General features: G+C 51.5%; 1 protein-coding gene across 1 annotated transcript; it reads right to left on the bottom strand.

Moving 5' to 3' along the window:
• Positions 1-16,394: 16,394 nt before the first annotated feature.
• Positions 16,395-59,534, bottom strand: C9H14orf132 (chromosome 9 C14orf132 homolog). The gene is made up of 2 exons (XM_047796681.1): positions 59,264-59,534; positions 16,395-18,186 (listed from the first exon to the last, which is right to left on the bottom strand). The coding sequence occupies exons 1-2, from the start codon at positions 59,288-59,290 to the stop codon at positions 17,962-17,964; spliced, it is 252 nt and encodes an 83-aa protein (XP_047652637.1). The 5' UTR covers positions 59,291-59,534; the 3' UTR covers positions 16,395-17,961.
• Positions 59,535-71,080: the final 11,546 nt, after the last annotated feature.

The raw sequence follows: 71,080 nt of genomic DNA, 5'->3' as shown, positions 1-71,080 counted from the left end.
TCCAGGAGAACTGGGTTTGAAGCCTACCCTGTCACTCACTGGCTGTGTGACATTTGCTAAGTCACCTAACCTCTCTGAGCTTCAGCTTCCCCATCTATAAAATGGAGAAGAACCTACCGAAGTCTCAGGGCAGTTAGGATGATTGCTTTAAACGTGTTCCCTAGAAACAGGCCTGGTTCCTGTGCAAGTTATTTATTAAGGACGTGCTTCTGGGGATGTGGGGGTAGGGAGGGTAGCAGTTTTAGGCAAGGTCCTGCAGAGTGCAGCCTCAGCCTGATCCCCTAGGAAGCTCTGGTGTGTGTGTTAAGCTGTATTCCTTTAAGGGCAAATGAGGGGCATCTGCCAGTCCCTGGTTAAGGGCGGTCCCAGGGGTAGGAAAGAAGGAGCAAAGCCAGGCATTCCTGGCAGCTCCTGCCATAGGCGCAAAGCGCTGCTTCCACAGCCAGAGGGCGGTTCGCAGGCCTCAAAGTTGGAGGCAAAAGCACACTGCCGCTGGGGTGGGACGGGCCAAGATGTGCAAGATCTCCCAGGGAATCTGGGGAGAGCACGGCATGGGCTGCAACAAGATCAAGTTAGAGGAGTTCCCGTTGTGGCTCAGTGGTTAATGAATCCGACTAGGAACGATGAGTTTGTGGGTTCGATCCCTGGCCTCGCTCAGTGGGTTAAGGATCTGGTGTTGCCATGAGCTGTGGTGTAGGTCACAGACATGGCTTGGATCTGGCGTTGCTGTGGCTCTGGAGTAGGCCGACAGCTACAGCTCCGATTGGACCCCTAGCCTGGGAACCTCCAGGTGCCACTGGTGCGGACCTAGAAAAGGCAAACAAACAAACAAAACAAACAAACAAACAAACAAAAAGATCAAGTTAGAATGACCTTGTAAACCTGAAGTGCTACGCGTGTTGTTGGTTACATTAGGCTCCTTGAAGCCACAGTAATCACACAGGCCTGTATGGGGGCTGCGCTGCCCCCCCTACACTCCTGATATGAAAACATAGGGAGTTGGTCTGGTGTGTTCTAATTCACCGGGGCCAAGAGGCAAAGAGATGCCAGTTGCATAGGCTGAGCCAGGATCAGGTCCTAGGGGCTGGCACTCATTGGTGGGGCGTACCTGGGGCCATCAGAGGCTACGAGAAGGCCAAGGTCGGGGGCTATGTGTCAAGTCAAAGAAGCTGAACCTGTGGTCAGATTCAGAGTGCAAGATGCCGTGGGCAGCGGGCACGAGAGGGTGAGCAGGAATAGACTGAGGGGGCAGCAAGATAAAGAGTCCAGGATGCTGGGTGATGAATGAGACAGAGCCCTTTGAGCTCCCTCTAGGTCAGTTCTCATGGGGGTTAAGGTCAGAGCACATTGAGGGAGTATCAGTCAAGAGTCTTTCTGTGACAAGAAGAAACCTAACTCAAACTGGTTCAGACATTAGCTCATATAGCAGAGAAGCCCATGGGTAGGCCTTCAGGTGTGGCTTGATCCAGGAGTCCAGTGAGACCCATCAGGAACCTATCTTTTCCTTTCCACTTCTAGGCCCTGCTTCCTCTGTGGCTCCATTCTTAGGTGATTCTTTTCTTACAGGAGCAAGAAGGCAGTTGGCCACTGCAGGCCCACATCCTCATGACTGTCCATCCAGCAGAAAGAAGCTCTTCCTGGTGCTCCAAATAAGTCAGGTCATTCAGCTTGAACTTAATCATCCCTGATCCAGTCACTTGTGCCAGGAGAATGGAATGTCACAGCTGGCCAGGCTAAAGCCACATGCTGCCTACCCTGCATGTATCACTGTGGTCACTGAGTCTGGGATGGACCGAGTACATAGACCGAGGGGGCTCCCCAAAAGAAGATGGGTGTTCTAGCAAAAGGGGGGACAATGGGTGCTGGGTGGTCTAAGACCAAAACATCTCTGCCTCCGAGTCAAGAAGCAAAGCCTAGTTTCTGGAGGTGCTAGATCTCAAGGGGCACTTGCAGGTGTGACACAGAGATGCCCTTTCCAATTAGGACCATGAAGGTAAAGGGCACCACCTGGGCATGCCCCAAGGGACAGCAGTCCCCTGCCACCCTCTCACCACACGCAGACCCCGGCTGGGAATAAGATGCCTTCAGAGGCTCTCTCTCAGGGGAGAGCTGGGTCATGTCACGTGATTATCCCTGAGTGGGACTTCAAGACTAGACAGTGGGGAGCTCCTGTGATGGCTCAGTGGGTTAAGAACCTGACACAGGCTCCATGAGGATGCCGGTTTGATCCCTGGCTTCGCTCAGTGGGCTGAGGATCCGGCATTGCTGTGAGCTGCGGTGTAAGTCCCAGATACAGCTCGAATCCGGAGTTGCTGTGGCTGTGGCATAGGCTGGCAGCTGTAGCTCCAATTTGATCCCTAGCCTGGGAACTTCCATATGCCGCAGGAGCGGCTCTAGAAAAGGCAAAAAGAAAAAAAATTTAAAAAGACTGGACAGTGGGCCCCGGGGGCAGGAACCAGGCCACATTCCTCTCTGTCCAGCTCAGAGTGGAAGCTTAGTGAATGCTTGCTGGTTCAATGAATGAATGAATGATGCTGTTTCCAAAGGCAGTTCTGGGGAAGCGCTTTGTAAGGACTGGGTACTAAACTCTCTTCTCTCCCAGCTCCTTAGGGTGCCTGGACACCTGGGATGGCCTCTGTGGACTGTCTCCTGGCTGGGCCCACACCCCCACTCCCCTGGAAGTGTGGAGACCCACAAAAACTCTTTCTGAACATGCAGACTCTGCCTAAACCCCAGCACGTGACCAACCCTAGCAGGCTTCTGGTGGCCTGCGGCCATGTCCCCAGGACCACCCAGCCCCCTAGCAGTTCCTGGCTGGAAAAGCTCCGGGCTGTCTGAAGAATTTACCATTTTTCTAACCAACTCCTGACACAGGCCCCTGATTGCCTTTTTGTAGATTATTGGCCAAAATGGGGTTAACAATTGCAAACCCTCCCTCTGTCCCTTTGAGACATCTGTGGCTCTCCTACAACCCAGGAGGGTCTTTCTCAGGGAACAGAGAGCCGTTCCTGTGAAATGGGACCCCCAGGAAAGCAGGAAAGAGTGTCCTCTGTCTCCCACTCTGGAGGGGTCTCGAGACTCTATCTACAGAGTGGCCGACCAGCAGACTCAGCTGGCTCAGCATTTTCACAGACCCACATCCTTTTTCATTTCGCACATCCCTGAGCTGCCCAGCCTCCCCCCTCACCCTCCTCCCACCCTCAACGTCCTTTCAGAAGCATCAGTCACCTCTGCGCAGGTCAGAGCAGTGCTCAGCGCCCCCCACCCCACCCCCGCTCCCTCCGCGGTTACCAAACTCAGTTCTCAACATTTCTAGTCTTGACTACTGGGTTGATCTTGCCAGCTTCCGGACAGCCCCTTCCAAACAGCCTGCCTTTTCCTTCTAGCCCATAACTAGCTTTCTTTTTCCCCCTGTAACACTTAGCATCATTTGATATTAAAGAGAAACTGTCCCTTTAATTACAACACCTCTGACACCCAAGGCGTGGGGTTATTTTCGCCACACTCCCAGATTCTCCACCTTCTGACACCTCCTGGGTGTCCAGACCTGGAATTTCATTCAATTCTTTTTCTAAATTTTTTATTTTTGTCTTTTTAGGACCACTACTGAGGCATATGGAAGTTCCCAGGCGAGGGGTCGCACCAGAGCTGCAAGCTGCCGGTCTACACCACAGCCACAGCAACTCGGGGGTCTGAGCCACGTCTGCAGCCTACACCACAGCTCATGGCAATGCTGGATCCTGAACCCACCAAGTGAGGTCAGGGATCGAACCCACATCCTCATGGATGCTCGTCAGATTCATTTCCACTGGGCCACGACGGGAGTTCCTTGATTCAATTCTGACACCAAGTATCTGGAGTTAAGGTCAGGCTTAATTGCACTGACTTAATTGTCTGACTTAAATGTCAGACTAGCTTAATTGCTCAGTCCCAAAGACGGCCCCCACTGCAGACCCAGGTCTCCAGCTCCCCACACAGCTGTAAACTGGGGGTTCCCACCACACCTTCCTCAGGTTTGATAACTTGCGGGAACAACTCGCAGAACTCAGGGCACCACTCCACTTACGCTTAGTGGTTTGTCAGAAAGCCCACTATGAAGAGGAGCACAGAGCGAGGCCTGGGAGGGAGTGCAGGAGATCCCAGCCCCATGGAGTTTTGGGTGCACCCCACCGCCCCAGCATTTGTCATCGGCCAGGATGTTCTCCCAACCCCACAGTTTGGGGACATTTATGGAGACTTCATCACACAGACAGGGTCAATGTCTGACTCCGTCTCAGCTCCTCCCCTCCTCCCAGATCTTTCCAGGGACAAGCCCCATCCAGGGCCCAGAAACAGTCACCTCATTAGAACAAAAGGCGCTCCTGTCACCCGGGATGTCCCAAGGGACTCAGGAGCTCTGTGTGAGATGCTCTGATCACTCAGGAAATAGCAAGGGTCTTAGGAGTCCTGTGTCAGAGTCCAGGGGCAAAGACCAAACATATATTTCCTTTTTTAAAAAACATTTTAGGGAGTTCCCGTCATGGCACAACAGAAACGATTCTAACTAGGAGCCATGAGGTTGCGGGTTTGATCCCTGGCCTCACTCAGAGGGTTATGGATCTGACATTGCTGTGAGCTGTGGTGGAGGTCACAGACGCAGCTCGGATCTGGCATTGCTGTGGCTGTGGTGTAGGCCAGCAGCAACAGCTCCGATTGGACCCCTAGCCTGGGAACAACTGGACCCCTAGCCTGCATATGCCTTCATATGTGGACCTAAAAAAGCAAACAAAAAAAAAGTGAAAAAACAAAACACTTTAGGAGTTTCTGCTGTGGTGCAGTAGGTTAAGGATCTTGCCTTGTTTCTGAGGCAGTGCAGGTTTAATCCCTGGCCCAGTGCAGTGGGTTCAGCATCTAGTGTTGCTGCAGCTGTGGTGTAATTTCAAATGCTGCAGGTGCAGCGGGGGGAAAAAAAACACTTTATGGTTCTATGATTGATATGTAAAAGATATAATGTGTGTGTACATATGTATATATAATGTATATATATAATGTATATAATGGGTATATATAATGTATAATGTACACAATTTGCTGAGTCTGGGGATTCGTACACCCCTGAAACCATCACCGCCATTAAGGTGGTAGACAACTCCATACCCCCCAAAGTTTCCTCCGTCCCTCTGTATTATTATTGTCGTTGGTGTGACCGTTAGAACACTTAATGTAAGGTCTACCCTCTTGGCAATTTTTTAAAAATGATTTTTATTTTTCCATTATAGCTGGTTTACAGTGTTCTGTCAATTTCTACTGTACAGCAAGGTGACCCCTCACACATACATATATACATTCTTTTTCTCACATTATCCTCCATCCTGCTCCATCACAAGTGCCAAGATATTGTTCCCTGTGCTGCACAGCAGGAGATCATTGCTTATCCCATCTTGGCAATTTTTAAGTATACAACGCAGTATTGTTAGCAATGGACACTAGGATATATTCCTTATGATGTCACAGAATATCTTTTTTTTTTTGGCCACGCCCATGGTATACAGAAATTCCCAGGCCAGGGATCAAACCGTTGCCCCAGTGGTGACAATACAGGATCCTTAACCCCCTGAACCACCGTGGACCTCTGAAGATATATTATTTATCTGCTTGATTTGCTTCTTCTCCACACTCACCATCAGAAAGGGAAACTGTTTCATTCACTTTGCACCCCACTGTCTGAATATGCCTGGCACCTAGTAGGGGCTCAATCATTATTTTTTTTTTCCTTTTAGGCTGCACCAGCAGGATATGGAAGTTCCCCAGGCTAGGGGTCAAATTGGAGCTGCAGCTGCTGATCTAGGCCACAGCCACAGCAACATCAGATCTGGGCTGCGTCTTTGACCTACGCTGCAGGTCTCAGCAATGCTGGATTCTTAACCCTCTGAGCAAGGACAGGGATTGAACCTGCGTCCTCATGGATACTGGTTGGGTTCGTTAACAGCTGAGCCACAACGGGAACTCTTATTTTCTATTTTATCTGTTTTTCTCAATCACTAATTATTGAATGAATGAGTACATGAGCTTCCATTTTCTTTTCTGAAAATTGGAGTCTTGGCCTCTGGCCTGGGCTGCTGGCCTGGCTAGAAGGCCCTCCTCTGGGCGGCCCCCACCCCCGGGCTTCCCACCATCCACACCCCACACATACATGCTCTTTTTTTTTTTTTTTTTTGCTTTTTAGGGCCGCACCCGCAGCATATGGAGGTTCCCAGGCTAGGGGTCTAAACGGAGCCACATCTGTAACCTACACCACAGCTCACAGCAACGCTGGATCCTTAACCCACTGAGCAAGAAACCTCATGAAACCCACCTCATGAAACCCACCTGAAACCTCATGGTTCCTAGTCGGATTCCTTTTTGCTGCACCACGACGGGAACTCCCATGCTGTTGTCTTCAACTGATCATTGGTACCTCCCAAGACAAAGAAAAGGGGCCCTGCCTTCCTCCAGCCTGGACAGGCGGGGTGGTGGGGGCCAGGGAGATAGATGCTGGCTGGGAATGGCCTGTTCTGAGGCTCAAAGCTGGAAAATGCTTTGCAAACCCCAAAGGCAGCACCTCTGCCAGTGCTGGTTGCCATGGTAGCTAATGCTATTTGTTTCAGTTACAAAAAGGTCCCAGCACCCTGACTTATATAGATATTAATCATGGGCCATTTCTGCTGCCCTGGCCAGACCAAAAGGAAATGCCCAGAGCGTGGGCTTCAGAGCTCTGTAAAGAGGTGGGGACCCCAGAATCACTAGGGGGCCCATCACCTGTCCCTCCCTCCCCTTTCCCCTCACCCACCCTGAGGCTCTGACAGCTCTGGGGGTGAAGAGGGGAGTGGCCATCCCACCAAGCCCCAAGGGACCGCTGGGCTTTTCTTTGCAGCGCCTCTGTTTTTTATTCACTCACTTGTGTGGACACATGACATGGGCCCATTGATGCGGGGGACACAGGGGAGTCAAAAGGGGGCTTTGCCCCTCATAGGCAAAAGTGAAAAGTTGTGGTTGTTTGAATGATTATTTCTTTTCAGGCCCAAAGTTGCCCCTGGACATTCTGTTCCAGGAAACCCGTTCCAGACCATAAAAATATCAAAGTCGACTGGTAGCAGGCAAATAGAATGTGAATGTATGTATTTACAAACCAAATTTGTAAAACCAAAAATTTAGCATAAATGCTAGCAGGGAAGGTGGCAGTGGGCTGTGGGGCATTTTGGGGAAGGGCAGGCCTGGCCACAGCCTCCTAAAATGTACATATAGCAGTTTGGACTGTGGCTGCCTCCTTCTCTTGAAAATTCTTGCCACCTGCATTCTTGGTTATTTCAAAACAATGCTCACCAATCTTTTTTCTTTTTTGTCTTTTCTAGAGCCATACTTGTGGCATAAGCAGATTCCCAGGCTAGGGGTCTAATCGGAGCTGTAGCTGCCGGCCTACACCACAGCAAAGCGGGATCCAAGCTGTGTCTGTGACCTATACCACAGCTCACGGCAATGACGGATCCTTAACCCACTGAGCGAGGCCAGGGATCAAACCCGCAACCCCATAGTTCCTAGTCGGATTCGTTAACTACTGAGCCACGACGGGAACTCCTCATCAGCCTTGAGAACATGGTCCTTTGGGCTGTGTGAGTACTTCTGCCATTTTCCCACACTGCAGGATGGGGAAGAAGACCTAAGGCTACTGGTCCAAGCTGGGGACAGGTGGAGGTGCTGGGAAGATGGCCAGATGGCAGGTTTGCGAGGCAAAATCAGGAGTTATTTCCTAGCTTCCTTGCTGCCCTCCTCTTCCAGACACTGTGCCCCCTCCTTCTGAGGACCAGCCCTTCTTGGGTACAAGCCACTGCCTACCATGACCCCCACCCTGTTATCTGGGGCCCCTTCGAGCTGGCGGGATCTGTTTAGCAACCTTATCCCCATCAGCGCCTTGACCTCCAGGCTCCAGCCTGGCCTCCCTGCCACCAGCGCTCTTGCACCCCTCTGCTGTGCACCCGCTTCTCCAGATTTTACATAAGGTTGAATTTTGCCTCCTCCAGGCAGCCTTCACTGATGACTCGCCCCCTTGGGAGCCCCGTGTGGACTTCCATTGTGGAACATCTCCTTTCCCTTGACCCACTTGCCTCTGGGGCATTTAGCAGGTGGTAGCCTGGGACAAAGCAGTGGCCAGGCCCTGGGGTCTCCTTCTCAGGCAGGCTAGCCTCGGCTTTGCAGGGTCCCAAGGTCATCAGGAGAGGGAGCTGCAAGCCCTCCTGAGGTCCCCATCTGGGACTGGCCCACCGTCAGTCCTACCAAACCCTCTTGGTGGACGCAGGTTACAAAACCTACATAGAGTCCAAACCAGTCCATAGAGTCAGATGTTGGGGAGACAGGCTCCCCTGTTGGACGGCGGAGCTGCACAGTCCCATTGTGAAGGGAGCCAGCATGTAAGCAGGGGATGTTTTCTGGCCCTTTCTGCCTCTCCCACAAATGGTCCACGTGACTTCCCCTGAAGAGCAGCCTGAGGGAGAAGACAGCACCGTGGGGTTAGTCTGCCCCTTGCTTCCCCTGGCTGCAGGGTTTGGGGCGGCGGTGGCCAGGACTGGCTTGTGGGCATGGAACCTGTGGAGTTGCTCAGAAGGGCCCCTCGCTTGGTTTCATGCCCCGTGGTCACCATCTCGAAATTCTTCCTAACCCTAAACAGGGCCCCGCATTTTCATTCTGCAGTGTGTCCTGCGATACCGCCAGAACACATCGTGGGACTTTGGAAAGTGTACGTTCTTGTGTCTGGGCGCAGAAGGAATTCAGCAAGAGGCAGACAGACGGGCAAGGAAACAGCTTGTTTATTAGAGTTTAGAACGCTCATGGGAGATACAAGCGGGCAGACAAGGGGGTGCTGCGCCCCAAGAACCTAGAGGGCTACGGTTTTATGATCAAAGGAAGAATGGGGAGGGGGAGAAGACCCCTTTCCTCATTCTCATGTCGGCATCAAACATCCATCACCCACTCCTCCTCCGTGTCCAGCAGGGGAGTTTTCTTGTCCCTACGTGGTCAAACGGGACAGTTGTGATGCAACAGAAATGAGCGCAAAGGCGGTAACACACTAAATACGGTCAGTCTTCTCCCGTTTTAGCATCATGTCAGCTTTCCCTTTATTTTTGTTTTTAGTGTGTTCAGAGAACATGTCCTAGGGATTAGGGATCATTAATTTACTAACCTCACGGGGCAGCTTATCCCAGCACTGCTTCATAGCTTGGGGGCATGCCTCAGGCTTCCGTGGCATGGTTTTGTTGCTAAGCAAGCCTGTTTGGTTTTGTCGTTAAGCAAAGCCTGCCTTCTTGAGTGACCATTAACCTACAGGGGTCTCCCATACTTTTTTCTACTTCATATTCCCTAGTGGGATTCATCTTTGTCCCTTTACTCTGTCTCGCAGTGGGACCTGAGAGTGGCAGGTGTTGGTTATCTGCCCAGCCCAGGAGGAGTCCGCTCTGGGAACCCCGGGGCCCCGGGATCTTCCTGCCTGACAGGGACTAGAAAAGCTGGAGCCATTCAAGGCCATAGATGGGGGAGGGGGAAACTTCTGCAGCCCAGAGCTTCCTGATTATGAAAGCCTGACACTTGACCCATAGATCCATGGATCTTTTTTTTTTTTTTCTTTTTAGAGCCAAACCCGTGGCAAATGGAAGTTCCCAAGTTAGGGAACTAATTGGAGCTACAGCTGCCAGCCTAGACCACAGCCACAGCAACGCCAGATCCGAGCCATGTCTGCAACCTACTCCTTAACCCACTGAAAGAGGCTCATAATCGAACCTGCAACCTCATGGTCCCTAGTCAGATTCATTTCTGCTGAGCCACGACAGGAACTCTGACCCATGGATATTTTGATGTGGGCCTGCCCTCTTCTGCACCTGCTCTGCAGGTAGACCCCTCCTGCATTTTAGGATGACCAGGTGCCAAGTTAGGACCCAGAGCTTTGGGTCCAAACCCCCAGAAGCTGTTAACTGTTGTATAAATCACTGATCCAATCAATCCCTTGCACCGTCCCTGCCTCACTGGGTTCCCGGCCACCAGGGTGGACCTCCCTTGGGGCCTTATATGGACTGTTCAGAAGGGAACCTCGTGCAGAACCCAGCACTCAGACCCCACTTGTTTCAGCATGTTACCCCTGACACTGACGTTATCTGGGCCTCTTCCGCTGCCAACCCCAACCCCCCAACCAAAACTTTTTTCCAGGGCAGCATCCTTGCCCCGTGACCAAGAGCCTCCAACACAATAAGCGCTCCACAAACACAGAGGGGTACTTCACGTCCATTAGAATATGGAATGTGAGCCAGTCCTGAGCTCTGGCCCTGCTTCTGTACCCAACAGCCTCCCTCCCTACCCCCCGCCACCCCCTGCCCCTGGGTAAGAAACCACTCCACTCCTGCCTCAGTTTCCTCACCTCATTTGTAAAAGCAGGAAGGAGAGTGGGTGAAAAACGTCACGGGGAGGTCAGTAGATCAAGGATGTTGCCGCCGCCGCCGCCAGGCCAGCAGCCACTGCAGCTGCCCCCAGCTGTGCACCCCTGGGGGGTTCAGGATGGAGTAAAACAGGACACTGGCCCCAGATACCTAAGATCCTATGGGAAGGAATGATTTCAAGGAGTCCAGCCTCTTGCATCTTCCAGGACATAGAAAGGCACTAAATGCCTTAACTTTTTTTTTCTTTTTTCTTTTTAGGGCCGCAGGTGCAGCATATGGAATTTCCCAGGCCAGAGTCGAATTGAAGCTGCAGCTGCCGGCCTATACCACAGCTCACAGCAACGCTGGATCCTTAACCCACCGAGGAGGAACCGAGGATTGAACTTGCGTCCTCATGGATCCTAGTCGGGTTCCTTACCGCTGAGCCACGACAGGCACTCCCAAGCATCTTTTAGATAAAGGATTCAGACACAGAGGAGTTAACGTTTTCTCTTTTTAATTATCATAATAGAAAACGATGACAACAGCCACAGTGCCCACACCACAGGGACACGATTCCACGGCCACATTTTTACACCCATTTAGGTTAACGACTTTTAATCAAAAGGGTACATTGAAGACCCTACTTTAAGAAATAGCCTTTTCACTGTAGTAAATGTTAGTGATTTCATTGCGAAACCTGGAGGCTTGAGTAGCAAAGGGCTACAAGAATAGCTAAAATACCTTTTTATTAAGTAAACGACTTACATTTACAAGTTGATTATGAAAACGTTTGTAAGACACAGGAAGAAGTGGTGTCTGGACAAAGGCTAGTTACAAGAATAAGGTTTAAAACTTGAAATAGTAGAAACTTTAAACGGTAGAAAGAGTGTTAATATGTTTTCAACTGGAACAAATAGGGTGGGAAAAAGTCAAAAACATGAGAAGACATAGGTCTGCCCATAGCAGTCAACCCGCCCCACCCCCACCCCGTCTAAAATTTCCCTCTTGGTTGTATTGGCAAGGGGCCAGGTCCCCCAAGGTCCCAGAGACACACAGTTCCTGGGTGAGGGGACCTGGGACAAGTCCAGCCCGCACACCCACTTTGTCGGGCTCTCTATTCAGGCTGATTCCCCACGAAAGCCCAGGAGAGTGGAAATGGAGAGTCACGTGGATTTCAAAAAAAAAAAAAATGCGCCAGATTTCAGATGGCTGCCCTTGGCTGGAGTTATCGGAACTTGAGGCAGCAACATGATCACCTCTGTAGCTCAGAAGAGCTTTGATTTATTCAGTGACGCACACGCACGCGCAAGTGGACTGTTGGAAGATTCTCGAGGTTTTTGGAGTCGGAGATGACAGTATTCAGGGCAGGGTTTTCCAGCCTCGGGATGATGCGCACTTGGGGGACCATTAATTCCTTGTCCTGGGGGCTGCTCAGTAGCCTCCCTGGCTTCTACCCACTGGATGCCAGCAGAACGCGTCACCCCAGTTCATGAAAACCAGAACTGTCTCCAGACAAGGCCAAAGGTCCTTGGGAGATAAAACTGCCCTCCCCACCCCCGTTGCAAAGCACGATCCTAAGAAATAGAAATGGTTCAGGGACCGATGTCCTGGGCTCAAGACCAAGGTCTCCTGCTGACCAGTCTGACCTCAAACCTCTCAGAGACTCCTTGAGCATAATTTTTTCTTTTCTTTTTTTTTTTTGTCGTTTTAGGGCCACACCTGCAGCATACGGAATTTCCCAGGCTAGGGGTTGAATCTGAGCTGAGCTGCCAACCTACACCACAGCCATAGCAGTGCCAGATCCTTAACCTGCTGAGCAAGGCCAGGGATTGAACCTGCATCCTCATGGATACTAGTTGGGTTTGTTACCGCTGAGCCACGATGGGAACTTCTCAAGTATAAACATTTGGAAGGGCCCTTCCTGCCAGTTTCCAGGGCCCCAGTCAGAACTATCTGGATTGCTGGGACAACGCTATGACTGTACATTTGGTGGTTGTCCAGTTTGTCAGATGGCTGAGGAGACAGACACGGGGGCCCCTGGGGGCTGCTCAGCAACGTGGAGGGGGCTTGGTGTGGAAGGAGGGCTCTGGAGTTCCCTGGCAGCAGTGGGACATGAATTCCTTGCAAATGTGCCTCCTCCGACTGGCAGGATTTATTCCCAAGCCAGCACGAGTCTCAACCCTCCTCCCAGAAGGCAGCAAGACAGGTTGCACAAGAAGCCAGGAGCGGAGAATGGACCTCGTCAAAGGCTTGGTTGGAGAGGTCTGGGCAGGTGCGAGCCTGCACGATGCTCAAAGGGCAGGAGCTGGCTACTGCCCCCCCACCGCCCCCCGGAAGGGTATAGCCTCTTCCAGCCTCCCTAGGGCTTTCTCTGCTTTTATGATCTATCTTAACCAAAAATGTATGACTTTTACCGTGACTCAGAACAAACAATGCAGAATTATATTCCAAAATTTATGTAGTCAATTGTAGGTATTTTTTCCCTGTTTCTTTCTACAGCTGCACCTCTGGCATATGGGGGTTCCTGGGCTGGGGTTTGAATCGGAGGGGCAGCTGCCAGCCTACACCACAGCCACAGCAACTCCAGATCTGAGCCACACCTGCGACCCACCCCACAGGGCTCTCAGCAATGCTGGCTCCTTAACCCACTGAGTGAGGCCAGGGATCGAACTGCCTCTTCAAGGACTCTACATTGGGTTTTTAACCTGCTGAGCCACAACGGGAACTCCAATTTTGGGTACTTTTGACCACTCCATTGTAACTGCCGTTTTGTTTTCTCTCTCAGGGGCGGTGGCGGGGGGCCTTGCCTCCCTTTATTCGCAAAGGTTTGCACTGCTTTGTCCCTGGCCCGTGTCCCTGCTCCCCTCTCCCCCACAAAAAAGGGAAAGAAAATGCTCAAAGTCTAACCTCAGAAGTCACTTGCTGAGGACACCAGGCCACCACTGAATTCTGATCACTTGGACTTCTTGGAGTAGCCTCTTTTTCCGCTTGGAGGTGACAGACTCTGTCCCTGTGGGCCCTCAGGGCTCAGTCACCCTGCCTCTCGCCTGTCTTGATCACCACACGACCGAGGTCAGGGGCCCGTGGAGCAGATGGGGCAAAGGAGGTGGGCCGGGTGGACCCTGGATTTTTGGGGTTTGGCCAGGAGCACCCCTCCTAGGGCTTCCAGGTCACGGCAGCCCTGCCCACCCTGGACTTGGGGACATAGGGCATTTTCCCAGGACATGGTGAAGGGGGCCAGGTGACATCTGGTAGAGAACACAATGCCTGTCCCAGGGCTGGGGCTGGAAATCCAGCCCCCCACCCCCACGGCCACACCCCTGTTCCCTAGCAAATGCACAGCAAGCTGGGCCAGGCATCCGAAGACCTGTCCGCTCTCCACTAATTTACCACGTGGTCCCAGCTGCCCTCCTGAAAGTTTAGGTCCTGATTAAATGCCCTCTAAGACCTCTTGCCATTGCGAGGTTCTCAGACTGATAAATCCCTGGGAACTGCAGCCAGCTCCTTTCTGGGACTCACCCTCGAAATTCGCTCTCCAGGACCAGAACAGCCCAGCCTCAGAGGCCCGTCCTGGGCTGGTCCATCCCAGAGGGCTCATCACAGGGGGTGTGGATGCAGGGAGATGCAGGGTAACCGTGCAACCTGCAGAGCCAACAGGGCCAGGTCTGAATCACGGCTCCTCAGCCGTAGGTTCTCAGGCATATAGCCTGGCCTCCTCTTTCTCAACAGAAAAAAAACGTAACTGCTGTGCACCTCTCTCCTGCCCCCGAGGGGTGATTTGAGAAATAAATGAGATACGAATGGCACACAGCACGAAGAAGGTGCATGATAATAACTGCAGGAAGAATAATCATTGTTGGTGACCTCAGTGCTAATAACAGAGGGAAGGTCAAGCTCAGGGAGGAGGGGAGGACCCTTCGTCTGGAAGGCGCAGGCGGCACTGCCGACAGCGGCTGAGTCTCGCCAGTCCCCAGGGAGGGATTTCGGCGGATGCTGTGGGCTGGCGGGCTGCCAAATCTTTCATTTAGCTCCAGCTGGAAAATGGCCTATTGTTTCTCCAGCCAAGTGGTCCTAGCCTGTCTTCCCTGCCTTTCTTCCTCGGCTCCTGGGGGATGCCTGAAAGGACATAAAAGCATCTTTCGCTGGGTGGGGGGTGGGAGGGAGATGGGGACCAGGGAATCTCATTTGCTTCCTGACCTTGACCCCTTGGAAAAGGGGAGGGGCAGGAACCACAGAGAAGGAGCCCGCAGAGTGCTGGTCTCTCGAGGTGCCTCTGGAGGCAGAATCCCCTTGGGACACCACCAGCTGAAGTGTCGTCTGGCCTGGCCACTCCTCCAAGACCCCTGGGACCGCAGCTCCTAACCTCATAAGGCGAGTGAACACAGGTGCGGGATCACGGTTTGCAGAGGGGCAACGGAGGGGCGTGCAGAGCAGCAAGGACAGGGAACGTTCCAGCAAATGTAGGACCCCTTCTCTGAGGAGCAGATGCTAAAGAGGCAAGCCCCTCCTTCTACAGCCCCAGCTCATCAAGCCAAGGTGGGCTCAGGGGCCAGCCCCACCCAGGAGAAGCCACATCGGTGCCCCAGGCTGGGGTCTGAGACAGGAGCATTCATCCCAGCCAGCTCGGGAGCACCCTGGGGCTCGGCGCAAGACCAGAAGCCAGGGCTGGGGCCCAGCCTGCAACACAGGCCATCCCAGGGCTGTCATCTACTCTGGCTGCATGAACCTCATGCCTCGTGGAGGCCCCTCTGTGGGGCTCCAGGACCCTTCTGCATGTGTCCTGAGAAATCTGGTTTCTGGAAACTTCTCTGGCCATGTAAAGAGGCTTGTGTTCAACTTTGGGGGTGGGGCAGGCCACAAGAACCCCCACCCCTGAAGCCTGGGCAGGGAGGGGGATGAGCAACACCCCTCCCCCCCAAAAGCTGTCAGAGACTCCCACCTGCAGAAGCCAGAGCTGACCCAGGCCACACCAGGACAGGGGACCTTGAGAAACGGCCTCTGTAGACTCAGGGCCTGGTTTCAGTGTGCCCTGGAAATGCCACCCAACCACTGAAGGCAGCATGTGTTCCTGAAAGAGCCTGGCTTCAGAACCGTAAGGCTCAGGTTCAACCTGCGCATCACGTGGGCGCTGTGTGGCCTCGGCCAAGTTATTCTGATGCTCCGAGCTTCTGGCTCTTGACCTGTGTCTCGGAGCAAAGGTGCTCTGAGCTTGGAAGGAGTAAACCTGGCACAGGGCTTGGACACAAGACTCCAGCGAGGAGGTCTGCTCTCGTGGCCTTCACTGCACAGCCAGGACAGAACCCCAACTTGGGCAGGAGGGAGAGGGCGGCTCACACCCGCTGGGAACCTAACGTGCCCTGTGATGCTGTTCCTTGAGCGACTGGGGAACGAGTTAAAGAAACCACTGGAGCTGGGGCTGGAGGGACCTCGGGCAGGTGAGGCCAAGTTTGGACAAGGAGGTCCCTAAAACACCTGACCATGCTTGCCACAGCCACCTCCCTGTCCCGTCTCCGGGCGGGTCGGGCCTGCAGACAGCAGGGCCCATTAGTGATTCCAGAAGGAGTCCAGGAAGAGGGGGCCACACCCCTTCTTCCTCTCGGCAGAGGTCACGCTAGCTCTCCATGCTTGTGACTTCCCCTGGGGCTGAGGCGTGTGCGGAGGGACAAGGGCGGCAGTGACAGATGTGGCCCAGAGGAGCTGGCAGCGTTTGCCAGTGCTGTCTGGAGGTCGGGCTGATAATCCTGTTATCACAGCAGCTCAGTGCCAGGCTTCCAGGGACGAGTCGCTGCCTCTGGACAATTCAGATGTCCCTTTGCCTGTCAACAAGGACACTCATTTCTCCTGAGGCCACAGGGAGAAATTCAGCCTTTTGGCCATTGTCTCTGAATATGCATTAGGCTTTCTTTACCAGTCTTTTAACTTTGTCAGCTACAGAGGGGGAGTTCGTGCCATCTATTTTATTTCTCTTTTTTTTTCTTTTTACGGTGACACCCGAGGCTTATGGAAGTTTCCAGGCTGGGGTGGGGTGGAATTGGAGCTGCGGCTGCCGGCCTGGGCCACAGTCACAGCAACGCCAGATCTGAGCCACATCTGTGACCTACAGCACAGCCTGAAGCAAAGCTGAATGCTTAACCCACTGAGCGAGGCCAGGGATTAAACCCACATCCTCAGGGATACTAGTTGGGTTCTTAACCTAGTGAGCCACCGCGGGAACTCCGCCATCTCTTTTCGTTTGTGCAGTGCAGGGAGGAAGCCAGGGAAAAACGCGCTCCTGGCCTGTGGGCAAGCGAGCCCATGTCTGAGCTCCTGGCGCCCTTGGGGGCACAGGGAGGGCTGTCTCGAGAAGCGGGGCTCTGGGCCCTGAACTTGCCTGAGGATGGATGAGAAGTGAGCCTGTTCTGATCCTGCCCACTCCCCCTCCTCTGCCCCCACCCCGGCCCTGGCACATCCCAACCTGCTCTGGTCTCAACAGTGAGGCGGCTCCCAGACTTGCAGTCCCCCAGCCACTGACTTCCAAGAGAGTCAGGAAACCGACTCGGGCAGAAGACACTCACCCCTGCAAGAACATACAGTAGCCAAACTGAGTCTAGCACGAGGGTGTCTTAGCGCCCCGTCCACCCTGCTCACAGCTTCAGGACCCTCTGGATGGGCTCCTCAAGGCAGCTGAGAGCCAGGAATCTGATCCAGACAGCGCTTAGCTGGGGCACAGGCAGCCCTGAGAGAGGACAGGCAGAAAATATCCCTCCCACTCTGACCACAGGCAGACCTGCCCCTCCTCCTCTCCCTGCCAAACAACGAGGTGCACACACGTCTCCTTCATCTCTAAAGCTCTGTGATTTCTCAGAGAAGAAAGAGCATCTTCGGCGGGTGGCAGATCTAATTTTTCAAAGTAACCTTCTGCTCTCTTTCAAAAGAAGAGTGTCCACCCCGCAGATAAAAACCACTGCTACCACCACCCCCAAAATCCACGTCACCGGTAACCCCTCATCCTTGGGTTTCACAAAGGGTCAGGTGTCTGATAACAGCGTTGCCATTTCTAAGTCAAGTGAAGAATGTTCTAGGTCCCTTCAAGGGACTGCCACCAATATTCCGAGGGGCTGATCAGGACACCAGACGGGGGCAAGCACACTCCAGTTTGGAGGGCTGATAAGTCTGCATCAAAACAAGACACAGCGGTGACCGCAACTGATCATCCAACCATATCCGTGTCATCAAACCAAACTGGCCGTTCCCTCTAGCCGCATGTCCTTGGAATGCACTTTCAAGAACTCCCCACTCTGCTCCTCCAAGGCTTGGCCCCCTCATGTCTCCAGGAGCTGGAAACCCGCGCCCCCTTATCGTCTGGATCAGCTGGACCACAGCGTGGAGGATCTGAGATCAGGGCTGCTGGGGGAACATCCAGACGCATGGCGGCTCCCCTTGGAGGGGCGGTGTGCCTGGGTCAGGACACCTGGTTCTAGAACGTGGGTGCGGCCAGGGGCCAAGGTGACGGCGCCCGGCTGTGAGCCCGGCGCAGGGCGAGCCGTCCCGGAGCTCCCGCGGCTCAGAAGGTGAAGGCATACACCACCCCCACCACCACGATGTTGCCCAGCGTCGCTATGATGGCGATCCAGAGCAGGACGGCGTCGTTGGAGGACCGCGGGGGCTCCTCCGGCTGGCCCTGGCCGTTGGAGGCGGCGTGGACGTTGTTGGAGGAGTTGAAGAGGGAGTACTCAGTGCTGAAGTCCTCGTTGGGCGAGTCCATGAAGGCACCTCCCATCATGGGCAGCTGAGAAGAAGGAGAGAGAGAATTAACCTGGGCCCCTCGGGGGGACGGGGCTGGAAGGCCACCTTCAGAGGGACACCCGCCTGGTCAAGCAGCCCCACGTGAGGATAGAGCACCTAACTGGGCTTGGCTTCTAGTGTTTTGAATAACGGATGGTGTATATTTTCATCTAGAAGAATTCGTATTCGCAGCAACCTGTTGAAGCAGACACGCATGCCCACTTTGCAGATGAAAATGTTAGGGTGCCAAGCAGCTCAGCCAACCATCCCACGGCTGGGTGGGACTTACAGACCTTCCCTTTCTAAATGCCAGGCCCTCGGTGATAGCACACGTGGTAAATGTTTTTATACCGCTTCTAGTTTGAAAAGACATATAGGCTCAGCATAGAGCATTAAGAAAGTTCAAAAAAGGCAAAAAAAAAAAAAAAGAATCATCATCTTATCACTTTGGGACCGTCTCTGCTAACATTTGATATCTTCTGTTCCAATCTTTTGTGTGTGTGTGTGTGTGTATGTGTGTGAAAGAGAGAGAGAGAGAGAGGGAGAAGAGGGAATACCTTTAAACACGAGGTTTTATATTCCTGTACTAAAAAAAAAATCTATCAAAACACCATTTTATAGGAGTTCCCGTTGTGGCTCAGCAGGTTACGAATCTGACTGGCTCCATGAGGATCCCTGGCTTCGCTCAGTGGGTCAAGGATCCAGTGTTGCTGCAAGCTCTGCTTGCAGATGTGGCTCAGATGTGGCGTTGCTGTGGCTGTGGCGCAGGCAGGAAGCTGCAGATCCAGAATGACCTCTCACTCAGGAACTTCCATGTATCACCAGTGTGGGCCTAAAAAAAAAAAAAAATCTGCGGTTGTATACTATTCTACCATAAACACAAGCCATAATTTAACCATTCCTCTAGAACTGGAGACTTAGGAATTTTGGTGTTTTCCTGGAATAAATGATGCCCAAGTAAACACCCTTGTGCATACGTGTGGGTGTCCACACAGGCTTGCACATGCATTTATATTTACTGGGCAGACCCAGACTATACAACGCCTCCGGAAACGGGTGTGAACTTTTCAGCGCTTCGGGTACACAGGGACAAACTCTCCCCAGACGAGTGATTCTAAGTCTCAAGGCCTCCTTGCTTTGCTGCGCTTGAAGATGCTGGGCTGTTTGCATTCCAGAGGCCTGAGCTTCCTCTTTCCATTTGCAAAGGCTTTTGCTCCTAAGACTCAGGCTGGGGCTGGGGGTGGGCTGCTCAAAGGAAGGTCTTGGCCCTGGGAGGTCTTGGCCCTAGGTTTTTTTTTTTAGTACAGGAATATAAACCATGGCTCAAAGGGAGACCCCTCCCTGGTCCAGCCCAGGAGACCAATGTCCAGCCCAGGAGACCAATGACCAGACCCCTCCAGAGGCTGACCTAAACCCCAGGATGGGCTCTAGCAACTATTAGGCCCAACATAATAATTTTTTTTCTTTTTATGGCCACATCTGTGGCATATGAAAGTTCCTGGGCCAGGGGTGAATAGGAGCCGCTACTGGGGCCTACAACACAGCTTGTGGCAACACCGGGTTCTTTACCCACTGAGCGAGGCCAAGGATCGATCCTGCATCCTCACAGAGACAACATCAGGTCCTTAATCTGCTGAGCCACAATGGGAACTCTAATTTTTTTTTGGTCTTTTTAGGGCCACACCTGCAGCATATGGAGGTTCCCAGGCTAGGGGTTGAATTGGAGCTGTAGCCGCTGACCTACGGCACAGCCACAGCAATGCCAGATCTGAGCCACATCAGTGTCTTGCACCACAGCTCATGGCAACGCTGGATCCTTAACTCACTGAGTGAGACCAGGGATTGAACCTGCAACCTCATGGTTACTAGTTGGATTGGTTTCCGCTACACCATGACGGGAACTCCCATAATTTTTTTTTAATGATACATGAATGAATGATCCCTAAACAGTTAAACCTTCCATCAATACACATTTATTTGAGCACTGCTAGTACTACCAGCATGGAGGCCCAACTCCTGTCAAGGAATGTCCTAGAGATTTTAAAATACTCTCATTTAATCTTTCCACTATCCCGCGAAGGGTGTCACAGGACCCCCACTGCACAGATGGGTGAGCAGAGGTCCAGGCCACACCCTCATCTGTGCTGGCATCAGAGGTGAGAGATGGTTGTGTCTGACTGTGGAGCCAGGGTGCTTTCTGCTCTGCCCACAGCCTCCCTGACTCCAGGGTCAGGCTCAGTGCTGAGCCCTGGAGCTGTAATGTCACTGCCCTCAGGGCCACGCTCCAGCTGGGACTATGTGTACCCCCTGGGGATGCTGGGAGCAGAGAGGGGACCACCTCGTGCAGCCACTGTCTGACATGTTAATTAGGGGCCACAGCAGTTCCCACTGTGGCTCAGAGGGTTAAAGACCTGATGTTGTCTCTAGGAGGATGTGGGTTCAATCCCTGGCCCTGCTCAGTGGGTTAAGGATCCAGGGTGGCTGTGGCGGTGGTATAGGTCGAAGATGCAACTTTGATTCAACTCCTAGCCCCTGGAATGTCCATATGCTGCAGGTGTGGCCATATAAAAAAAGAAAAGAATTAAGAGCCATAGGTCTAGACACAGACAGTGGTGAGCCAAGAAAGCAAGGCCCTTGCTTTTGCAGGGCCCACACTTCGAATACCTGAAAGAAACACACCATCAGAGTATTTACGCAGAGAGGCTGCTTTCAGGCAGCTCTATGCCTGGCCTGCCCTGATTCTCAGTGGCCTCTTTTTTTTTTTTTTTTTGTCTTTTCCTAGGTCTGCTCCTGCAGCATATGGAGGTTCCCAGGCTAGGGGTCGAATCGGAGCTGTAGATGCTGGCCTACGCCAGAGCCACAGCAACGCCAGATCCTAGCTGCATCTGTGACCTACACCACAGCTCATGGCAATGCGGGATCTTTAACCCACTGAGCAAGGCCAGGGATCGAACCCACAACCTCATGGTTCCTAGTCAGATTCGTTACCCACTGTGCCACGACGGGAACTCCCATCAGTGGCCTCTTTTTAAAGGATGCCCATGACTGCATCTACAGGTGGCTTCTGGGGACCTGCTGGCCTGCGAGGTGCAGCCTTTGACAAGCTGGTGCTCAGAGGAGGCCAGCATTTCATTTGTAACAAGGCTCTGTCGTTCATTTAGGTGGGGATCTGGCGCTTGTCAATCTAGGGCTGCAGTGACAGCAAACAGCCACCAGGGGGCGGTCAGGACAGACCACGTGCTGATCCTTGGTGGGGCTGCTGGTTACAGGGGTGTGTCCACTTTGTGAGAATTCACCCAGGGCTGCGTTCCTACGGAGGTCTGCCTTATATGTCTATTACAGTATAACGGTGTATTAAATTAGCATATTTAGTATATATTAATAAATATGACAAACAGAAATGAGAACGACAATGAACATATCTTCTATTAAACACACAATTAAAAGTTTAGATAAAAGAACTGTGACCTCGTTTTAGCCCAAAGCTGGTGATGCAGAGGAGACAGGTTATAGATGAATCAGGCCTATCAGTCTAAGGTGGCGGAGGGGTGTCCACCTTGAGGGAGGGGCCCGGGCTTTCCCATTAAACCTAGTCACCCCTCGGCTCTCAGCCAATGGTCCAGTCCACTACAGCCCTCCCTCCTGCGCCCCAAAACCACACCCTCTACTTGGGGGCACCTGTCCCAAGACACTGTCCCATCTGCATCCCCCAGTGGCCTGGAAGCTCTGAGGGGAAGCAGAGAGTTTATTCTCATCGTGGAACCCTACAGATCCTGGCCCAGGGGGCCTGATAAATCCCCATTGATTGATGGGTGAGTGATAGCCACCCTCCACTTGGACCATCAAGGTTGCCTGATTCTGCCTCTCCAATGTCTCCCCCCACTGTGGGTCCCCCTCCTCCAGCTCTGCCCGCCCCCAGAGGGCGCCACCTTTCTCTAGAGGACAGAGGCGGTGTCTTCACCTGACCCGCCCACACCAAAAGCATCACTCGGGTGAGGTTCCCAACGCCATGGCTGGTGGCCTGTTAGAAGGCAGGGCTCAGGTCAGACAGGAAACTGGCTTTCTCCCTCCTGGGCAGGCCTGGACTTTGTGGCTGGTTCCACAGCCACCTCCCCTGGCACCCCTGCCCCACGCCCCCTCCCCCGAATTGACCATGTGCCCCTTGTCCTCTGCCCAGAGGCCGCCCTCAGCCTCCCCTCTGTCCCGCAGGGCCCTGGGGTTTCAGACAGATGCCCTCCCTGGAGTCTCTGCTCCATCTGGTTGTAATCTCTGGGGAGAAGCCTGTTTCTCCCCCTCGTCTCTTCAGGGTACTGCTCAGTCCACTGAGCATTTTCACCCAAATCCCTGGGAAAGAGAGGGGAGCACTGCACAGAGCCTTAGGTGGGGGAGGAGCGAGCAGCCCCTAGGCTAGCACTGCCCTGCTGCTAACCTGAACGGGGTGGGGGGCCTGCCCCCTGCCCCTACCCCCGGCACGGGTCTTCCCTGGTCCCCTTCCCTTCTGTAGGTAGTTAACCCCCTCTTTCAGTTTCCTATGATGGCTGTAGGAAATGACCACACGCTTAGCAGCTTCACATGATACACCTGTATGACCTTACGGTGCCAGAGGTCAGAAGTCTGACTGTGCTCATTGCACTGGGCTCCCTCGGAGGGTCCAGGGTCACCTCCAGCCCAAGATCCTTAACTGTTTCATGACTGCAAGGTCTCCAGCCATGTAAGGTGACAACCACAGGCTCGTCTTAGTGGAGGTCGCCCCACCCCCACTCCACAGGGGACTCCTAAGGACAAGGCTACGCCACTCATCTCACACTCCCCCAGCCCCACCTGTAACACAGAAAAGGTGACAAGCATGACCGTGTGGAATCAGTGAACTTGGAATCAGAAGGAGCTCTCCCCACAGGCCGAACTTTCTATGCCTGATCCCTGATCGCAGAGCTTCAGGAATGGAGACCCATTTCCTAGCCTGAGTTTCAGGTTTCTCATTTTAAGATAGGGAAAAGAATATAGACTGTCTCATAGCAGTAGAGGGTCTGGGAAGCCCCTTTGCTATGCAAAAAGCGCTTTCTGGGGGCAAAGGGTAAGTCACAAAATAAACCAACTTACCATCCCTGAAATGAAAAACAGACCTGGGAGTTCCCACTGTGGCTCAGCTGGTTAGAAACCCGACTAATATCCATAAGGATGTGGGTTCCATCCCTGGCCTCGCTCAGTGGATTAAGGATCCGGTGTTGCCGTGAGCTGAGGTGCAGGTCGCAGAGGAGGTTCGGATCCTGCCTTGCTGTGGCGTGACTCCTAGCCCGGAAATTTCCATAAGCCGCGGGTGTGGCCCTAAAGACCACACAAAAAACAGGCTGAAAAACATTTGTACTATGCACAGATCCGCATGTGTAGAAGTGGAAGTAGAAACACGAACTGTGACAACACCAGCCGTATTCACCCTAACAGGTTTTGTTTGCCATAATTTATTATAAGTAAAGAGAAGTAAACGAGTTAAATATTTAAAAATGGTCTATTCTGGTTAGTGGCCATACGGGTGTGTGTCACTTTTTGGTGTTTTAAGCTTCTTGAGTGTTAAGAACAACGCTTTGAACACCTGCCAGAGTGTGTCACTCATGCGGTGGCGAGGGCCCGCCGCCCTCTGAAGCCAGGATGGCATCCCAGCCCTCGGGGTGCCCGTTCCTCGGCGTCGGGGTCACCGTGTGGCATGTGTGGCCCAGCATGGAGAGGAGAGGCTCCCGGAAGGCGCGGCTGTCGCGGACACGGGTCCAGGGGTGCCCTTCCCCCCACGGCAGCGCCGCTCCGAGGAGGGGGCGTGGTCTCCAGGTTCCCATGGAGACGAGGGTCCATCCATCTCCCCTGACTGGGCCTCTCCGGAAAAAGGAACAGAAGATGCTTTCAAAAGGAAATCTTCAAAGCGTGGTCACCCGCGGTGGCCCAGCCAGACACTTTCCTGAATAATGAGCACCTTTTAGAGGAAGGGAAACGAGAGAAAATGGGCATTTGTTGGTGGAGGTTCTGAGAGGGGAGCTTGTTGGCCAGACTCGGGGCTCCACCAGATTCTTTGTCCTTAGAGGGCCACCCTCCGGGCCGGCAATGCCGCATCCTGGCTCAGCCATAGCTAGATTCAAGGAGCCCCAGGGTATGGATTTTTTTTTTTTTTTTTTTTTTTTTACTTTTTGGCCATGCCTGTGGTATGTGGAGGCTCCTGGGCCAGGGGTCAAACTCGAGTCACAGCAGTGGCTACGAAGCCAGATTCTTAACCCATGGAGCCACCCGGGAACTCCTGGGCTGTGGATTTTAAAGTTAAATTTGCATGGGAGTGAAAATATTTATATTGTCCTCTGTGCCCTTGGGGCCAGGAGTCTTGGGTTCTGCCCCTGCTGGAGCCCTGCCTCCCTCTCTGAGCCTCACTTACCAGGGAGCAGCTCGGAGGAGCCATTGCCAAGGTCGAGCCCAGTGCTCAGAAGTCCTTGCCAGATACTAAGAAGCCCAGAGTCAGTTATAAATGTCCTTAAAGTGAGAGAGCCAGTGTGGGGAGGATTGTCAAGATAAGCCCTTAGATAAAATCCTCAGAGAAAATATAGGACAGCCACTCAAATAAGAATTTCAGATAAACAACAAAACACTTTTTCCTATAATAACAGTAATTTTAGTATAAGTATATCCCAAATATTGCACTGGCCATACAGCAATTATACTAAAAAATGATCTGACATTCAAATTTAACTGGGCATCCATCTTGTGTTGGTACTTGCTTATCTGGTACCTCCACACAGTCTGAGAAAGAGCTGCAGTTTCAGAATTTGTACAAGGGACGACACCTTCTGTTTCATCTCTGCAGAGCCTGCCATGTGTGGCCCAGGCCTTCTGAGTGATCTAGTTCATCAGAAAATTCCAGGAATGCCTCCAGCCAAACTGCAAATATCATAAAGATAACATCTCTCATCATTAAATTCTTTTTTTTTTTTTTTTGGTCACATCCACATCATGAAGAAGTTCCTGGGCCAGGGATCGAACCCAAACCACAGCAGTGACAATGCCAAATTCCTCACCACTAGGCCACCAGGGAAATCCCTCATCATTAAATTCTTGAAGGGTCTCTGTGGTCCAAGTAGAAAAACTGGGCAGATTCAGAGTGTCATTCACCCATTCATTAGTCATTCAACAAACGCTGAAGGCCCACGCTGTACCAGGAGGTGCTGGACAAACAGGAGGGAGGCCAGGGCTAGCCCATGACCTCTGACCTCTTGGGGCTCACATTTAAAAGGAATACAGACTCACACACGATCACCAAATGGCATTACCTGCATTTTTACAGAGAGAAGAACAAGGCACTGTTTCCCACAGCTTGAGGCAGGGCAGGTTGGGGTCAGTTTCAGGGGCTGAAGAATCAGGCCTGAGGCTGAGCCCCAGCTCTGTCCCCTTCTGGCTGTGTGACGCAAGCAAGTGACTGACCCTCTCTGGGCCTCAGTTTTTCTATCTGCAAAATGAGAATGGGGGAACCTCCACCCGACCCTGCCCGGTGCTCGTGTCTGAACTAGGCAGTGTCCCAGCTGTGTGCACCCAAAGCTGGTGAGCTGTCATTCTGTGTATGGTCCTCGTTGCCATCACTGGGTGGGTCCCTGGCCCCCAGGACAGAGAACAGGCCTACTGCGCTCTCAAGGCCTCGCCATAGCAACTCTATTTTGCACTATGGCATCCGGTTAATTTCAGTGAATTCCACTGGGAACCTGGGAAGAGGAAATCAGGGCCCATTGAAGGGTAAAAAGAGCGTTCCCCTTACAATGTATTTTTGAAGGTCAAGGTAAAAACCCATCAGGGCAGGAGCGTCAGGGGCGACAGGAAGGTGCCAGCTTCCCCCTCCTGCCTGTGGATCTTACTAATGATCACGACTCCCCAGAGGCCGGGGTTGAAGGGTGCACCACGCTGGCTGGCGAGGGTGTTCCCGACCCCAGGAGGGGCACAACCAGGCGGCTGTGAACCAGCAGGGGCACCTGGAGAGGCCTCAGGAAGACACATCGTCCCGGGTCCAGGCCCCGCTGTGCCACCAGCCTGGGCCACTTCTACTGCTGTTTTACCCTGTCTAAACAATGAGGAGCCTAGCCCCAGACCCAGGAGACTCTCAGGAAAAAGTCCAACCACAATGAAAGGCTTGTGGTGTCGAGATTTAGCACAACGAGGAAGTCTGGACCCGAGGACCCTGCCCAGGAGCACAGCAGCTGGCTTCGGGGGTTGGAGCCCTGAAGACAGGACCAGGGGGGGCTTTCTGGGAGTCCCCTTTTTTACTGCTCCCCCACACCCCACCCCCAGGTCCATCTGGGAGAACAACATTCCAGGTTGAGTGGTCCCAACCCTGGACCACAAGGCTGGTCAACAGGCTCCCATCAGACGCCATCGGGAGAGAGCGCTCTGTGACAGTGACGCGGAGGCTCTTAGAGACTGGGGGTCCACTGGGCAGCGCGGTGCATGTCAATGGCTTAACCAGAGTCACTGCATCCCCGATGATGGCCATCTGAACAGTGGCGTTTATGCCACCAGATCCAGGGGAAGGCTGAGGGGGGCAGGGGTTTGGCCAGGGCACTTCCACAGACAAGGAAGTCCTCTTATGAGGGGGGCGCGGAGGCCACATGGGCACTGGTGGGAGAAGCAGCAGAAAGATGGCACAAAACCAACTGCACAGCCAACAGAAGGTGCTGGAAACACCCATACAGAGATGTCCAGAGCGGCACATCCAGAATAGTCCCAGGTTGGAAATAATCCAGTTGCCTGTAAACAGTAGAGGACACATTAATTGTGACTTATTCACGTGATGGGATTCATTGCATCAGTGAGAATTTTGTGTGTGTGTGTGTGTGTGTGTGTGTGTGTGTGTGTGTGTGCTTTTTAGGGCCACACCCACAGCATATAGAAGTTCCCAGGCTAAGGGTCAAATTGGAGCTACAGCTGCCAGCCTACACCACAGCCACAGCAATATCAGATCTGAGCCGGTTCTGTGACCTACATACAGCTCACAGCAAGGCTGGATCCTTAACCCACTGAGCGAGGCCAGGGATCGAACCCACAACCTCAGGGTTCCTAGTTGACTTCGTTTCTGCTGCGCCATGACGGGAACTCCCAGCAGTGAGAATTTTGAACCACAATTCCACACAGCAGCGTGGATGACTCTCCCAAACACAATCTTGACAAAACAAAACAAAAGGAAGCGCTCAGACACGAAGAAGAGGTGGCTGCAGTAGGATTCCATTCTCCTCGCTGTTCTCGGCCTGGAGCTATTCTGCCCCAGGTGACTTCCAGTGATCTCTGCAGACAGTTTGATTGTCACAGCGGGTGGGGAGGGGATGCTCCTGGCATCCAGTGGGTGGAGGCTGGAATGGTGCCCACACGCTACAGAGCACGGGGCAGCCCCTGGCCACAGGGTCCTCCCAAATGCCAAGAGGGTGCAGGTTGGGAAACTGATTTTTCTAAAGGTCGGAACCAGGGAAAACTAGTATCTGGTGTCAGCGATAGAGTTGGTCCTGGGGTGGGGGGTGAAGTCTGGGAAGAGGACAAGGGGGCTTGAGGGAGGGGCTAGCTGTGTTTGGACCTGGGAGCTGGTCACCCGGGACTGCCGACACAGCAAGCTGTCCATTTGCCCGCATGTCTATCCTATTGCAAAAATTTCTCTTAAGAAGAAGAAGAATAGTGAGGCTTGTACAGGAATCTCGAATTGATTCAAATAACTTTTGAGATGCACCCTCTGTGCAGGCAATTCCTACTTCAAGGGATATTGTTTTCCCTTCTCTGCGCCTCAAATGACAGATCGGGATGAGCTCAGCGGTCCCTGAGAACTGCAGGCAGAGGGCATCGCAGGGAGCCCATTCATTTAGCTGCCTGCCAGCGACCTGCAGGCCCCCAGGATAGAGAGCACAGGGTGAGGCAGGGGCCTTCTGAGGGCAGAGGCTGGAGCTGGATGTGGGCTGTGTGGCCGCTTCTGGGCACGGCTTCAGCCTGGATTTTTATAACGGCTAACAGCCCAGGGAGGGTCGCTTTTACTAATGCCTTCAACAAACAGGGATGCAGAACCTGCCTCTCGAAAGGGTTAAGGAGTTTGCACAAGGTCAGTTCCTTGGCTAACAAGGAGTGGGGGTCAGAAGGTGTGTGTGTGTGTGTGTGTGAGAGAGAGAGAGAACACGAATGAGAGAATTCAGGTGCACAGATCAATGGAACTTTGCGACCCACACAGCAGTTCAAGCTCAGAATCTGGGTCCAGCAGCCACACGCCTCAAGTGTGTCCCCCTCCCCGAGGCCCTGCATTTCTATAAACACAGTCTGAGTTTTCTCTGCCAAGGGCCTCCCCAGAGAGGCTCAGATGGAGCGTTGAGGACATGACAGGTACCCAGCTCCGGGGAGGGAAGGACGCTGAGTCCACGCCTGTGACCCAGGTCAGGGTGCCCTGGGCGACACCAAAGGGGGAACTCGCTTATGTAAAAATTAAACAACCATGCGGAGACTGTAAGATTCTGGGCATCCGAGTCCTCACCGAGGGAAATGCGGAGACGACCCCCAGAGCACCCTCCACGCTGAAGCTCAGGGCCAGAATCAGTGCCGGGTCTGGTCTGTAGCGACCGCCCCTCTAGCCCCAAGTTTTAGGCATCTGCCTAAAATTGCCCCTCCAGCCCCAACTCTCCTTTGGCCGAAGCACCCAGGCCTCAGCTCCGGCTCCGGGTACAGGGGTTGAGGTGGAGTATATGAAATGGGAGCAGGAGGACATCTTGCTGTGTTCATTTCTTCCCCTGGGACCTGTGGAAAGTGCTGGAAGAAATGCTAATGAGCAGGGGTTTGGAGACTTTTTAACACGGTGGCTGTGGCGTCTGGGCCCAGGTCCCCATCGAAACTTCCAGGTTGTGAAAATAAGCTGAGAAGAAGGGCCCCAGAATAAAACAGGGAGTCATTGCCTCTAAATCAACACACTTGAAAGCCTTTAAGACCTAAGACAAGGCAGTGATTTGTGGAGCCCAAAGCAGCAGCATCAGTGTCCTGGGACTCCACCTCAGAGTTCACTCTCCAAGGTCATGGTCAGTTGTCAGGCCCTGAGCCCTGAGCCTTCGAGGCCAGAGGAGGAGGCTGAAGTCTCCCAAATTTACCCAGCCTGCTGTCCAGCTCCACATGCCCTGCCCTTGGCACCTTGCGCCACGCCCACCCCACGCCTGCCCGGGGTCAGCCAGGGTGCCTCGATGGGAGGTGGTCGTTCCCCATTGTACAGTTGGCAAAACTGAGGCTTCAACAGGTTCCATGGTCCCAAAGTTCCAGGACCCGAATTCCAACTGCCCGAGTATTGTGGGGTACCTGGCAAGGCTCCAAGAGCATTACTAGGAAAATCAGCATGTGCCAGGGCTCAGCACCTGGAACAGAGGTGCTAAAGGCCATAAAGTAGCAATTAGATGGAAACTTTCTACAGGGGCCGGATATGCAGGCTTTTGCTGAGAAACTCAGCTGTGCTCCGCCCGCCTTCTCTGCCCGCTGTGCTGACCGGCTGATGCCCTCGACACCAGATGTGTGCTTGTTCTGCCTTGGTCTCACGTGGAAGCGGGGCCTCCTTTTCTCCTCTCTGTGAGAGGATCAGCAGGCAGGTTCTGCCTCCTACTGCAGATGCTGAAGCTCACGGCCAGAATCAGTGCTGGGTCTGGACGGTCGTGACCGTTCCTCTAGCCCCAAGCTTTTAGGCATCTGGCCTCAAATCACTCCAGGGCGCATCGTACAATGGAGAATGGCATCCAGGCTTTTGGATCACCAATCGCGAAGGCTTTCTCCTGATACCTGGGGTCGGGGGGGAAAACCCTGGCAGAGAACTGGCCTCCAAACTTGGCTGTTTTGTTGAAAGAACATGAGGGAAAAAAGCCGTTCTGCCCTTAAATCAAGATTTACAGCACATAGTCAGTTACTCTTTTTCTGTTTTTCTTCCATGTAGGCTGAAGTTAATGGCAACAGTTGCTGCCTAATGTCAATACTTGCCACTCTTGTGGGTTAATGCTTACATGCTGAAGAGTTTTTAATTAAAAACAAAGCATAGGAAATAAAAATAAAAACCACTATGTATCGAGAGCCTGCTCTATGCCAGGTATGCACTGGGCATCTTACGAGCATGATGGTGTTTTATCATGAGCAATCCCCTGGGGTGGGTGGCATCACCATGTTTGTCTGATGGGGCAAGGAGAGGAGACAGAGGCACATGCCGAGGGGGAGAATGTGCGACATCGCCCCGCAGCCCTCCAGAGTCGCTCTATGTGGCTGTGTCCGACCAAGAGGAGAGATGCTTCATTCCCTCAAAGAGGGGAAGGCAGAGGGCACGCATGCAGCACCCCCAAATGTGACAAGCACAGTGACATCAGGACCAGCGCCGCGTGCACACCGAGAACTTTAAGAGTCCGAGTTTATTTCCGTCCCTCCCTCAGCAGCACGGAACTGCTGTGACATGAGTTCTGTGCGATGGTGACTCTCAAAAACTTTCCTGATCCAGGACGGTGATGGATGGGTCAGATCCCATCACCTGTCTGGGCCACACTGCCCTTCTTCCTTCCCCCGAGCCCTGCGTGCCAGGCACTTTCATGAAGCATTTCACTGCTCAGGCTGCTGCCTTTGTGGCAGGCTCACCTGCTCCTCCACGCCGACCGGTCCTCTGCCTCTGCTCACGTCCTCTCCTGAGCATCCAGGGGCCGACCAGGGATGAGCAGGAAGTCCCAAGGAAGAGTGGCTGTGGACTGGGTGGGTGCCGTTTCAGCCTCACACCAGCCCAGCACGAGGAGGGCGGCTGGGAGCTCAGAGAGGGGCAGTCATTTCTCTGAGCTTGCACAGCTCCAAGAAACTGATCAGGAATCACCATCCCCATCTGCCAGCTCCTAACTCTTGCTGTCCCTCTAGGCTGAATGGCTTTCTCCACTGGAGCCCCACACTAATTTATTCCTACAACTGATGAAATATTTGTTAGGTTATATTACATTATATTTATTATATTATAATATATACATTGTATTATAGTTAGCTATGTACTAACATATCATGTTAGATTACATTATACCATAGTCAGCTATGTGCTAACAGAATATTATATTATCTAATGGTATGTTAAATTAACATTATAGCTAGCTGCGTGCTTGTTTACCTTTCCTAGAGATTGTGAGCTTTTTTTTTTTTTTTTTTTTAAATCTTTTTAGGGCCTCTCCCGAGGCATATAGAGGTTTCCAGGCTTAGGGTAGAATCAGAGCTGCAGCTGCTGGCCTACACCACAGCCACAGCAACGTGGGATCCGAGCCGCGTCTGTGACCTATACCACAGCTCACAGCAATGCTGGATCCCTGACCCAATGAGTGGGGCCAGGGATCGAACCCGAGTCTTCACGGATTCTAGTCGGGTTCGTTACCACTGAGCTGCCATGGGAACTCCAGGGACTGTGCGCTTTTGAAGGACAGGAGAGCTCATTTCTCTCTGAATCCTCAGTGCCTAGCATAGCAACTCACACAGAGCAGCTGTGAAAAACATTTTTTGTTAAGAAAGTTTTCTCCATTACTTGCTGCATCTTGCCCGCTTTGATACAACATCCCATGGTGGATGAGGTGGTTCTCCTTGCTGTGGCTGAATATCTCCAGGTCCACCAAAGGCCCAGGATAACAAGGATATTTGGGGGATGGCTGAGAGCATTAGAGATTAAGAAGAAAAATCAAATTCACCATCTTTGAAACCGTTGCCATAGAAACCCAGCATGATGCAGCGGGAAGAAAATGCTGTCTCGTCTGAACACATCATCTTTGATTACCAGTAATAAAGGGAACACTTGCCTTGGAGACAGAAAGGCTAGACATCCTTGTGGGGGTTCAGGGCTTCCGGGTGCAGGGCGTTCGTGGTCCACAGTGGAACTCAGGGGCCCTAGCTTGTTTCTAGAAGAGGCCAACTGAGAACCTCAAGGAGAAACAGCCAAGTCCAGTTTGGGGTGATGCAACCCTCCCTGGCTGCATCTACAAGGTCAAGGGTCCCAGCAATGGGGTCCCCACCCCTTTGTGGGGTCAGGTATGAGAAGCTCCTGTCTCCTTCATGGACTATCTGCAGTTGAGCAAACAAACAATGATGGGATGTGTTTAAGTTTTCCCTTCGGGAAGAGCTGGCAAAGGTGTCATAAGTTCATACCTATTGTGCCCCAGTGAATTCACAAGCATCTTTGGAGGGATTCAAGAGCATCCTTGCAACCAAATGAGTGTCCCCTGTGTGGGCCCACAGGCTCCTGATCATAGTAAATTCCCTTTCATCCTGTAGAATAAAATCTCAGGGCCTTAGGGGGATGGTGGGAAATTTGTTCCACTGTTTGTTATTGTTCTTGTTTGCTTTTTAGGGCATGTGTGGCACAGGGAAGTTCCCAGGCCAGGGGTCTAATCGGAGCTCGGGCTTACACCACAGTGACAGCAACATGGGATCCGAGCCGCATCTGTGACCGACATCACAGCTCACGGTAACGCTGGATGCTTAACCGACTGAGAGAGGCCAGGGATTGAACCTGCGTCCTCATGGATACTAGTCGGATTCGTTTCCACTGCGCCATGACAGGAACTCCCTGTTCCACTGTTTCCTCATTCACTGCTAAAGGAGTATCCACTACACGGGGTGGGGCTGGGGGGAGCTGGAAGCCAGGGGTGCAAAAAGAAAAACCACACATGATATCTCTTTTGGAAGAAGAGAGAGAGAGAGAAAGGGAAAGGAGAGAGAAGGAGGGAGAGAGCAAGAGGGAGGGAAGGCGTGGGGACAGAACTAACAAACGAAAGTCAGACTAGAGTGCGTTCTCCAGCAGCTGAGCAGAGAGAGAGTGGGATGGGGCGAGGGCACGCCCAGCACCTTCATCTCCCTGAGTGGATCATTTCGCATCGCTTTTTTTGGCTGTGTCTGTGGCATGAAGAAGTTCCCCAGGCCAGGGATCAAACCCGCACCGTAGCAGCGACCTGAGCCACAGCAGTGACATCAGATCCTTAACTCACCGAGCCACCAGGGAACTCCTTTGGACCATTTAAAAAACCTCTCCTCCTCTACATGACAAAACGACAAGATCAATAGCAATGGTAACATGAAACAAACAGCAACAACACTGCAGGGGAACACTGGGACCTCCATGGACCGATTTTAAAACACCAGAGTCTCTTCCATCCTGTAAAGGTCCCCGTGAATTGCTACAACTGCCCCCCCCACCACCCCGGACACCTGTGTGTGCAGGGAAAATGGGCAGACTCAGCACGAGGCAAGGCATGACTAATGTCTGAGGAGCTTCCAGAAAGGAAGGAATCAGTCAGGCAGAGAGAGGGGGTTGCTCTGTCCAACTCTTTCTGATGTTCTGAGTTGGAACCTGGTGAGTAACCACCAAATGAGCCCCTCCTCCTTTTTTTTTTTTTTTTTTTTTGCCATTTCTAGGGCCGCTCCTGTGGCACATGGAGGTTCCCAGGCTAGGGGTCTAATCAGAGCTGTAGCCACCGGCCTACGCCACAGCCACAGCAATGCAGGATCCGAGCCGCATCTGCGACCTACACCACAGCTCATAACAATGCTGGATTCTTAACCCACTGAGCGAGGCCAGGGACCGAACCCGCAACCGCATGGTTCCTAGTCGGATTCGTTGACCACTGAGCCACGACGGGAACTCCTGAGCCCCTCTTTTGTTGGTTGTACCGGTTACCGTCTTGGAAAGCTGGCTGTTGCTCACACAAGCCCGCTAAGGACACGTACAGCCACACTGACAGGTGTTTCAGGTCAGAAGCCACAGCAAGATGCTTCTCCAGCTTTGAAAAGCTAGGTCAAAGCCCCTGCCTGAGCATGGGAGAAAAAGAGCCCATTGTGTTGGGAAGAAAACAGCGCTGTCCCAGACCTGGCCTGAACCGCATCCCAGGGTGCTAGGAAAACAAATAAGGCTGGTGTGTGACTTCTATGATTCCCCCAAAGTCCCCCACCATCCTGGTCCTTTTTAGAAGTAACTGCTTCCAAGGAAGCTAATTCCTTTTCAGCTGGCACGGCCAGCGAGCCAGACTCCTTTTTAAACCCTGTCTCCGAGGGTAACGCTCCACCTTCGGGGCTCACAGCGCAAGGAAGCTGAGACCTTGCCCTTAGGCCCTGCCCGGAGCCACCCATCAACAGCTGCTCAAAAACCTCCCTGGCCTCAGCTCGTCAAACTCTCAAACGAACCTGCTGATCCCTGCCTCATCCAACCCCCAGGGTTTTTTCAAGCATCAGATGAAACGATCTTGCTTTTTATGCAATAATAGCCATGATTTTACTGTGTTCTGACACCCTCTTGTTTTGTGATTCAGGACAAGAGGACCTGTGCTATCTTTGATCCTGAGTATTCAGCACACAGCAGGTACTCAATAAATGCTCACTGGCTTGTTTGGGCAAAATTGAGTCTGTATTACACACCGTGGGAGATTTGCCTGATGGAGAGAAATCATCTTGGAAACAAGGCTGTATTCTTCCCAAGAGTATTTAAGGACACTTGAGAGCTGACAAGGGCCAGGGCACCCCAAGAAAGGGCGTGTTTGACATCCTGGGACCAAAGAAAGCACCCAGTCCTCCGTGGAAAAACCCTGGTCTAGTTTCAGCTGAGAAGCTGGAAAAGGGATCTGGGCCTGTTCCCTGGGGGCCTGACAACGATGCCGCTCAGAGGGTTGGTACTGAGAGCACACGATTGTTTACAGCGGCTGGAGGGCTCAGGGGAGGAGGAATTTTCTCTAAGAGGCAGAAAATGCCTCCTTTCCAATCGAAAAATGACAGTCCTGTTGTTTCAAACAATTAATGCAAAGACACTCGTGGGTGCCTGTAATTTCCATATCAGCTTTTGCAATGTGCAGGCAAGAAAAAAGAGCAGATAAATGAAAGACGAGTACAGAGATCCATGGTCCTTGTGGCTTTCTATCCTGATGAACTGCGGGCAATCAGAGACCGAGACGCTCATGCCAGAGATGAAACGGAAAGAGGCGTGCAAATTCAGGCTCTGTCTCCCACGGAGGGTGTAGCCACAGGCCTGCTACCTCAACCCAAGCCCGTTTTCTTCACTTGGCCCTCGGGGCCACACTCTGACTGCCAGACCATGGGGAGGACCAGAGATGATGTGTGGACAGCAGGTGCTCCATAAGTGCGGCGACTTGATGGAGAAAAAGCAGGGAGTGGATAGGAAGGCTGCCCGCGAGGGCTTATGACTTCAAAACGTGATGAAAGTCTAGGGCAGCTGGATAGGGGATTCATCCGCAGGAATGTTGATGAACTCTTCCTTAAAAAGGATGTGGGTACCAAGACAGGTGACCAAGTAATAGAGGAATTAGCTCACTGAAGATTACTGAGAAAGCTGCAGAATTACGCGGAGATGTTTCTTTAAATCTTGCCCGCCTGCAGACATCACCTGCGACATGCCCGGGATACTGTGGCTCACAAGAGCTACTTAAGAGAAAACACAGTAAGTTAAACACACACCCACAAACATCCCACTTGCTCCTGTAGCTTGGATGTTCCTCACGCCAGGCCCTAGCAACTGCACTGGGTTCTCCGGGGCCCTGGTTTCTATTTGTCAGACACTTAGCCAAGATCAGACAGCTCTTTGTGTGAATTTCTGGGCTGAAATCTGGAGGTGACAACACATAGGCCTGATGACAACAGGTAATGCCTAACCCCAGCTATCCCAACAGAGAGAAAGTGTGGGACAAGGAGCTGGGCCATCTGATCCTACCATTTGATTTGGCCACCAAGGAGCTGTGTGACCACAGCTGCATCATTCACCCTCTCTGAGTCTTACTTTTCTCACTGGAACATGGGACCAATGAGAACTCCTGTCTCCTTGGGGTGCTGGGGGGACTGTGAGCCCACAGATACAAAGACCCAAGCTCAACGCTTGGCATGTAGTGTCAAGCTCAGCTCCTGGCACTGCGCAGATAATAACATCATAAGCAACTATATTGCTAGTAACTCGTGTTAGTAGCGTTATTATTAGCAGTAGTAGTTGGTAGCTCTTTCCACTCTATTTTTACTCCTTTAAGATGGTGCAGACTCTGAAAAGAACCTTCTCGATCTCTGGAATGAGGAGTTCAGTATTTCCATCCAACTCAAGACTGCAGCAAATAAGCCATGCACTGGGGAAATGGGCCGGTGGTGTGGGTTGGGGGATTGGGGAGCCCTCTGATGCCTGGTGTGTTAGATGGGATGAAGAGCTTAACTCTCTTGGACAGATATGTGTTTGTTGATTGGCTGGTGGTGGACAGATTCCCTGGGGCTGGCAGTGAGCGGGAGGGAAGAGGCGCCTGGCCGAGGAGGAAAGCAAGGGAGTGGGTGCGGCAGGAGGAGGGTGAGGAGGAGGGTGAGAAAGAGAGAGAAGACGTTGCCCTAATTCCCAGCTCCGAGCAGAGAAAGAGAGAGAGCGGGCTGTCAACCACCTGCTGGGATAAACTCAACCTACAGTTTATCCGAGGAACCAACAAACACGCACAGCACTAGAAACTTCAACCCCCCCCACCGCCCCTGCCCAGAAAGCTCATCTCCACTCCCTCCGCTCACTGAGCGCTCCATGTGTAAACAGGGCCACTCTCCATCTGTGACTCTGGGGTCAAGGACTTGCCTGCGGTCCTGCAGTGAGCGTGAGGAGTCAGCTCAGACCTGGGTTGCCACCCTGTCCCACCTGCCTTCATGCCAGCCCTGCATTCCATGCTGGGGGGGTGGGGGATGGCGGACGGCTGGGAAGAATGACAAAGTCTGGGCCACAGGGGCTGCACCTGACACCTACCTGCGCCAGTGCCAGCCTGGTGATGGGAAGGAGCAGTGCCCTGGAGAGCAGGGCACCAAGTTTCCTGGAGAGGGGCTTCTGAACGTGGCCTTGGAGGAGGGGCGGGGGCATTCTGGAGAAAGCACGGAGGGTTCAGGTGGCACCTGGCCAAAGCAGGGACCAGGAAGGTGTGTGTGTGTGTGGGGGGGGGCAGGGCAAGTCAGGATGCCTAGGGCCGCTCCCAGGCCCAGAGGGGCAGCCCAATGTTCTCCCAATGTGGGTGGTGGGGGCACAGAGGAGCCTCAGCCAGAGAAAACGCCCCGCACAGGTGAGGAAAGGAAAAGAGATCAGGAAGGAAGAAGACACAACCCACCAGGTAAGAGGCACCGGGTCCAGGCAGGAGAAGAGACCTGGCCAAGGGCTGCAGCAGCAATCTGGGAATTTGAGGATGAATGTCCCCATGTCCGGAAGTACCCCACCTTGCTAGACCCCTCTCAGTGGAGCCTGTCCCCAGGTAAACAGTATCCTTCAAGTTCTCTTGCAGTTGACAGGGGAGCTCGGCACGCGGTTGAGAGCTAGGACACCCGACCATGGACCTTCAAATCTCCCTCTGCCGCTCATATCTTGTATGATTTGGGCAAGTAATGGACCCTCTGAGTCTCAGTTTCCCCACCTGCAGAATGGGAATGATGATAAGAAGCACACTTCCTGCTCCGGGCTGTGGTGAAGATTAACACCCATAAAGTGCCTCGAGTCCTGGGCACGTGTAAGAGCTTAGTAAGTACCAGGCTTCATCCTTACTGCACGCATTAGCGCATCAATGTTCAAAATAAACCGGTGTGGCGGGTAATCACCGAGCCCAGACACGTGAATGGACGCAACTTGCTCAGGCACCTGAGGGTCGTGGCTGAGCTGGGACTGTGGACCTGAGGCCCCTTGGGTGAACTGTGGCCACTCAGCATGGAGGACGAATCATCCGCCAGCCGCCCTTGGTCCTGCCACCAGCAGCCCTTTGGCTGCATCAGAGGAGCGCAGAATTCTGGGAAGGCTGGTCCTTCCAAAACTGTTTGATGTCCAACCTGCTTGATCCAGTATTTGGAAGCACCAGGTGAGTGGGGTTATTGGCTCTCACCCCACAAAGCTCTCTGGTTGAGAGAGAAAAACCTCAAAGTTAACTTCGATTGAAAATTGTTCTGGGAGTTCCTGTCATGGCTCAGTGGAAATGAATCTGACTAGTATCTATAAGGATGCAAGTTCAATCCCTGGCCTCGCTCATTGGGTTAAGGATCCGGCGTAGCCGTGAGCTGTAGTGTAGGTCGGCAGCTATAGCTCCGATTCAACCCCTAGCCTGAGAACTTCCATATGCTGTGGGTGCAGCAGAAAAGAGACCAAAAAAAAAAAAATCATTCTGATAAACCCTGCTCTGCTTTAAAATATTCTCAGAGCAGATGGAGGATTAGAGCCTTTTAAGAAATTTCCAGCAAGAAGGCAGACTATTAAAACCTCTGGTGGCGTTTTAATAAGGTGCATCATTTTAAATACACCAATATTTATAAGATTTTTAAAAGTCAGGCGAGAGGCAGGCAGAGATGGCATCATTAAGGGCTGCTCTTCCAGCGGGTAAAGCATTTCTGGGCCAGGGGACAGCCACCTCCAACAGACAAGGATGTGAGTGAGCCGTGTGCAAAAAGGGGCAGCAATTCTTCCATGTGAGACAGAGAAGCAGGGGAGGGGTCAAGTGAGAAGTGTGCATCCCAAGAACTGTAGACAGGGATGGGGGGACAAGGATCAAGTCCTTGGGGGGATTGGCTGGGAGAGGGTGTAAGGAAACGTTCCATTTCTTGATCCAGGCGGCAGTTATGAGAGCGTCCACCTGTGCGGCCTGGGGTCCCCAAGACCACCCCCCATTCAGTGATTCTCTAGGAGGATCATGGTTCCCACTTATTACCACACTGGACACAAAGTAAAACCAGCAAGGGGAAAAGGCACGAGGGATGAGGAGCCCACTGGAAACAGGCTTCCAAGCTTCCCTCCCAGCAGGGACTCACACAGGACCCACCTCATTCCCCAGCAATGGGCTGTGATGAAAGGTCTAAGATGCAGCCAACTCGAGATACTCAGTGCCCAGGGCTTTTACTGGGGGCTGGTCAGCTGCTACCACCTGGCCAGTGTGGACCCAACCCAGGTTTCCAGAAGGAAAGCAGGTGTAAACCGTTCAGTCTGCAAGAACCGCATAGACCACAGCCAGCCATCCGTATCAGCTGGGATAGGACAGAACCCAGCCAGGGGCCAACGCTGTAAGCAGGGTTTTCACAGGACAGCCGTCAATCAGGCTTGTTACGTAAATTAAATGTAAATTCCTAGGGCTACACACTTAAGACTTGTGTTTTCTACTGCCTGTAAGTTCTCCTTTGATTAAAAAATGGACTCAGAGACAAAAAATAAAACAGAAGCCACGGCTAGGCCTGCCTGAAATTTGGGAGACGGTGAAGCTATTGACACTGGATCTTTTAATCGTCGTTTCAACAGATAAAAGATTGTTGAGGATTTATGTATGAGTTCCCGTAACATTTACGTTCAAGCTGTATCATTCTGCATCTCGCCCTCAAAAGGTCAAACTTCTTCCTATTTACCAGGAAGAATCACCAGCTTGGCTGTTGTAACGAATATTTTGTTGTAACAGGTCGAAGGGCTGCTGACTTATAACCTCGAGTCTATGCATATTTGTTTTCATGGATTAGCATATTTGCTCTAGAAAATTCTTTGGCCATCCAAGGTTAGGAATCTGCTTCAGAAGGATTTTCTCTACCCACCGGGCTGTAAGCAGCCCACGGATGGCCTCAACTGGGGTGAATCAGCTCAAAGATGCTGGAGCGTAGTCTTGAAATCAGGGTCACAGCTAAAGACTTTGGCTTCCTTACATGCAATTAATTTTGCAAGTACAACAACTGGTCTGACAGATGAACTTTCAAACGCAATGCCGCATCTCACCCTTGACCCACAGAAAGAGCTCAAAAAATGAGAAAAGCTCATCATATTTGGGGGAGAAGGGGCCGGCCTGAATGGGGAGCCTTCGCCAGCTGCCACCAGGCTGGCCAGAGGGAGCATGGAGCAGTCAGTGTGGGTGACAGGCGACTCCAGTGCCATGGGTTTCTGTCCTTGAACCAGTGAAGGCACATGCCTTTCCCCTCCCTGGGCCTCGATAATGCTCATTACCAGGCCCATGGCAGGTACTTTATTCTTGACCTTCCTCATCCCCATTCAACCCCTCCAGACAAAGGTCATTTGCTCAGTTTTGCAGGGCGTGTGGTGGCTGAGCAGCCTGGATGGTGGAACCAGGATTTGAAGGCAGGGGTGTCTTCCTCCAAAGGCAGAAGCACAGCTGGGGACAGGGGACACAGAGGAGACCATGTGGCCCCAAACTGGGGGCTTTTCTGGGGACTGGGTGGCTAGGAGAGCTGTTAAGGCTGATGAAAAGAAGACAGAGGCAGAAGAGCAGGTGCTCAAGAGGGCGGCCTTCTGGAAGCCAGCTCCAACCGGGCTGCAGACCCTGCCCTAGGCTGGTGCCTGCACCCTGAGCATCGTGGCACACAGAAATGGCTCTGGATCTCTGCACAGGAGGCCCCAGGCCAAGCCGGTCCTCGGGGCAGCAGGATGCAAGTGTGTGATTGGCAGGCTGAGTCCTACTCGCTCTCCCTTGTAGCATCTCCTGCTGGAAGAACATAGAACCAAAGGTCTCAGGTGGGCAAATGCCCCAAGGCAGATGCCCAGAGACCTGAGGCTCCACGCAGAAGGGGTCCGAGTGAACTTGGCAGGAACGGAACCACTTGGGCTGTGAGGCGGCACCTGACAGTGGGCCTTGTGAGTTACACAGGGGATGGGGTGGGGGAGTCCGGATGGGGAGGTTCGAGCCTCAGCGGGTGGAGGAGAAGATGGGAGGGACAGCCTGGGCTTCACCTCTGCCTCAGCCTTTCTTCCTTCCCGAGGGGACCTCACTGCTCCAGTGTTAAACTTTGGATGCCCCAGACCAGACAGTGCCTGGAACTGGCTGGGATCCAGAGTCACAGAACTCAGGGACCTGCCCAGCTGTTCCCTCCAGAGCCCTTGGCCACAGTGGGCTGCCTCCACCTGCAAGGTGGGCTCAAGTGAACAGAAGCAGAGCAGCTGGAGAGGAAGTGCTGTAACGGCAGGCTTGAGAGAGGCCACCTCCTCCAGGAAGCCCTCTGACAAAGCCTACTCCTGCAGGCTGCTTGAGGGGCCCTCCTCAGAAACCCAGCCCCACCCCTTGAGCATTGTCAGTTCTCCGGGCCCCTCTGCTATCCCTCCAGATGGCTGGTCCCTTCATAGCAAGGACTGGCCTAGTCACCTCTTCTCCCAGTACCCAGCCCGGAGCCAGGCCCAGGAGACAGCTACTGAATGAATGGACCAAGTGATGAAAACAAGGCCTGGCAGGAGGCCTTGCCAAGCCTCGTCTGCTCATTCTGTGGTCTGGATGCCTCTTCTGTGCAGGCCTGGTGGGGGGGGCTCATCCCCAGGGAGCACTGAAGCCCAGGATGCAGCACGTGTCAGGTGCTCGGTCCTTCAGTGCACCTCTGTCCTGCCAGCCCCCCACCCCAAGGCTCTTCTCTGTGGGCAGAGCACCCATCAGATGCAGCTCAGGCACCTTCCCAGGCCACTCACCAGCCACTTCCTCAGCTCCCACCGAGCAGGTCCCCATGTTCCGCGTGCCTCTCTTTCTGTCCCATCTGCACCCTTCTCAATGGCCAGGAGCCCGCCTGGCGTGGAGGTGGGTGGCCCATCTGACCAGGAGGTGCCCATTTCTCCCCTCTGCACGTTGGTTTCTGTTTTTCAAAACCTAGGTGGCAAACCGCGTTCCCCTATATCAGATTCACTCCATACCAGCTGCGCCCTGCAAGCCACATGGTGGAAATGAGAGCAACGCCAGCCACTGCGATCTTTCCATCCCCTGCTCAGGCTGAGCTCAGATCTTTTTACAAAGAATCAGGCCAAACCGAGGAGCCACTGAGCCCGGAGAGGAAGCTGGGAGAAAAAGCCCGTGGGTGCCTGGCGGCTGGTTCAAATCCCAGCTCTGTTACTTAGGTTACCTTCCCCAGCCTCAGTTGCTCCATCTCAAAAATGGGCATGATTGTAATGTGCACTTGAGGGTGTGGTGGTGAGGCTTGGCTGTGTGGATCGGGGTGGAGCATTTAGCAGAGAGCCTGCCACCCTCTCTGTTTTATGATTTTTTTTTTTTTTGGCCGCATCTGTAGGATGCAAAAATTTCCAGGCCAGAGATTGTGACAACGACTGGATCCTTAACCCTCTAAGCCACCAGGGAACTCCTGGACCCTCTTCAAATCCACAGATGGAGGCTGCGTGCTCCCCCCCCCACCCCCCTGCTGCCCCTGAGAATACTCACGAGCACCACTTCATTTCCCTGACCCAAAGCATCAAAAATAGACATCACCCCCTCCCAGGGTCCAGTAAACAGCATTTGTCAGGAGGAGGCGGAGCAGATTCTCCTTTTGCAGAAGACACTGTCCCTTCCCGTCTGCCCATGGGATGGTCCACCCTGCTTGCCACTGGGGTGCCATGAGCTGCAGGGTCCCTTAGCTTAAGCTACTTCAGTGGCTCCAAAAACATCCTAAGGACTAATGGGTCGGGGCAGAGCAAATGCCAGCTCCAGCCATGGGGACCTGCTGGCCAGCCCACTTTAAGGGCCCCCGTGTGCTCCTGACCCAGGCAGTGTCCTATGCGTGTCACCTGCCTACCTGTTAGACCCTGAATACACCAGGTGCTCCCTGAAGCTGGCAGCCTTGCTGACTGACAAGCTTGGCGCTGAGAGGGGCCCTGAGCTGGCACCACTGACGGCGCGGTGCAGAAAAGGAAAATGACTTGTCACATACAACCAGACAGAGGCCGAAGAGAATTGGGGCCAGGATTTTTTGACCTTGATTCCACAGAATCTTTGACTCGGGAGAGATGCTGTGGTCCCCCGGCCACCCTCTCACCCCATTTTGTAGCCCAAGAAACAGAAAATATAGTTTTATCATAGTAGACACCACTACTTGGCTAGGCTCTGCACACACGTGGCCTTGTCTGATCATCCTAACAGCCCCATGAGGCAGGAAAGGGTGTTACCCCACTTGACAGATGAGGAAACTGAGGCTTAGGAAGCTCTGTGACATGAGTTTTCCAGCTGGTTGCAATCTCAGGGTTCACACCCAGGTCTGTCTGACTCTACATCTCAAACGCTTAACTATCATGCTATCGGAGGTTCCCTAAATGGAGACCAGAGAGAGCTTAGTCCCCCATCCCAGGGAAGTGAACAGCCATTGCCAAGGCCAGGGAGCAGGTCTCCTAATCTCTAGACCCCAGGGAGTGATGCCTTGGGCAGTCAGTTCTGTAATCCCCGCAGGAGGCAGAGCACAGGGGGTCCTGCCACTTGAATGCCCCTAAATTGCTTGCAAAACGAGCTCACACCCCACAGCCTTCAGTGTTGAGCTTTTCCTAATCAGCTCCCTCTGGGGAGCAGGCAGAATGGCCACTTTCCTCACCAGGCAGCAAGCGCCTGTCTTCAGCCCTACACTGCTGAGCACACATCACAGGCAGATGCGTTCCACATGGTCCATGTTTATCATCTCCTTTCATTCTTCCTTCGATCCCAGGAGGTGGGATTCATGTTATGGATGAGAAAGCTGAGGCTCAGAAACTAACTCATCCGGAGTTCCTGGAGCTCAGACACAACCCAGGTTCTGCTCGTTCTGCTCTGTGCCTCCTGACACTAGCTTCCCAGGTCCTCGCCACCTGCTGGTGGGTTCAGGGCCAGGACAGCGACTCTACCCCACTTGACAGGAGAGAAGGGACAGGCTCCCCAAATCGTGCGGATTCTGCTGCCTCCTTTCTAGGGTCTGCTCTATACCAGGCATGGTCAGAATGCTTCAAAGACACTACTTGAAAGAATTCCTTGCAACCCTTTGGGAAGGTAGGATTTATATCTCTTTCAGCCTGTAGAAACTAAGGATCAGAGAGGCTGGGAGTTTGCCCAAGGTGGCACAGCTCTGGAGTGGCCAAGAGAGATGCAAGCCCAGATCTGTGCCATTTTGGTGGAATTAGTATAAATACATTCTTCATGGGGGCAGTTCTCCATGGGTTCCTGTGTTCTGCATGTCTTCTTCTGGACTATCTTTTCAATGATGTTTGTCCAGCAAGCCATCTCTGCTAAGAAAGAGAGGGCAGAGTTCCTGTCGTGGCTCAGTGGTTAATGAATCCAACTAGGAACCATGAGGTTGCAGGTTCGATCCCTGGCCTCAATCAGTGGGTGGAGAATTCCGTGTTGCCCTGAGCTGTGGTGTAGGTTGCAGATGCGGCTTGGATCCTGCATTGCTGTGGCTGTGGCGTAGGCCGGCAGCTATAGCTCTGATTAGACCCCTAGCCTGGGCACCTGAATATGCTGCAGGAGCGGCCCTAGAAAAGGCAAAAAGACAAAAAAAAAAAAGAGAGAGAGAGAAAAGAAAGAGAGGGCATCTTTGGGGCAGAGGGCAGATCTGTTCCCTAACCAGGCTGATTCTCTCTCTCTGAGACAAAGATTGGGCAGGTTTGCTAGCAACTCCTTTTGAAAGAGCAGAGTTTAAGAAGTATGGGGTGCCTCACTGTTACACAAACTCGGTGCACGCGCAGAATCCACCCAGGGGACTGGTAGGGTCAGGAGCACTGGTGTGAACGCGAACCTCCTGCTGCTGACTGTGCTGTGAGCAATGAAGCGCTTTGTCCGTGAGTCTCTTGTCCACCGTCAGCATCTTTTACCTCGTGGCAGGCTAGCTTGCAAGCCGGCGAAACTTTCAGACCCTTCACCATTCTTGACATATCTGTGCTAAGGTTCAAAAAAAAATCAGTTGCACAAATCCTGAAAGGGAGAATTGGCTGAGAAGCAGCACTCAGGCAAGAGGGACGTCTCATCAGTAAGAGGCAAAGGTACTATCTTACACAGGGCAAGATTCTGCTCCCAGCAGCCATATTAATGGGTGTAGCAGGACTAGATTCAAGGAGGGGATAGGTGCTTCTGGAGCATCATGTCTTGTTCTGAGAAAACTGATTTATAAAGAAGACCGACACACCAGAGCCTGACCAGGTGAAGATACCTGAGAGAAGAGTTGTTTGGGAAAATAGCTGAAGAAAAGGGCCACATTTAGTCCAAAAAAGGGGCTGATGCAGAGGGAGGATACAGAATGCTGTATCCCCATCACGTTATCCTCACCAGTACAGAATTATTACTGGCATTCATGCAGCCCTGTGCAGTGCACACTTTCATATCCAATCTCATTTCACCCTCTGCCCATACTCTAAGCTGGTTTTACTATTACCTTTAATTTAATTTAATTTTTGGCCTTTTTAGGGACATATGGAGGTTCCTAGGCTAGGGGTTGAATCGGAGCAGTAGCTGCCGGCCTACACCACAGCCACAGCAATGCAGGATCCAAGCCATGTCTGTGACCTACCCCACAGCTCATGGCAATGCTGGATCCTTAACCCACTGAGGGAGGCCAGGGATCCAACCTGCCTCCTCATGGATACTAGTCACATTCATTTCCACTGAGCCACAACGGGAACGCTTATTCCCATTTAATAGACAGAGAAACGGAGGCTCTGAGAAGCTAAGCATCTTGCTCCAAGTCATGAGTGACAGAGCCAGGCATCTGGCTTCAGGTGCTCTCTGTGGTCCCGGGCAACCACAGAGCAGGCAACCACGCGCAAGCAGGATTAGACTTGCTTCCTAGGACCAAGGGGCAGAGTTAAAGGGAAGCGCACTTCTGACTCAAGAGAGGAGGCTCCTAATGAGCAATTCCCACTTCCTGACCCTTACGGGTGCCGCCTTACCACGTCTAAGCCTCAGGACCCTCAGGTTCATCGTAACTTATCACAGTGGCCATCATTCCATTGCACAGCTGGGAAAAATGGAGTGGTTTCCCGGGATGCACAGCGGCAGGGCCATGTCTGAGCCCCCAGGCCACCTGCCCCCCCCGTGGAAGTCCCTGCCCTGGGAGCTGATGACACCCCTGTCAGTGAAAATACGCAGAGGGTGGCTCAACCATGCCAGGAATGCTGGGGAGGGCTTTTGACATTTTAGGGTAGATCTGCCAGATTGATGTGGCCAGGGTTCTAGAGCAAGGCAAATACACATCAGGCGAGGCAGAAAGGGGACAGATGAACTGGAGCTCCTGCGGAGGACCAGGCTCTGTGCCGCCCAGCGCCCCCGTGAGGACAGTGCCGTCACACGCCCGTTTCCGAGAGGAGGAGAGTGAGGCTCAGAGAACCTGAGGGTCTGGCCCAGAGTCACACAGGCAGGAAGAGCTGGGACAAGCGGCCTTGTGCCTCATAGAAAGCCCTGGTCCTGGGCCCCCCTTATGGCAGATACCCTGCAGGGGGCAAGGGCGGGTTGGAACCTGGGAGTCTGAGGGACGAGGCAGGACAGGGTGTTGTCAGCTGATGGCTTCAGGGAAGCTGTGAGGAGATCTGAGAAGGGAGTGTCCCGCAAGCTGATGGAGCATTTGAGCTTTCCGCATGCTTCTATTGAGTCCCTGCTCTCTTTTGTTTCATTTATTAAAAATTGATCAGCCTGGCCCTGTGCTGGGCGGCAGCAATCCTGACATAAATGAGACATGAACCTTTGCCCTCAGGGAACCTCCCACACAGGGAAGCTGATGGAGAGCTGGACCGAGCCTCAGGGGCTCAGAGGAGGGGGGCCGGCTGATCATTTCCAGAAGGATAAAGCTTCCCCTCCCCCACAGCCCTCCCTGGTTCCTTCATCCCCCCCGGGCTCCGCCTCCGCCTCTGGTGCCAGCCTGTCTGGGCTCTGGAACAACTCGCTTGTTTACTCTGCCCGCACAGACCCCAGGCAGGAAGGAGCAGGCTGACAGAAGGCTGGGGTGCAGAGGCTGGGGACATGGAAGTGCACCTGCTTGGACCTCAGGTCCCCCTCCACTCCCACTTCAACACTCTGTAATCTGTCTGCTGCCACTCAGAATTGGTATCAGGGCCCCAGGCTCCGATTCAGCCTGTCTTAGCCTTTCCTGCCTGCGTGACTCGGGGCTACACCCTCACGCTCTCTGAGCCTCACTCTTCTCCTCTCTGAAATGGGTGTGTGACGGCACTGTCCTCACGGGGGCGCTGGGCAGCACAGAGCCTGGTCCTCCGCAGGAGCTCCAGTTCATCTACACCATCTGTCCCTTCTTCTCCCACCAGAGGAGGGCTCCTGTCTCACCTGCGTGCTCGAGACTGATATCCTTACTTCGTGCTCGTGTGATGTTGGTGACGGTGACAGATGATGCAGGCTGGCAATAGCTTCTTTTCGATTCCTCCACAGCCCCCAGCACAGTATGGGGGATGTCCCAGGCATGCTGCCTACAGGCACCCCCTCCCCGTCTGACGGACGTGAGTATGGGGATGCGCAGTGGAGCCCAGGTGGCATCTCCAGGGGAAGGGAAGAAGGGCTGGCCGGATGGTAGAGAGGAGGCAGGAGATGCAGGCAGCACAGCCTCGGCTCAGTCACGCAGGGCGGGGCTTGGGCATCTGGAGGTAGGGGCGAATGAGTCATTTCCTTTGTGTCTCTTTCAAACCTGCTAGAAGCCAAGCCTTAACGCGTTTCTAATCAGCTCCCAGAGCTCTGTGCTGAGGAGATGGATAAGGGGCCAAGATGGGGTCTACAGAGGACAAACAGGGTCCCAGCTGTTGGCTGGCATCGTGGGTGAGCCTGAGCCTGGAGCCACCTGCTCCCCGCTCCCTCACTTTCAACCTCCTGCAGAATGAGGCTCTCCCAAGTCCCGATGCCTGGGATGGAGGCCTGAGGGAACCAGCCCTGCCACGCTGGGCAGCCCAACTTCCGGCTGCCACCCCTGACACCTGGCTCACTACCTGGCTCTCTTGGTGTCCCATGCAGCATCCTGTCACAAGACTCTTGGAAGGAACTCTAGCAGCAATGGCACTGCAGGAAGGAATCTGGGCAGTCCTTGCACCGTTTGGCTTTCTAAGTCTGGTGTCAGAACTCACTTGAGACGTTCCGTACACTACACACATTTTACGACTTTCAGAAGGGACAGAGACGTGCCAGACCAAAGATCCACCGCTGAGAGGGGAAGGCAGTGGGCCAGATCCAGACGTACCAGTACATTCCTTTTCCCACAATGAGAGGGAAGGAGCGAGAGTGGAAACATACTAGTTAGAAACACAGGGTTAAGAAAATTCTGCTTCCAGCCAAGATGGAGTAACAGGGTCTCGATTTACCCTCCCAATGGAAATAATCAAAAAGTGGACAGGAGTTCCCTTTGTGGCTCAGCGGAAACAAACCCAACCACTATCCACGAGGACATGGGTTCGATCCCTGGCCCTTATCAGTGGGTTAAAGGATCCAGTGTTGCCACAAGCCACAGTGTAGGTAGCAGACGTGGCTTGGATCCCACATTGCTGTGGCTGTGGTGTAGGCTGGCAGCTACAGCTCCGATTCAACCCCTAGCCTGGGAAACCTCCATATGTCCTGGGTGCAGCCCTAAAAAGCAAAACAAAACAAAAGTAATAAAAATAAAAAGTGGTCAAAACATTGGAAAATGGTTTTCAAGGCACTGGGCATCAGGCAGTGAAAGACAGGGACCCTTGACAGCTGGGAAACAAGCAAAGTAAGCCCTATAAATGACGGTTTGCTGGCTGGGAAGAGATTCTAGGCTGTGGAATAGGGAAGGGGAACCCAGGCTGATTCGAGGGGACTCCTGGATTGAGGAGACGGAACTGAGAGTCTGGGGAGACCAAGGCAGCTGCCGACCCTGAGGCAGAGGATGGAGAGGAGAGCGATGAACAGGGATCTGCAGAAGGACAGCTCAGCTCTTTAGCAGCGGATCGGTGAGCACATGTGTGCAAGGAAAACACCGGAGGCAGCAAGGCACCACCCGAAAGGATGACAGGGAATAGTGCCCGTTACTCATACAGGCCAGAAATAGTGCCTGTTTCCACTGGCAATTCTGAAAATCTCCTAATTCACAGGGCATTGGGTAGAACGCTCAGAGCAATCTTGTCTCAGTAGTGGGAAGTAATTAGTCTCAGATTAAAGATGGTTCTGGTCCTGCCTAACAAATCTTTTTTTATTTTTTATTTTTCCTTTTCTTGCTTTTTAAGGCCACACTTGCAGCATATGGAAGGTCCCAGGCTAGGGGTTGAATCAGAGCTGCAGCTACCAGTCTATACCACAGCCACAGGAACACAGGATCTGAGCCTTTTCTGCAAGCTACACCACCACTCAGGGCAACGCTGGATCCTTAACCCACTGATCAAGGCCAGGGATCGAACACACATCCTCACAGATACTAATCTGGTTCATAACCTGCTGAGCCACAATGGGAACTCCAACGCTAAAAAACCTTAAAGTCAAGACCCAAAAGGATTAAATTGTTCCCAAGTAACATAATTGCACCCCAGAACAAAGCTTGAGGATATTTATAGGAATACAATAATATCTAGCATCCAATAAGGTAAAATTCATAATGTTTGGCATCCAATCAAAAATTATCAGGCATGCAAAACAGCAGGAAAATATGATCCACTGAGGAGAAAAAGCAATAAATCAAAACCATCCGAGAGCTGATGCAGATTTAGAATTAGTATATGAGGACATTCACACAGTTGTTATAACTGTATTTCATATGTTCAAACAGCGAGAGGAAAATATCGAACATGTTAAGAAGCGGACTAGAAATATAAAAAAGACCCAAATTAAGCTTCTAGACATGAAAACTACAATGTCTGGGGTTAAAAATACACTAGGTGGGATTAGCGGAAATTAGATATTCAAAAGAAATTATCGATGGACTCGAACACATGTTAATAATAACTATCCAAAATGAAACAAACGGAAAAAAAAAGAATAAAACAAAAACAAAAAAGAACAAGCCCCAGGGAGCTGTAAGACAATGTCAGGTAGCCTAAAATATGTGTAAGTAGAATCCTCGAAGGAGAGGAGAGAAAGGGGGAAACAAATCTGTGAAGAAACAATGGAAAGCTCATAGAACTCAATAGTAAATCATCATCATCATCATCGAATTCAAAATGGGCTAAGGACTTAAATAGGCATTTTTTCAAAGAAGATATTCAAATGGCCAACAGGTGCATGGAAAGGTGCTAACATCACTGATCATCAGGGAAACACAAATCAGAACCACAATGAGACACTGCCTCAAGCTCGTTAGAATGCCTGTTATCAAAAAGACAGAGGTAAGAAGTATTAGAGGCTCATCTTTTCAAGCACTGAAAAACAGTCAACCGAGAATTTTATTCCCACACATTCAAAAGGGACAGCCAAAAAAGAAAAATACTTTTTTTTTTTTCATCAGCATACCAAAGCTGAAAGAATTCATCACCAGCACTTCTGCACTACTAGAAATCTTAAAGTCCTTTTGGCAGAAAGAAAAGGATAACACAGAAATATGCTTCTATACAAAGGACTACACAACAGTGGAAAGAGTAAGCACATGGGAAAATATTTAAGTTTTTTCCTTACAATTTAAATCTCTTTAAGAGGTAACTGACTTTTTACAAAAATAATAATAAAGTAATGCGAGGTTTATAACATATGTAGAAGTGAAATGTGTAACAATAATAGCACAAAAGCTGAGTAGTGAGGAATAGGAATATATTGTTATAAGGTTCTTACACTGCATGTGAACTGGCATAATATCACTTGAAGAGAGGCTGTATATATATACTAGTGTGTGTGTGTGTGTGTGTGTGTGTGTGTGTATAATTTATATACTATAAATCCTAAAGCAACCACTAAAATACCACAACTGTTACAGCTAACAAAGCAGGAGATGAAACAACATGAAAAAATAAAAATTTCTCAATGAATCCAAAAGAAGGCAGAAAAAGAGGAAAGGGGAACAAAGAATAGATGGGACCAATCGGGAATGGTGAGATAGTAAATTTAACCCAACTATATAAAAAAAAATCACATTAAATGTAAACGGTTTAAACACTCCAGTCTGAAGGCAGAGATTGTAAAATTGGATTTAATAAATAAGCTGAAGAAGCATAGAGATCTGGGTTTGAAACCCAGCTTCTGTGCCCTGGAGAAGTGACTTTGCTTCTTTAGGCCTCAGTTTTTTCACCTGTAAAGTGGATCTTAAAATTGCCTATTCCATGGGGCTGTCAAAAGATTTAGAAGATTCTATGTATTATTCAACTCAGGGCCCGCCTGGTAACTCCTAAGTGTTTGATAAAGGGAAGCTATAATGGGAAGGTACAGAATGAGGGGGGGTAAGTGAACAGAGATAGGCTTCCATCATCTCAGGGTAGAAGGAGCTGGGATTTGGATACCCAAAGCCAGGCTGAGCACACAGCAGGTGCCCCATAAACACTCAGGTGTTTAATTGGAGATTTGTAAACCACCTCCAAATGCCCTGCTTCTCCTAACTCTGTGCGACATAATTGTTTCAAATCAAAGGGAATGTTTTGACTCTTAAAACCTCGTCTAGAAATCTGGTCTGCAAAACGTACTACAGATTTTTACTTCTTCCTTAACTTCTCATTACGGTTAAGTCTAATTAGAATGATAAAACATTTAAATCTTTTACATGGGACCTCGGGAGTACAAGAAGACAAGCCCTTTGGTTAAAAACTTCTGTGATAATGGACAATTTGTATTTTAATGATAATTCTTGCTTTAAGAAAAAGGAACAGTCGCTGGCTGGGGAAAAACAATCCCTAAGTAACAGATTGCCAGACTCTTTAGAATTCTCTTTTTCTGGGCAGTAATGTGTTCCTCTGGGGAGGAAAAACTTCTGCTGGTTTCTTACAAATCTTCTGGAATGCTCCCACAGGCCCTGGAGTACAGCTGGGGCCCTCTGGAGAGATAATACAACAGCCTTTACAGTGTGACCAGAAGTCTATTGTCACTTCTTTTCCCCTCTCTGGGAAAAATGATTAGAATGCAAATTAACCGTGAGCCTCCCAAGGTCCAAGGGGATGAGAGGGCGGGAGAACGGGGAGTGGCTGTATCAGCATCTCAACTAAGAGGAGACCATGGGTCTTAACAACCAGAAAGACCCATGGGGGGGGGGGGACATAAAGTTCCAGGTGTGACCAAGTCCTCTCACCTGCAAGGCCAAGGTTCTAAGAGCTGGGCTGAGGGGAGAAGAGGGGTTAAGGCCCTGGTCCTCGAAGACAGGAAGCCTCCTTTGATTCCCTGCAGGTAGCGACCACCCCTCCCATGTCCCACAGCCCTTCCTCCCTCCATAACTCAAGGAACTGATTTCCAATTAGTGCCTGTTAGGTTGAACGGCGTGAAATTGTTGTTTTTAGGTCACACATCAGCTACTTCATATGGTTCCACCTAATAAAGTCATGGTCTACTTCCGTGTAATAATTTACTTCTTGGAAGTTTACAAGGTTTTGTCAAGCTCTACACACACCTGTCTAGTCAAGAGATATTTATTACATGGGCAGCCCCAGGATGAACCCAGGCCAATTCTGCTTGGTCCACATGCAGCCAATCTCCCAAGATATCCACCATCCGTCCTTGCTTCTCCCTGGACGTGTGTGCTGCTTCCCACATCAAGACATGGGACTGGAGTTCCCATTGGGACTCAGTGGGTTAAGAACCTGACATAGTGTCCATGAGGATGAGGGTTTGACCCCTGGCCTCGCTCAGGGGGGTTAAGATCGGGCATTGCTGTGGCTGTGGTGTAGGCCAGAAGTTGCATCTCCAATTTGACCCCTAGTCTGGGAACTTCCATATGATGCAGGTGCAGCCGTAAAAACAAAAAAAAAGAAGTGGAATTGGATTCCTCTGCCCTTAAATCTGGGCTGGCCTTAGGATTTTCTTGGCCAAATGAATGTGGAAGTAGTGACATTCTAGGGCTTCCCAGTCTGGCTCATAAGAGGCTTCGTAAGATCCGCTGGAAGGCAGGCTTTGGGGGAAGGCAGCGCCACACAAAATGCTCAATGACACTGAGACCACCACACTGGGAGGGAGCCCCACTTGCCTAATGAAACATTTGCAGGATGCGAGGTCAAGTGGAGAGAAGGGTCTGGCTGCACAGAGGTGTCTGACAGGCGTGTGAAGCTGGGACGCACGTCTAGACCCCAGCCCCGTGGCCCCAGCTGATGCCACCGGAACAGAAACAAACGGCCTAGCCCACCTCTTCCCAAATTCTGGTCCCCCAAAATAAATTATGGCTTTAAGCCACTAAGGAACTGAAATGATAATCAGTGAGTAACTAAAAAAACAGCTCCCATCGGGTTGATCAGTTGGTTTAAACATTTTAATTAGTTGCCAGCATTTGAAAAACCAGACTGCTTGCAAGAGTCAAGAGTGTTCAGTTTTCTTGAAAACCCAGAAGCACCCTCGGCCCTGGGCCTCGGCGTTTGCACAGCATGAGCGAGTTGCTAGAGCTCAGGGCCACTGCCTATATTCCCTGCAGGCCAGGCCCCTGCTCTCTGGGTCACTGCAGCCCCTACCCCATCCTGCTTCACTCTATGAGGCCACCTGCCCAACCCTAGTCCCCCAGCCTCATCTCTACTCCTTCCCACCTGCCCCTCAACCCAACCAAATGGCTGCTTGCAACTGGCATTCCCAACAGGAGACAGCTTCAAGCCCATTCCACTGCAAGCTGTTGCATGCCACTCCCCCAGCCTGGAATGACCTCGCACCTGGATCTAACAGCCATGCATCCTCCAAACTCAGCTCAAGTCAAACCTCCAGACGCCTTCCCTGACTCCCAAAGTTGGGTAAGGGGCCTCCTCTAGGCTATAATATAGGGGTACCTATATTTACCTCCACCCTGTCACACATCCCAAGAGGCATGTGACCCTCTGCCCCCAGCACTTCACAGAGGGAGGGCCTGGCACACAGAAAACGTCTGCTCAATGACGAGATGACCGAGGAAGTTCATTTTGTTCCCATTTCACAGATGATGAAACTGAGGTTTAGAGAAGTGATCTGTCCACTGCCTCTCAAAGATCAGTAGCCACTAACACAAGAACCAAGATCCTTATTCTTTAGGGATCTTCAGACCCTATTATAGCTTGAATTGTGTCTCCCCAAAAGATATTCTCAAGTCCAACTCCCAGTACTGCAGTATATTGATGCAGATGTTATCAAATTAAGATGAGGTCATTTGGACAGACCCTAATCCAATATGACGGATGTCCTGATAGGAAGAAAAGAGACACAGAGACATGGTGAGAGTGCCAGGTAGGTGACAACAGAGGCAGAGACCAGAGTGTGTCTACAAGCCATGGAACGCCAGCGATGGCAGACCACACGTGAAGCTAAGGGAGAGGCATGGAAATATCCTCTCCAGAGTCTTCAGAGAGACCACAGCCCTGTCGACACCTTGACTTTGGCCTTTGAGCCTCCAGAACCAGGAGAGATTAAGTTTCTGGTATCTTAAGTCACCCAGCTTGTGGTCTTTTGTTACAGCGTCTCTAGGAAACTCAGAGAGATTTCTTTTAAGAACTCGTTTTAAAATGTTCCTGAACATGATATTTCGTGTACCACAGAGGCTGGATGATTCCCTGAGGCTGATACAGGTCCCAGGTTGCCCTGGGATCCTCTACCACTTGCCTCCCTCTGGAAGGTCGGAGGGTGATGGGTGGGACGGCGCTGTGGGCAGGAGACCAGGCTCCACCCCTGGCTCCATTTCTTCCCTGTCTGTCCTCTGAGAATAATAAAGGCACCAACTCCAGGTTTCTACCTGTGGCAGGTGTGATCTGGAGGAGAACCTCAATTTTCTTTTTCCTTTTTTTTTAAAGCTTATTTTATTGGAGTGTGGTTGATTTACCATGTTGTGTTAGTTTCAGGTGTACAGCAAAGTGATTCCGTTAGACATATGTAAGTTTTTTCATATTCTTTCCCATTATGGTTTATTGTGGAATATTGAATATAGTTTCTTATGCTACACAGTAGGACCTTGTTTTTTTAAATTACATTCTACGTATAATAGTTTGTATCTGCTAATCTCAGATGAGAACCTCAATTTTGGAGCAAGTTCTCAGGTTCCATTTTTCTGGGCCTCAGTGTTTGCTGAATTGATACTGGGATGCCTTCCAGGGATGATGTGACTTTTTACGACCTAAGAGGGACCAGAGAGCCAAGGATCTGCTCCATCCAGAGAAGGGGGAGGGGGACAGCCCTACAGTGTGGGTTTAAGGTCTGGGTCTCAACCTTTTTTTTTTTTTTTTGTCCTTTTTTGGGCCGCACCTGCGGCATATGGACGTTCCCGGGCTAGGGGTTGAATCAGAGCGACAGCTGCTGGCTTACACCACAGCCAGAGCAACACAGGATCCGAGCCGCATCTGTGACCTACACTGCAGCTTGCAGCAACACCAGATCCTTAACCTACTGAGTGAGGCCAAGGATCGAACCCACGTCCTCACAGACACTATGTCGGGTTCTTAACCTACTGAGCCACAACAGGAACTCCCCTGTCGCAACCTTGATTGCATCCTGGAATCACCCAAGGGATGAAAAAAAAAAATGTCGATGCTGACTTGGATGGGAGTGTCAGGGGCAGGTCCTGGGCAGCAAAACTCTTAAAATCTCCAGGTGATTCTAATGGCAGCAACATTTGGGAACAACTGGCTTTAGAGTAGTCACTATAGCGACAATGTGAGACAAAAATCTTAAGCCACAGCCATGTTTGTTCTACAGTGAGCAGGGCCCCTTGTCCCTCTAGTTCATTCCAAGCACTGGCCCAGCACACAGTAGGTTCCTTAAATGCTCCTTCCCCTCCCGAAATGTGGAGGTCTCAGGGTTTCATGCATGACGGTGGGCTCTTCCCCCAGAACACACGTTCCAAAAGTCCCACATGGAGGCTGCAGGTTTCTTACCAGCTAATCTCAGACTGTCACTCACGCCTCATTGTCTTGGTCAGCAAAATCACTGAGGCCAGGTCAGATTTAAGAGGAAGGAAACAGATCCCCCACCCTTTCATTGGAGGCAGGGGCATGAGAGCCCAGGAGGAAGGGAAGGAATGGATGGGGCAGCTCTGGAGTCAGGCTACCCCACCAACAACACAGGGATTTGGGGATCAATCCTCGGGATCTGTGATTCTCCGCCCTTCCCCAGCTCCCAGGAGGTCTGGATGCACCTGTTCACTCGTCATCCTTCTAGAGTCTCCAGGGACCCAGGGGCTGTGGAGAGTGTGGCTGGGGTGTTTCCAGGGTGGGAGAAGAGGCAGCTGAGGGCCTCCAGAGTTTGGGGGCGAGCTGAGTCTTTATATCTTTAGCACTCACAGCCTCTTCTAATCCCACATGCACAGCCCCACATACCCAGGGAGGGCACATCTGCACCAGATGACCTGCTGGATAACTGACATCCACTCCGCACATCATGCTTAGCTTTGCAGAGGGACCTCTGTCTAAACGAGCATAAATCTTCTATGTCTGCTTAAGCTGTGAAGAGGAATCATATTTCACAACTTGGTGGAGGGAAGAGACTGGGGTTTTGGAGTCACAAAGATCTGTCTGTGATCAAGCAGGTGTGCATTCCTGACTCCATCCATCCCTCCAGCTTCTGGCCTCTCCTGAAGCCTGGGATTTCCCCCAAGACACTGCTTCAACCATCCCCTGCTCAATCACCTACAATCCTCCCGCTGTCCACTGAGATGCCTACTTCTCATCTCCGGCAGACAGCTGGTCACTTCCATAACCTCGCCCTGGCCTCCCTCTCTCTTCCCCAGTTCTACTGGGCCCCCCACCCTCCAGCTTCCTGAAGGATTCTGGGAGTTTATTCTGGGCTTCCCTACCTCCATGCCTCTCTGCTTAGAATGACCTTATTCCCAGGCTCCCCCAAGGGAAATCTGCCTCTAGCTCTCTTTCATTAGAACACCCAGCCTCAAGTGCTCATCAACGGGTGTTTGGGAGGGCATCTGACACCTCGAATTCACTCTTCCTATCGACATCTTTGTATCTAACAGATACTTGTGGAGGCCCTAGTACATGCCAGGTATTTTGGTTGCCCTTTCTGAGAATGGCCTGGCCCATTATTTCTCCATTACTCTGCAAGCATCCAGAAAGAAAATCTCCAATCCATTCAACGCTTTCCCCCAGCGTCTCCATCCCAGTGCCTGACACGGAGTTTGGCACAAGGCAGGTACTCAACACTGGCTGAACAAGTGGATGGAGGCATTCACATTTTTTCCATCAAACCATCTTCTGCTGATGTATGGGGACCATGACTCGGTCACGGCCCACTTACGGCACGTGCTGAGCACTCACTGTGGCTGAGCACTGCTAAGTGCTGCAGATGATGAAGTAAGAGCCCTTGTCCTTGTGGGGATAAGAGAGGCAGAGCAAAACCAAGATGAAACCCATTAGATCACAACGCACCATAAGACCACTTCCGGGGGAAGGAGAAGAGTGAGCATCTTTAAATACGTCTGCTCTGACCCTTCCGTTGTCTTTCTCAGGATACAGCAATAAGGTGGAAAACCCAGCAGCTCTGCAGATACTCAGATCCAGATTTAAGACCCATTTTCCCTCCTTGCTAATGGTGTGTGGGCAAATTGTTTAATTTCACTGAAGTTTGGTATGCTGATCTATAGAATGGGATAACAGTGCCAGCGTCACAGACTGGTAAGGATTTACTGTAATAAAGTGTGTCAGAGCCCTTGTTTGGCACATAGCAGATGCTCAACAAACATCAGCATCTCTCTCCATCTGATCGCACTTCATGTTTCTGTCTTTGCAGCTAGCTCAGGACTGAGCATGTAATTGATGCCCAAACATCCAACTACAGGAATAAAATGATCACACTGAACTTGAATTGTAAACAAAAAAGAAAAAAAAAATCCAATCTCTGTAGAGGCTCTGAGGATAGGTGCTGAAAAGCCCAATGTTTGTTTTGTCAAGTTACCATAGCAACTCCTGATGCTCCAGCCAGCCCCAGGGTGAACAGTAATCAATTTATCTTGTAACCATGGAAACGCCAGCTCTTTGGTAGGATCCAGCAGGGAAAGGCAGAGGTAGATGTTGGAGTGCCTTTCCCCTCTAGAAATAAACCTGGTGAAGCCTCCTCAGTCATCACACAACAACAGTCACTGTTGATGTGTGATGTGCACATGACCAGAGTCATCACCGTGGGTTTAGGAACAGGAGACAGACAATTAGACAAAAAAAGACCAGCACTGCTCATGGGAGCAAGCAGCATTCTGAAAAACTTCTAGCTGCCAAGAGCTAGAATCTGGGTTCCCTTGAGCCGACTTGGGGGTTCTGCACCCATCCACACCTGTACTGGTGACTCCTGGTCCCTCCAGCCTGGGTTCTGCTGTTATTTTTTAAATAGATTTCCACCACGGTGAAGTTGGGGGGACAAGGAAAGGGTCCCTTGAAACTCCATTCCCTGGAAATGTAGACAGCAGCCAGTGGGGTCCCTGGCCCACACCTATGGGGCAGAGGGAACCAGGGAGCCTTCCTATCACTGGGCTCCCAGCATAACCAGCCCCCTAGAAGGTGCAAGGTCTGAATTTGGTACATGGGGACTTAGATTCCCAGCCTAAATGTGGCGGCCAGACTGTAACTCCAAAAGGCCACATACAGCTCCTCAAAGCAGCTGACTCAAGAGAGTTAAGGCATGAAACATAAAGATCACCCCACCACAGAGCTTCTAGGGGATGCTCCTGGTGCAAAGACCAAGCGATGAGAAGTCATGTTTTCTTTGCGACTGGGAATCTGTTTTGTGTCCAGGGGAGAGTTATGGTCGCGCGGGGCACTGATGGCTAACAAAGCAAAAAAGGATAAAATGACCGCGGTGCTCTGGCGCTTGGCTGGTCACAGAGCGGGTCTCGCCGCCTTCCTCGGGGCTGCACAGGCTATGGTTTCCTTCAAAGGGGAGAAACGTGAGATGGGAGGTGCCCGCGATCATCTGCAAGTGACAGATTATCCGGCGCCTCGAGAAGACAGAGAATTAGGAAGAGCGAGGTTGCCTGTCCACCCGGGTTCGCACGGATCTGGGCTGCCCCGCCTTGGAGGGCTCCGGGGTAAGGCAAGGGGGACAGCAGATGGGGGATGGGCAGGGAGGGGACCACTGCCCAGGCCCCTAGCACAGGTCGACCCGGGGAGCTTTGAGACCACCGCGCGCCCCACCCGCAGGAAGCCAGGCTCGCCACCCCCTGAGCGAGCACCAGGTGGGGGATACCAGCTCGGGACAAAGGACTGGGACTTAGACTCGCGGCGGGCGCCACCGCCCGGCCTGAAGCCTCCCGGCGCGCCCAGCCCCGGCAGAGAGGGCGAGACCGTGGCCTCGAACCTGCCCGAACGTGGCGGCCCGGGGCGCGCCTGGAAGGTGCCCGGTTACCTGTGCGGCCATAAAGGACAGGTCCATGGTGTCGCTGCTGCTGCCCGCGCTCGAGTCCTCGCCGCTGCTGCTGGTCCAGCCGTCTGCACAGCTGGCCGGGAGAAGGCCACGCAGTGAGCAGGCGTCCCCGAACCCTCGCGGCGACCTCAGCAGCCGGGTGTCGGCGGCGGAGCCCGAGCCGGCGCGGCGCCTTCAGCTGGCTCTGCGCTCTGGGCTCCAGATCTCCAGATCCGGACCGAGTGGAGGGCCCGGAGCCTGGGGGCGGGGCGGGGCGGGGCTCGGGGGGGACCGGGCCCCCCTCCACGTGACTGCTCCCAGCCCCACCCCCGAGGGCGGGGCTCGGCGGAACGCCCCAGAGCCCCCGAGGTGGAGGTCGCGCATCTGCAAGAACCAGCCCTGAACCGAAGTTCAGAGCTGTTGGCGCCCCGCCCCGTGCTGTTGAGCCCAGTTCCCCAGGGGCGATCCACAGCGCCTCCGAGGGGCTGACCTTCCAGGGTCGGGGTTAACAGGGTTTTAGTGCCAGCACTGCGTCCAGTATCCTCGGGGGCTCTGGAACGGGGCTGAAGGAGGTTTAACTCCTCGCTCTGTTCTTGCGGCTTGTGTCTCGCTGAGTCTGAGCTTCATCATGTGTAAAATGAAGAACACTGAACCAGAGAATTAAATGCGATCATGTATCTGGTACATGGTGTCTTCAATAAAGGCGAACTGCACTACAGCTAAGGACGTAACAGAGACTGAGCAGTGAATGGTGCCTTCTAGAACTGCACAGTGTGCAGCTTGGACAACTGGTATTTTACAGCTCTGTTTTGATCTCTCCTTACTTCCAACAGGTATCCCAAACCTTGCTGATGCCATGGCTAAGATGAGGACAACAGCAGAGATGCTAGAAGGGGCCTAAGCCGTGTGTGTGTGTGTGTGTGTGTGTGTGTGTGTGTGTGTGTAAGAGAGAAACAGACAGACAGACACCCCAGACCTGTGGCTGGCCCACAGAGGAGCAGATGGGAGCTCTGTGTGTCTGGAAGGCCTCACTGGTGGGGAATGGGTTGCGCTCTAACAGGTCTCTCTGACAGCTGAGGGCTACTTGGGTCCTCCTGGCCATGTCCCTCCCAGGGCCGTCTCACCCAGCGTGTCACGAGAGCCTTTACAGCGTGTGACGGAGGCAGCCTGGACTCTCAGGCTCCGTCAAGAGTGAGCGAGCTGCGGCACCAGGTGATGGAAGCGTTTGTTCAATGTCATACAGCAGCCGGGAGCCCAGCAGGGGCTGTGGAAATGGGGACCAGTGACTTCCTGACAATGGTTGTGTCCCCTCTAAATTCACGTGTTGAAACCCTAATCCCCAACATGACAGCATTTGGAGGTGGGGCCTTGAGAAGTAATTAGGTCACTAGGTCATGAAAGCCGGGCTCGAATGATGGGCTTACTTCTCTTGTAAGAAGAGACACGGGAACAGAAGTTCTTCATTTTAATTTAATCAAAGTTTATTCACATTTAACTTTAAAGTTAGCCCTTGTTGAAGACATCCTTCCCCAACTTGAGACCATAAAGATACTCTTTTGCAGTTTTTAGCTTTGATTTGTCTGTGGTGTGTGTGTTTCGGCCCCTTTCTTACTGACGGATTTTTTGGCAGGGGTTAAGGAAGCAGTTCCATCTTTCCCGTAGTAATAACCCATTCTCCATCCCTTTTATTGACCACCGCAGCCCTTTTTGTTTGGTGGTGATTCGCAACATCAGATTTGTCAAGTTGCAGTCTAGCATGGGCCTGCTTCTGGGTTGTCTATGCTAGTCTCGTGGTTGTTCATCTGTGCCTGTAGTTATGCTGTTCTGACTCAGTTACCATGGCGGTTAATTTTATCTGCCACCTTGACTGGGCCACAGAATGCCCAGATAGCTGGTTAGCAGTCTTATGGATCGAAGTGGGGAGAAATTTTACCTTTCCTATGCTGAGTCTTTCAATCCATGAAGACGGGATGTCTATGCATTTAGACCGTCTTTGACTTTTTTCCCATCACTGTTGTATAGCTTACATCACACAAGGCCTGGACATGTTTGTTAAATGAACACATAAAGATTTGTCACTTTTTTTTTTTTTTGCTTTTTAGGGCTGCACTTGCAGCATATGGAGGTTCCCAGGCTAGGGGTCTAATCGGAGCTACAGCTGCCAGCCTACACCACAGTCACAGCAATGCTAGATCCTTAACCCCCTGCAAGTGAGGCCAGGGATCGAACCCACAACCTCATGGTTCCTAGTCAGATTCGTTTCCGCTGCACCACAATGGGAACTCCTCTTTCATGTCTTTTCGATTATAAATTTTTAGGCATTGTACTTTTTTTTTGTTTTTTTTTTGTTTGTTTGTTTTTTGGCTGTGATGGTGGCAGGTAGAAGTTCCTGGGATCGAACCCATGCCACAGCAGTGACCTGAGCCACTGCAGGGACAATGTTGGGTCCTTAACCCACTGCACCACAAGGGAACTCCTAGGTACTGTAGTTTTAATTTTGGTCCATGAATTCATTGCTAGTGTGTAAAGATACCATCGATTTTGTATGTTTATCTTGCATCCTGTGACCTAGAGTTATTAGTACTTGGAATCTTTTAGTAGATTCCTTTGTAGATTTTCTATATGGATAATCATGTCAACTGCAAATAGGGACCATTTTCTTTATTCCCTTGTCTTGCCTTATCCCACTGACCAGACGTCTAGGTTGAATGAAAGTGGTAGGAGCAGGCAGCCGTGTTTTTGTGTCCTTGTGAGGATCCTGGGATGCTGGACAGTGGTGGACGCGGAGAGACCAGCACGAGGTGGTGTCTACTGAAAAGCAGTGTTCAGTTCCTGCACCCTCCCTGCTGTGGGATGACCTTGTTCACAGACCAGGTGCCTCATCTAGAAGGCGCCCTGCAGTCAAAAGTTTTGTGCACTTACTGGCCTGCAGGCCTGGCCTTGCTCGGGGGAACCCAGACCTCTCCCTGGTCTTGGCTCTGAAGGAAAAAGAGATCAACACGAACTGTCTGTTTGCTTCTTTTGTTTTTATGGTTTAAAAAATTGTTTTTCAAATTTTTATTGTTTTAAGTCTTACAGCCACACCCTTGTTATATGGAAGTCCCTGGGCCAGGGATTGAATCCATCCAAGCCACGGCTGCATCAACACTGGATCCTTTGAACCCACTGCACTGGGCCAGGGATCCAACCTGCACCTTTGTGACAATCCGAGCCTCTTTAATCAGGTTCTTATCCCACTGTGCCACAGTGGAAACTCCCTTATTTGTATGTTTTAAACCCAAACATCCCTGAGCAACACCTTGGGGTCAATACCTACATCAAGCTGGGTGTCTTTCAACAAGGACCATGCTCTCTGGGCCCCAGTTCCCTCAGCTCTAAGCAAAGGGGCAGGCAGGGACCCACGAATATTGCATCTGTTTTTTGCGGGGGTCCAGTTGGAGCTACAGCTGCCAGCCTATGTCACAGCCACAGCAACATCAGATCCTAGCCTCATCTGCAACCTACACCACAGCTCACAGCCACACCGGATCCTTAACCCACTGGCAAGGCCAGGGATCGAACCCACAACCTCATGGTTCCCTGTTGGATTCATTTCTGCTGCGCCACAACCGGAACTCCTCTTACGTCTATTTTTTAACGCCTGCTATGTTCTGGAATTGAACAGAATTACTTAATTTTTTTTTCCTCTTTTCTAATCACCGTCCTTGGTGAAAGAAAACATTCTGATGTTACCACACTCAGAGTGATGAGGAGGATCGGAGGACTTGTCAGCCAAAAACTAAACGGGGGTATTTTTAAGTCACTCTATTGATGCATAATTTATATAAATGTATGCATTTTACATAAACAAGTTGATGAGTCTTGATACCCATACACATCCGTGTAACCAGAACTATAATCAGGATGGAGAACATTCTACTCACCCCTAAAGGAACCCTCTCCTCTCTTTGCAGTCAACTCCCTGCCCCCAACGCCAGCCTCAGGCAAGCACTGATCAGGTTTCCATGACTACAGATTAGATTTGCCTCTTCAGGGAATCATTCAGATTTTACTTTTTTCTTTATTCAGCTTCCTTTGTTCAGCATGAGGTTTTTGAGAATCGTCCATATTGTTGCATGTAGCGTAATTCTCTTTTTTTTTTCTTTTTTCCTGAAATGCATTCTGATGTCTGGATGTTCCACAGTTTGTTAGTCCATCCTCCTGTTGGCAGACACTTGGCTGTTTCCAACTTTTGAGCTCTCGTAACTAAAGCACCTGTGAATATTTGTGTACAAATCTCTATATAGACATTTTGTGCTCATTTTCTTGGGTAAAAAGCTAGGCATGGAATTGCTTAGTTGTATGTTTATAATAAACTGCCAAACTCTTTTACAAAGGGTTTGTACTTTTTACGTTCCCACCAACACTATGAGAATTCCAGTTGGTTCGTATTCTCACCAACCCTTGGTGTTTTTGTCGTTTTTACTTTAAGCCTTTCAAGAGGGTATAAAATGGTACTTTATATGGCTTGAATTTGCATTTCTCTGATGACTGAGGCTGTTGAACGTCTCTTTGACCTGCTCACTACTGGCCATTTGTATATTTTCTTTTATGAAAAGTCTATTCCAACCTTTCCCCATGTAAAAAAATATTGGGTCAGTTATCTTTTTATTACTGAGTTGTAAGACTTCCTTTCGTGTTTTGGATACAAGTCCTGTGTCAGATACAAGTACTGCATGTATTTTCTGTCTGTGGTTTTATATTTTCTTGATGTTTCTCAAAGGAAAGTTCTTAGTTTTGATAAAAATCCACTTCATCTTTGTTCTTTCTTTTATGGTTCATGCTTTTTGTGTCCTACTTAAGAAATCTTTGCCTATCGCAAAGTCATAAAGATTTTTTTTTCTCTTTTCTAAAAGTTTTATGTAGTCATAGCTTTTGTGTTGGTGTCTATGATCTATTTTTGTTTTTACATATGGTGAGAAATGAGAGTTGAGATTCTTTTTTTTTTTCCTTTTCCAAATGAATGTTCTGCTGTGCCATCGCCATGGACCACGCTGTCTCCATTCAAGTACCCCAGACCAGGACTAGATTTAGGAAGACACAGAATTTAAGGTGGCTTGTACTCTCAGGTGCCAGCTTTGCACTTGCATGACCTTGAGAATGTCTCCTTAAATTTTGATTCCTCAGCACCTTGCTGGCCCCATCCACTGACTGATAAGCACCTCACAGGCAGATCTGCACGCTGGAAGTATCACTCTGTAGCTCTTCCTGGTAAGCTGCATCTAAGCCTGTCATGGTCCAGTGACGACACCAGACGTTTGTCCTGAGCTCCAGATGGGCCCACCCATCATTTCAGCAACTTCTCCTGCGTGACTAACGGCATCTCAGATCTAACCAGGCAAGCGCTGGGAGTTCCTGTTGCAGCTCAGCAGTAATGAACTCAACTAGTCACCATGAAGATGCAGGTTCAATCCCTGGCCTTGCTCAGTGGATTAAGGATCCAGCATTGCCGTGAGCTGTGGTGTAGGTCGCAGACGCGGCTTGGATCTGGCGTTGCTGTGGCTGTGGTGTAGGTTGACAGCGGCAGCTCTAATTCGCCCCCTTGCCTGGGAACTTCCATATGCTTCAGGTGCAGCCATGAAAAAAAAAAAAAAAAAAAAGAACAGTATTACTATAGTGATAAATGAAAAAGCAGTGGATTAGAAAAGACAACCCAGAACCAGGCCCACCTAGATCGAAACTTGACAAATCTGATGTTGCGAATCACCACCAAACAAAAAGGGCTGCGGTGGTCAATAAAAGGGATGGAGAATGGGTTATTACTACGGGAAAGATGGAACTGCTTCCTTAACCTCTGCCAAAAAATCCGTCAGTAAGAAAGGGCCGAAACACAAAAAAATAAAATAAAAACTAAAACATACAGGTGGGTACCTTTATGGTCTCAGGTGCGAAAGGATTTCTTTTTTTTTTTTTTGTCTTTTTTTCATCTCTTTAGGGCTGCACCTGAGGGATGTGGAGGTTCCCAGGCTAGGGGTCTGATCAGAGCTATTTTTGCTGGCCTACACCACAGCCGCAGCATCTGAGCCATGTCTGTGACCTACACCACAGTTCATGGCAACACCGGATCCTTAACCCACTGAGCGAGGCCAGGGATCGAACCCGCCACTCCATGGTTCCTAGTTGGATTCGTTTCCACTGCGACACGACTGGAACTCTGGGAAAGGATTTCTTAAACAAAGACTAACTATAAAGTTAAATATGAAGAAACTTTCCAATGTAAATAAACTATAATAATGAGAAAAAATTTTAAAAATGAATCCAGTGAGTACACTCTGACTTTGAGGGTGAGGCCCAAATAAATAAATAACCCAGGTAAACATTGAACCTGATTTCCCCCTTTCCCGCAGCTCTATCACAAGCAGATAAGGGCTCTCCCCAAGTCTTCCAGGTACAGTTCTACATGTTGCACACTGCACTAGGGTGCCTGGCAGAGAGATGAGTGAGGTTAAAATCTAGTCATGCCCTTCTCGTGGACTCCCATGCGTAGGTTAAGGACTAAGTCTGTCAAGAGTATGAGGGGCCTCTGCTAATTCCCCCAAAGGCCTCACAGTAGACCCAGTGGCTGTCCTTCTGTCTTCTTGCCCTTAGACCCCACTCTCAGCCCACCAACCCTCTTGTTCAGTGCCCTCTGGCCACCTGGGCCTTTTTTCTTTCTCAGCAACACATCAAGTGCATTTATTTCCCTGCAGAGACATAGTCTTTGTTGTTCCTTCTTCTCAAAACTCTTTTCCCCCAGTTCTTTCTTTTGATGGTTCAGGTTTCCTTTCGAAAAACCCCTCCTGCAGGAGGCCTTTGCTACCTTAAGTAATCCGTCCTTAAAATAAAAACACTTTATTTTATTTTTTTCCGTAGCACGTCTCCCTTTGTGAATGTATTCATGTGTGGGAAAGGCCATCTGTCCTGGGCCCTGAGTGTCCTGGGCCTCAGGCCACCTGCATGCTCTCGGTCCTGGCAGCTTGGCATGGGGACAGGAGAAAGGGGTGCATCTTTGCACAGCACACTTGGAGGATTTGGGTTCAGGGACAGTTTCCAGACTGCTGTCCTGCCAAGTACCAGATGCGTAATTCATGTGCGCACATAACTTGGGATCCTGGGGGAGGAACAAGCCATTCCTTAAAAGGCTCTCGGCCTGAGGACCACAACACGGGGACCTGACCCTGTCATTTTGCTTCATCTGGGACCTAGATGGGGAGGTCAGGGGGCCCCAGAGCCCCTGGAGCTGGTGTCCTTTCTTCCTGGGAGGCCTTTGAAAAGGATTTAAGAATTCATGAGCTTCTCAGGAAGCTACTTGATAAATTATTTACAGCACTCAAGCGGCTGCCCTGCACCCCCTCCTTTGTAGCAGGACAGAGCAAGGCAGCAGTGGGGGACAGCAACATACATAGGACAACCTGTTCTTCTTTGAAGCCTGGCTCCCACACTTTCTTCTCTGTCAATTTTCACAGCAAGACATGTCTCTTCTGACTGTTCAGCCAATAGGGGCTGAGCTAGGAGGTGAACCCAGATCCATCTGACTCTGGAAGTCACATGACTTCTGCACTGCGGTTCCTGCCTATGAGGAGCCTATGTGTTAGACCAACACAAAAAGAATTCATCCATCCATTCGTTCGTTCTTTTTTTCTTTTTTCTTTCTCTCTTTTTAAGTCCGCACCTGCCGCATATGGAGGTCAGGGGTCAACAAGTTTGCCATTCATTCACTCGGCAGGTATTTCCTGAGCACCTCCTGCATCTGGAGGGGTGCAGAGAGCTGTGTGGAGCTTCAATAGCAAGACAAGGTGCTGTACTTGGCCCAAAGCCCTCCTGCCAGGGGAGATGCCAAAGAAGCTGGTTGGCATCTTGGCTTGGCCACTTGCTAGCTGGATGACATCGGCAAGCTTCTCAACCTTTCTGAGCCAGAATGTCTTCTTCTCCAAAGGTGGAGGCTTGAATGAGATGAAGGAGAGAGTGCCTAGCACTGAACCTGGCACATCGTAGGTGTGCTGTCCGTGGAAGGACACAAGGAAAGTTAGTTAAAGTCCCTGGGGAGAGGAGAAGGTGTTAATTGGATGCAGAGATTGCTCTTTTGCTTCTGTTTATTCGCGTTAAACAAATGTTCTGCTAGGATAAGTGCTCCAGGGGACCGCAGAGCTGGGAGGGTTTCTTGCTTATCCATGAAACACACCAGCACCTAGCAAATGCCTGGCTTAAATAAAGTGTTTTGGAAATGTTTCCTGAATGAACAAACTAATGAGCTAATAAGAATTTATGGTTGAATAAATGAATGGACGAAATTAAGAAGGAGGTTGCAGGAAGTAGAAATCTCCCTCTGTTCCCTCTGATGGCCTCACCCTCTTTCCTTTGCATGTTAGGGCTGATACTTTTTTTTTTTTCTTTTTGGGGTCATTCCCAGGCTAGGCATCAAATTGGAGCTGCAGCTGCAGGCTTACACCACAGACACAGCAACTCGGGATCTGAGCCACATCTGGTGCCCACATCACAGCTTGCAGCAGTGCTGGATCCTTGACCCACTGAGTGAGGCTAGGGATTAAACCCACATCCTCGTGGATGCTAGTCGGGTTCTTAACCCACTGAGCCATGACGGGAGCTCCACACTGTGGCTTTTTAAATTTGAAGTTGTACATGGCTTGCATTCTATTGCTATTGAAGAGACACTGGAAGAGCCCCAGCTCATCTGTGATGTTGGGGTGGCACGAAGGAGGGCTGGAGGGGTCTGGGTAGGCTTTGTGGCCTTGAGGGATGGGCTGGTTTGGGGCAGGTGAGCAGAGAGTGGTACAGATGAGGTGCTTCAGCCAGGGGAAATTTAACTAAAATAATTCCTCGGTTTCCCAAGTAGATAAAACAGAGAGGCATTTCTAAGCCAGGCACACTCATATCTAGGGAAGATAATAGTCCACTCCACCATAATATCCTAGGTCCAGACCAGGGACCTTGACCAGGAGCTGGGGCACGGACCTCTTAGCCTCAGGAATCCTGTGTCCTCACAGAAATCCATGCATATTCTCCTGTGTCTCCCATGCACAGACAGGAATGTGTCTCCCTCTTGCCAAATACCCAGTGGAATCCTTCCTTGGAAGCCACACTTGCTTCTCTTCATAGGAAACTTCCAAAGCTCTGGGCAGAATCCCCAGGAGGTAACTGCTGTTCTTCCTTCCTTTGTGGGCTGCGCCTCCTGCGTCTGATGAACTCATTTTAATTAAAGCACTGATTGCATCAGGAGGAGACGTGGGGGATGGACAGGTCTGCAGGGAGGGCGGCAGGGCTGTGACTCAGGAAGACGCCACCTCCTCCTCCTCCAGCTCTGCCTGCCCAGGACAGGCACGGCCACCCGTCTCCCAGTAACAACAGTGTAGGTGGTGATGGTCATTTTATGGTTGCTGAGCTGCTGCTGTTTTCCTGCACATGGATTTGCCAAGTCCTTTGGGGCCCACCGCTTGGTCGCTCGGGTAACAGCCCTGCCAGGGCGAGGCTTCTGCCTGTTAGTGTTGCCATTCAGAGGAGAAGCGACCTCCCCTGGTCACGGGCTAATGCACAGAAGGGCAGGACTTGAACTCAGCCTCTGACCTGGTGATCTGTCCACTGTCACCGCCTCACATCCCAACTTCTGGGAGTGAGATATGTCCCCCGGCCACAGTCTGCCTTGACCTCTACCTAGCACACTTGACCTCTGGGAGCTTTGATTTCTACATTGTCTAAAACGGGGTTAGGGAGTTCCTGTCGTGGCGCAGCAGAAACGAATCCAACTGGGAACCATGAGGTTGCGGGTTTGATCCCTGGCCTCGCTCAGTGGGTTAAGGATCCGGTGTTGCTGTGAGCTGTGGTGTAGGTTGCAGACATGGCTTGGATCTAGCGTTGCTGTGGCTGTGGCGTAAGCCAGCGGATACAGCTCCGATTAGACCCCTAGCCTGGGAACCTCCATATGCAGTGGGTGTGGCCCTAAAAGGAGAAAAAGACTAAATAAATAAAAAAATAAAATGGGGTTAATGTCACCGACCTCGCAGGACAGCGACGATGCAGTTAAAATCAGCAGCTCCATTGGAGCCCCTCCCTTGGCCTCCCGAGGCTGCTGGAGACACCCAGACCAGAGTGCGGGCTCCTGACACGGCTCCTCCACCCACCTGGTTCTGTCCCCACCAGCCTGTTCAGTTTCCTCTTCCAGTTTCCCTCCTTGACTTCTCTGTTCTGGCCACGCTGAGCTCTTTTGAGAAATCCTAGCAAGCTGTATTAACTCTCTCCCCCAGTCTCTGCCCATAATTTCCTTCTTCCTGGAACACACCCCTCCCCTTCCGTTCCCGCCTCCTGCTGTTTGCAGCCTCCGCCCCACCACCACCACCCAAGGCCCCCTGCAGTCATCCCCTCCTTCGAGAACCTGCCCTGGGCAGGGCAGTCCTCATTGTCACCTTCATTGCTCAGCTCACTGACCGTGTCTCCCTATCCTGCAAATCCCCTCGAAAGTACAACTGGACTTCCCCACCACTGTGACCCCAGGAGCTGTGACCCAGACCTGAGGCTAGAGGCAAGCAGGGACTCTGGAACTAGGCCTGGCTTGGGTGTTGTTGTGGGTTGAGTTGTGTCCCTAAAGGTATGTTGAAGTCTTAACCACGGCCCCCCACCCCCCGCCCAAGATGTGTCCTTACTTGAAAGTCGTCTTGCAGATGTAATTAAAGTGAAATGAGGTCATCGAGCCCTGATCCCATATGACTGGTGTCCTTATGAGAGGAAGAGAAGAGACACAGAAAACTCACACGGGGAGGACGGCCATGTGATGGTGGCGGCAGAGGTTAGGGAATGCAGCTGCAAGCCCAGGAAAGCCGAGGCTGGCCGCCACCAGCAGAAGCCAGGAAGAAGTGAGCAGATATTCTTTCCAGAGTCTTAAAGGAACAGCCCCCCCACCCCCGCCCCCCGATCTCAGACTTCTAGCTTCCAGAACTAAGAGTATAAATTTCTGTTGTTTTGGAATTCCCATTGGGGCTCAGTGGGTTAAGAACCGACTAGTATCCCTGAGGATGTGGGTTCAATCCCTGGCCTCACTCAGTGGGTTAAGGATCTCGCATTGCCTCAAGCTGTGGTGTAGGTCACAGATGCCACTTGGCTTCCATGCTGCTGTGCCTGTGGCACAGGCTGCGGCTGCAGCTCAGATTCCACCCCTAGCCTAGGAAATGCCATATGCCACAGGTGCAGCCCTAAGAAGAAAAACATATTCTGTTGTTCTAAGCCCTCCAGGTTGAAGTTCTTTGCGACAGCTGCCCTTGGAAATGAATATAGATGCCCGGCTCTACTTCCGTTTCTTATAAAATGGGGATGTCATTATAGCACTTACCTTGCAGAGCTGTGAGGTTTAAATGGGTTAACGGTGTGAAAGAATGATAAATGCTGGGAAACGATAAATGAGGCGCCCCCTTGTGGCTCAGCAGGTTAAGGATCCAACGTTGTCTCTGAGAGGATTCAAGGTTCAGTCTGGCTTTGCTCAGTGGGTTAGGGATCTGGCCTTGCCTATAAGCTGCGCAGTCACAGATGTGGCTCAGATCCTGTGTTGCTGTGCCTGTGGCGTAGGCTGGCAGCTGCAGCTCTAATTCGGCCCCTAGTCTGAGCACTTCCATATGCTACAGGTATGGCTGTAAAAAGAAAAGAAAAATGCTACTTGAAAATTAACTGTTATTATTTACAATAATAGGTGATCAAAAATTCATGTCGAAAATAGAAGCCAATGAAAAACACACAGTAGGGGTCCCAGAATTGTTCATTCGCTTTCCTTTGTATTCTCCAGCAAGAGCTGCCATGGAC

Source organism: Phacochoerus africanus, chromosome 9 (genome assembly GCF_016906955.1).
Source record: "Phacochoerus africanus isolate WHEZ1 chromosome 9, ROS_Pafr_v1, whole genome shotgun sequence".
Taxonomy (NCBI): domain Eukaryota; kingdom Metazoa; phylum Chordata; class Mammalia; order Artiodactyla; family Suidae; genus Phacochoerus; species Phacochoerus africanus.
Note: the sequence above shows the minus strand (reverse complement) of the source record. Positions and strands in the feature narration are given on the sequence as shown.

Coding starts and splice junctions, on each gene's coding strand:
- C9H14orf132 (XM_047796681.1), bottom strand. CDS start 59,290: ATGGACCTGTCCTTTATGGCCGCACAG. Junction 18,187..59,263: donor TGTCCTTTATGGCCGCACAG/GTAACCGGGCAC, acceptor CCTTCTTCTCAG/CTGCCCATGATGGGAGGTGC.